We start from the raw sequence: 72089 nt of genomic DNA, 5'->3' as shown, positions 1-72089 counted from the left end.
AAGCCAAACTTTTATAAGCCCCCTTTGATAAGCAGGAGAAGTTGGGAGATCCAGAAAAGGAGTAGGGGAACTTTGGATTGCTGAAAGAGCTGCATTTACAGTTCTGCTCAGATTTGTGAAGACAGTTGCTCTCAATGACTCACAGCCTTGTATTTACATGAAATGACATCCTGTGTTGTTGGTCCAACCTATCCAGCACATGAGCTTCAATTTGCTTCCTTCCCTCTGGGTGTGTAACTTGAATTTTAAGGATTTCTGGCAGTAAGGAATGACCCTGCTTGGGTATAAGATGGGCTCCCAAAGAGGGTGCAAAGATACTCTCTCCCAAGATCCAGAGTCACTCACAGCGAGAGCCAAAGGAAGGAACCAACCAGCCGCAGGTCCCCAGCAGGCAGAAAGCTAAGAACAGTTATGCAGGATGCCTCCAGCAAGAAGGCAGTAGCCTATCTCTGTGAGAGAAGGGATCCATCGGAATGGGTCTGGACTTGGAAGGATGAGACAATGTGAAATTTTATTATCCTCTCTGGATCAAGCACTGCAGACAGAGAGATCTGGAAGGAGCTAATTCTGCTAATGGTTTGTACCCATCCCTCTACAGTGCCAGTTTTTGCAGGACCCCTTCTGCAGGCCCTGGACTTTACTAGAATTTCCACCCGGCTGTATGACACCTGTATAGTAGCTTGCCAGAAACCATCCAGTTTCATCAGGTCTGGGAAGAGCTCGCTTGGGGACCCTCCCATGAAGGTAGATACTGTACATGACCATGTCAGACATCTGTTTATGGCTGTGTAGTCTGCAGAGTGGAAAAACTATTCAGACTAGAATGAGTGCTCAAAGGAGCAAAAAGAGGAGCATGAGGAGTTATGTCAGTCTTCGATAGGTTTTCCTGTTTTTCTGTTTTAGGTACTTCTCCAACCTTTAATTTGTCATTAAATTTTTACAATGAATGTTTCAATGACTTTGGAATTTTGAAACATTTTAGAGACTTCTGCTTGCCATTTAACAGAGGTGTCTTAGTCTGCTTAACTGGAGAATGCTTGCTTCTAAGTGTATTTCTTAAGTGATCTTATCTAATTGGAAAGTTCCCCATTTTGGACATTGTATTTCTAGGTTCTAATTGTCCTGAGGGCTGGCAGCAGAATGGTAGGAAACTAACCACTAATGGAATTAACATCCATTTCTGCCCAGCTATATATCCACAAATAAGTTGTAGTTCACATTTCTGTCAGGCCTTATTTTTGACCGTTATATTTGACAGTTACCAAGCCAGTTCCTTAGGACACAAAACAAGCTTAGTAGGATCTTGCCATGTTTGCTAGATATCTGTAGCATTTGGGACAATAGCTGTTAGTTGTACAATAAGCAGGTGGACTAGAAGGTGGTGAGCTTGACTCATCATAATTTAATGATCCTAGGAGCTAAGACTTCTCTGAGCAGAGCTAACACCTTGCAGTGTCCTGGAGTTGGGGATTGTGTGTGTGTTCCAGTGTTAGCTCTCAGTACACGAGTTTTCTTGAAGTTAATGGCTGACTTATTGTCCTGCCTACCCACACCCTGACCAACTTATATTATCAAGGGGTGTTCTTGGGGTGGCAAGGGTTCTAATAGCTTTTGAATGCTTGACCAATGCCTTCCAATTTTTGTCGGTTATTCTGCCTCTGAGATCCCTATTAAGAGTAGTCTTTATCTACAAACAAAAGGAGACAAACAACAGTGTACACCTTGGTGTATGGGCCGTAAAGATACTACTGTGCTCTGGACAAGGAAGGCTCTGTGTGCACCAACAATTCTCCTTGGAACCATGCTTGGATTATACCCAGGGTACTGGGATCTGAAAGCTTAGGGGCTTGGCTCGGGGCAGATGTTTCTGCCAGTTCAACTGGGCTCTGGGCAAATATGTGCGCTCAATAGAGCTCTAGATAAACACGCCAGCTCAGCTGGGCTCTGGGCATAACCCTTGGCCAGCCCATGCTGACCTGAAAGCCAATTAGATCAGGAGCCTGAATAGAAAGAAAAGGGAGCTGAGAACCAAGAGGAACCCATCCACAGGACTTGAAAATAGCAGGAAAGACAGGGAACTCAAAGGACTCATGGCTCCCACACCTGTTTCTCCTTGTGTCTGAATGTCCATGGAAGGCCACTTCTGATCCCATTGCTGCCACCAAATTTATTAAATAGCAAAAATTCAACCAAGTAAATGTTAAAGATACAAAGGCTGTATTAATCAATCAATTCACGAGTGAGGCATCATCCCACCTTGCAAATGTAGGTGAGCTCCAAAGGATTACAGCAAAGGAAAAGAAGAAAAAAGGAAATCGATAGCAAAAAGTCCATTGTGGGATGCCTGGGTGGCTCAGTGGGTTAAGCCTCTGCCTTTGGCTCAAGTCATGATCTCAGGGTCCTGGGATGGAGCCCCACATTGGGCTCTATGCTCAGCAGGGAGCTTGTCCCCCCCCCACCCCCCACCCCCGTCATCTGCCTCTCTGCCTAGTTGCGGTCTCTGCTGTCAAATAAATGGGTAAATTTTTTAAAAAAAAAATCCATTGTATTAGGTATTATTTCCCTCCTAAGAGGAATGGTAAGGATCAATCAGGAATTTTCCTGGGGCTGAACAGGAAACTCCCATGTTCACTGCTTCAAGGTCTCTTCTGGGGTTGAAATGTACTTGAGTTAGACAGGAAGTTTTCATTTAGTGACCTGGGCCTTAAGTTAAAGGTTGCCATTTTGGGTCTGTAGGGTTTTTCTTTTTAAGATTTTATTTATTTTTTTATCAGGGAGAGAGAGAGAACACAAGCAAGAGGAGCAGCAGGCAGAGGGAGAAGAGCAGGGATCCAGTGGGACTTGATCCCAGGACACTCAGATCATGACTTGAGCATAAGGCAGACGCTTAACCAATGGAGACACCCAGGCATCTCTATGGCTTTCTTTTTAACAGATCCAAGAAGATGAAGACTGACTTTAAAATTTTAGACTTCTATATAGAAAGCTCTTCACAGGTCTTGTTATGTGCTTTCCACCCACTGCTGAAAAATTGCTCTTTAAGAACAGGGGAAAGTACAAACAAAAATTCCTTCTCATGGGCTCTCTGGAGCCTTAATCTGTGATGTTAATGCTCAGGAGTTGACTTCTGAGTCTGGTGAGTTATTGAACCACTGCCTGGCCAGGGAACATTCAGCCGTCTGCACACACTTTCTAAATATGACTAGAGTCCGCACCAATGAGGCTAATTTGGGATACCATGCCTGAATCACAAATAACCTTGAGTGGTTAGGAAAAGTATATTGGCCTTACTGTAGTGATCCTCCTTGGGACAGTAGTTCATCCTGCATCGCTCCCACACCTGGCACATACTAGAGCTGTAATAATGTTTGCTGAGCAGCATTTACCAATGGTAAGGAATACATTCCTGTGTACAATGGAAAAATAGGCACGTTAGACTCACTCAATCTTCACTTGAAATTTCACCTTACTGTGATATATAAAATCTAAATTTGAGAAACCCAAGACCATATTAAAACCTCAGCAGCCAAATTATTATTTTCTGTAGAGCTGCAATGTGGCTCCAAGAAACGAACAGCATTTTGTTGCCTTCATCTTATTGTTTGTGATTTATACTTTGGGTAGAGCAAGATTGAAATGAGAGGGTATTTGAATGTTGAGTAAAACATCCCTGAAAGATGTATAATTGTTCTTATTTCCTGATCGAGTAAGATCATCAAAACTGGTCTTTTGTGCGTTTATTGTGTGTGAGGTTGCTAGGTGCTTTCATGTGTATTGTTGCATTTGATGCATACAATGACACTAAAAACATCACTGTGACCTTAATATTTTGGATGACAAAACTAAGGGGAGAAAGGGCAAGTGATTTTGTCTTTCTCATTTTCTCTGTATGTTCCAAAGCCTATACTATTTCGATTCCATGGGGACATATAGCAGGACATTATGCAACTGTTAAAAACATCAACATGAAAGAAAGACTTCTAGTCCTTTTTTTTTCCATTAATACTTGACAGAAAGGTACAGTATTCCCTTTGGTGGAAAAAAAGTTTCTAGGAGGTTATATCTTTTTCTGTAACCACTACCTTTGTTTATTGAAGGAGAAAGAATCTCTTGATCAATCCTTCCATTATTGCACTCATGTTTGATGATACCTTTGTGTCCTTTATCCATTGACACTCCAGTCACAGTCAGCCAGCTGAATTTCATGTATGTGTCATTTGTTTTCATGGTGTCTCCCAGCCGGGATTTCAGAATTGGTTTGCCATTCTATTGTTTCCAATACATCTTGATAAAATCAGGGGGAAAGTCCTCAAGAAGACCAAGATACGTTCCAGCCCTATGGAGTGTTCTTCGGCAATTGAAGGAAGAAGTATTGTGGGCTTGAGGGAAATATCTTCATTGGAACTTTTATCTGTGGGGGAAAATGGAATAGCAGATAAAAATATTATTAGAGAAAAAAATATATTATTAGAGAAACACAGACATTAGGTGGTTTGGAAACACTCAACACATAGTAAAAGGGAGGAAACTTGTTATAGAATTAGTCTTTACCATGGCCTTTCATGCACAATGGGTTAGGAGGTACTGATTGATCTTAGCTTCCATAGGAAAAGAGGTTCAAGACATTATGTAACTTGCCCAAAGTCACAGCTATTAAATGGCAGAGTCTGACTGAAACATGGAAGTTTATTATTTTTTTAAAGATTTTATTTATTTATTTGTCAGAGAGAGAGAGAGGAGCGAGAGCGAGCACAGGCAGACAGAGTGGCAGGCAGAGGCAGAGGGAGAAGCAGGCTCCCTGCCGAGCAAGGAGCCGGGTGTGGGACTCGATCCCAGGACGCTGGCATCACGACCTGAGCGAAGGCAGCCGCTTAACCAACTGAGCCACCCAGATGTCCCTATTATTATTTTTTTTGAAACATGAAAGTTTATTAAACAATACATAGTCACTTGTTAGAATGGGAATCCATTTCCACAGGTGTTTGATAATGTATTAGATTGACCTTTTAGCTTCAAATGTGGATCCCACGTCCACTTCTAATCCTGAAGTACTTCTCTTTGATTTCTGATTTTATAGAACATCTTGTTCTCACATGAGAACCAGTCTAGGATTTTGATTGGGGCGATGTTTAAAGCGGTACCCTCAAAGTATTTGCAACACCTTAAATTTAGAAGCAATGTGCCTATATCTCTAAAACCTCTATTTGAAGCATTTATGATTTTCAGAAATGTTTACTAGCCTTATCAAATATTGCACTGATCAGAATTTGTTTTGCTTTAGCAAATCTTCACTAAAAGCACATCTTAAAGATTTCACTTTTTTTTTTTTGAAAGAGAGAATGAGTAGGGGCAGAGGCAGGGGAGAGGGAGAAAGCAGACTCTCGGCCAAGTAGGGAGGCTGACAAGACACTGGGCTCCAGCCCGGGACTCCAGGATCAGGACTTGAGCCAAAGACAGATGTTTAACTAACTGAGCCATGCAGGTGCCCCTAAAAGCACATTTTATAATCAAGTTTTATTTGAAGTTAAATCATGACTAAGAAGACACCATTTTTTGACTCTTAGCATTTTCCTTCCACCCCAAATTAATCTACCCTCCAAGCATCCTGACTTTTTCATTGACATGACCTGTTGAAAAAGTTATATATAACTGGTGTATTAACAGTTATTGTTCCAGAGCTTTTTGCAGACCCAATGTCAGGGAAACATCATGGTTTTCAAGGGCATGTTATCTGAATGTTGAAATGTTACCAGATTATACTTTTATTGTTAATTTAGTGATTGAAATTATAAATAGTAGAACCCTTTCCAATTTGGTTCCCAACTGAAACATAAATGCTTTACTTATTTTCTCTTTGGTCTACTTTAGAGTTAGAATAATAATTTCATTGGCAACTTCTTAAGAAAAAAAAGAATTGAAGGCACCTGGGTGGCTCAGTGGGTTATAGCCTCTGCCTACAGCTCAGGTCATGATCTCAGGGTCCTGGGATCGAGCCCCACATCGGGCTCTCTGCTCAGCGGGGAGCCTGCTTCCCCCTCTCTCTCTGCCTGCCTCTCTGCCTACTCGGGGTCTCTCTCTGTCAAATAAATAAATAAATAAAATCTTTAAAAAAAAAAAAAGAAGAAGAATTGGATTTCTTCCTTGAGAGGAAAGAAAAAAAAAAAATCTTGAGAATTTCTGCCTGTGCAACAAACTTCCTGATTTCTTTTAAGTTCCTGATTTTTATAAAACATCAGTTAAAATACAATGATGAGTGTTTTCTTATGGTGTAAATAGAATTGGATCTAATATACTTGTTTAACTTTGTACTTCTTGCTTGTAGTGCAAATAGTATTTTTATTATAATATTAAGACTCTGTATATTTTCCCAAAAATATACCTTGTTTTTAACCTAAAAAGCATGTTATATAAAGCAAGATTTGTTTTTCAAAGTAATGATATTTCTGTATTTTTTGCCTCTAGGCAATGCAGTAAAGAATCTAGTCGTCATAGTAGAAACTTTGGCTTCTTATGGGAACACTTCTGGTTCATCATAGAAAAGAACTTGAAAATAAAATTATGAACTTGGATAATTTCTAGGTGGTCAAACATGATGCTTACTTCCTATTCCTTTCCCTTAACTAGATTCCCGAGTTTCATTATTTTCAGATAAAATGAATCTTAAACTCCCACAACTTTCTCAATGTGATAGTGAACTGAGCATTAAATAGTGTCCTTGGGAAGCAGGGGCAAGATGGCGGAGAAGCAGGAGACCCTGTTTCAACCCGTCCCCTAAATTGAGCTACATATCTACCAGAACACTCTGAACATCTAGGAAATCAGTCTGAGATGTAAGATTATACACTTCTGATCTCTGTGAGAGCAGAAGACACCAGTTGAGAGGTAAAGCGGAGTGGGGATGCTCAGACTGTTATCAGAACATAAACAGAAGGGGGAGGGAGCCACCAGAAGCAACCCCATTGGAAAGCAATACCCCAATACAAAAGTGCCCTGTGGTAGGAGGCCAGCAGTAACTTGGAGTCTGGTTAAAAGAACTCAAAAAGAGCAAGAGATCTTAAGGGGCAACTGATGGAGTCAGGCAGTCACGAACATGGCCTAATCCCACAGACCTAGGATGGCCACTACCGATGACAACCCATGCCAGAGAGAGTGTGGCAGAGCCTCCAGTCCATGGCCCCTGAGCCCCCAGCTTTCTGCTGCCTGCACCACCACTTGGCTGGGTGCACTCCTGCCCGCACGTGAGAGTCTGGTGTGAGCTCCTGCCGGTGCTCTCTAGGTCCACAGGCTTCCACACTCTTCATGCCCTGCATGGACCGTGGGGTCTGTGTGCACTATCGCCCGTGTGTGAGAGTCTGGTGTGGGCACCAGCGAGTGCTCTCTGGGACTGTGGCTTTCTGTCACTGGCCAAAGGATCTGAATGATTCCAGGCCAGGCCTGAGAGAACGTTGCATGATCTCTGGTCAGAGTGCCTCAATGGCAGCCTCCCACGAACAAACCCTGCCTTGGGCCTGGACAGTAGTCCTGGCAAAGGCAGCCTCCGGAAGGGGGCTCCCTAGACCAATATCACTCACAGCTTTAGTGGCACGGAGGTGCAGAGACAAGCAGGCACCTCTGGTGACCACTGAGGCAGTGGCTGGGGGAGCGCACTGATTGTGGGAGGTTGTGCTGTTCAGCGAAGGTTGCGGGGGCGGGGGTCGTCTATGTTTTCTGGACCACAGAGGGGAGTAGACTGAGGCTTCTCTCAGAGGCAGAGGTCCGGGTGCAGTTTGCTTTCCACTAAACCTCCAAAAAGCCGCCAAAGGAAAAAAACCTCCAGAGAACGAAACCCTGAAAAACCAGTTTCCACAGAGCCCAGCCCCTCGAGAGGGGTTGGGGAGACTCAGCCCAAGCAAGACTGACTGAAAAACAATGCGGCAGGCTCCTCCCCCATAAGACAAGCCAAAAGAATGAGAAAACAATCACCACACGGTCTCCAAAAACTATAAAACTCCAATATCAGGGGGAAAAGCAATATATTAGCTAATGGTATTTCCCTAAAACCTGTAAATTTCATAGATATAACTTTTTAAAAATTCATTCTCAGGATTCTTGTTTTTAAAAATTTTTTTAACATACTTAACATTACAATTAGAGGTTTAATACAACATATTTCATAATAACTTTTTTAACTTGAATGTTTTTCATACATATACATGTGTTTTACTTTTTCTTTTTTTTTCTCTTTTTTAAATATACATATAGATATAAGCGTCAAGGTATTCCTTTTTCCCTATTCAATACTATCCCTGTATATAAACCAGTTTTAATCTCCCTTTATCTCTGGAAAGTTGAGTCCTTTAACACAGATATCAAGATAGTCCCAGGAAGAACCAAAATAACATTCCTCACCCACACTGAGGATTTATAACCACCTTCCAACTTTTTCTTCTGTCAGTGTTTCTGCATATCTTTTTTTTTTTCTTACTGGTATTATATAAATCTTATTCTTGGAGTTTATTTTGGCTTTATTTCTTTTCTTTTCTTTATTTCTTTTTTTATTTCATTTATTTCTTTTTTTCTCATTTAATTTTGTCAGTCTTTTTGTTTGTTCATTTCTGTTCATATACATTATGAATCTTACTTTGGGGGCTCATTTTGGCTGGGCCTTCTCTTTTTTCTCTCTCCCTCTCTTTCTCTCTCCCTTTTTTGTTTTTGTTTTGTTTTTTTCTTTCTTTTTGGTGGTGACTTCGATAGCTCTGCAATGTTCCAGATTGCACCTTGCCTGGATCTTGGTTGATATATTCAGCTGTACATCCCCTCATCCACCTCTCACCAAAATTACTAGGAGGAGGAACACCCAACAGAGGAAAAATTCAGAGACCGTGACCTCTGGTACAGAACTATTGGATATCAACATAAACAAGGTGTTGTAAATGGAAATCAGAGTAACAAAAACAGAGTAACACCTAGCACTAGCTAGGTTTTCAAAGACCATTAGTGGAAACATAGAATCTCTAAGGGCTGAAGTGAGAGCAAATCTGGCAGAAGTTAAAAATGCTATCAGAGAGATCCAATCTAATCTAAATACTCTAACAGCTAGGGTAAAAAAGGCAGAAGATCAATTTACTGATCTAGAAAATAATGGATAGAAAAGAAGAATAAGGAGGAGGCCTGGAACAAGTAGCTTAGAAGCCATGACAACAGACTTAGTCTAAAAAGGATGCCATGAAATGTTCCAGTGTCAAAATTACTGGGAAGAATGAGGGGGAGAAGAAAGAGAGACCCCTAGAAGATATAGTTGAATAAATCCTGGATGAAAATTTTCCTAACCTGGAGAATGGAACAAGTGTTCATGTCCTAGAGGCAGAGAAGACACCACCCAAGAACAACAAGGCTAGAAAGACCTCCAGACACATAATTGTGAAATTCCTGATTTATAAAATCAGAATATGTCTTCAGGGCAGCTAGGGGGAAGAGACCCCTTCATACAGAGGGAGGACCATCAGAATAACATCACGCCTGTCCACAGCAACCTGGCAGGCCAGAAAGGCTGGCAAGACATATTCAGGGCAACAAATGAGAAGAACATGCAGCCAAGAATACCTTATCCAGCGAGGCCATTCAGAATAGATGGAGAGATAAAGAGCTTCCAAGACTGGCAAGGTTTAAAAGTCTACATGACCACCAAGCTGGCACTACAAGAAATATTAAGGGGGGAGGGTTCTATAAAAGAACAAAGAACCACACAGTGACAAAGAACAGAAATTTACAGAGACAATCTATGGAAACAAGGACATCATAGGCAACATGATATCAATAAAAACGTATCTTTCAATAATCACTCTCAATGTGAATGGCCTAAATGCCCCCATAAAATTTCACAGGGTTGCAGATTGGATAAATTGACAGGACCAGTCCATATGCTGTCTAAAAGAGACCCTTTTGGAACCTAAAGATAGATCCAGACTGAAAGTGAAGGGATGGAGAAACATCTTTCATGCCAACAGGCCTCAAAAGAAAGCTGGTATAGCAATTCTCATATCAGATAAATTAGATTTTAAACTAAAGACTGTAGTCAGAGATACGGAAGGACACTACATCATTCTTAATGGGTCTATCCACCAAGATGATTTAACAATTGTAAATATTTATGCCTCCAGTGTGGGAGCAGCCAACTACATAAGCCAACTTTTAATCAAAACAGTCAGACTGATATGAATAATTAATAGTATGGGATCTTAACATGCCATGCCACATGTAATAGACAGATCATCCATGCAGAAACTCAATAAAGATATAAGAGCTTTGAATGACACATTGGACCAGATGGACCTCATAGGTATATACGGAACATTCCACTCAAGTGCACACGGAACTTTCTCCAGAATTCACCACATACTGAGTCACAAATCAGGGCTCAACCAATACCAAGAGATTGAGATTATTGCCCACATATTCTCAGACCACAGTGCTTTGAAACTGGAACTCAACCACAAGAAAAAGTTTGGAAGGAATTCAAACACTTGGAAGCTAAAGACCACCCTGCTTAAGAATGTTTGGAACAACTAGGAAGTCAAATAAGAACTTAAACAATTCATGGAACCAATGAGAATGAAGACACATCAGTCCAAAACCTATGGGACATGGCAAAGGTGGTCCTAAGGGGGAATTAGATAGCCATCCGAGCCTCCCCCCCCAAAAAAAAATTGATAAATCCCAAATACACTAGCTCTCTTTACACCTTAAATTACTGGAAAATTGACAACAAATTAAGCCAACCCCATGCACAACCCCATGCACAATCAAGATTAGAGCAGTGATCAATGAGATAGAATCTAGAGATACAGTGGAACACATCAAAAAAGTCAAGAAGTTGGTTCTTCGAAAGAATCAATAAGGTCAATAAAACAAAGGCCAAACTAATCCAAAAGAAAAGAGAGAGGACCCAAATTAATAAATTTATGAATGAAAGGGGAGAGATCACAACTAACACCAAGGAAATAGAAACAATCATCAGAAATTATCAACAGTTTTATGCCAATAAGTTAAGCAATCTAGGAGAATTGGATACATTCCTGGAAACGAATAAACTTCCAAGACTGAAATAGGAAGAAACTGACAACCTGAATAGACTAACATCTAGTAAAGAGACTGAAGCAGTGATCAAAAACCTCCCAAAAAACAAGAGCACAGGACCTAATGGATTCCCTGGGGATTCTACCAAACATTCACAGAAGAAATAATACCTATCCTATTGAATTTTCTTTCTTCAAATTCTCTTGAAAATTCCTTAAAAAAATAGAAACAGAGGGAAAACTTCCAGACTCAGTCTATGAAGCCAGCATTACCCTGATCCCCCAAACCAGGAAAGGACCCCATCAAAAAGGAGAATTTCAGACCAATATCCCTGATGAATATGGATGCCAAGTTTCTCAACAAGATCCTAGCTATTAGGATCGAACAGTACATTAAAAAGATTATTCACCATGACCAGGTGGGGTTTATCCCTGGGATGCAGGGGTTGTTCAGCATTCGCAAATGATTGTGATACAACAAATCAATAAGAGAAGAGAGGAAAACCACCTGGTCCTCTCAATTGATGCAGAAAGGGCATTTGACAAAATACAGCATCCATTCCTGATTAAAACCATTCAAAGTATAGGGATAGAAGGAACATTCTTCATCTTCATCAAATCCATGAAAAACCCACTGCAAATATCATTCTCAATGGGGAAAAGCTGACAACCTTCCCTTTGAGATCAGGAACATGAAAAGGATGCTCACTCTCACCACTCTTGTTCAACATAGTGTTAAAAGTCGAAGCAACAGCAATCAGACAACAAAGAGAAATAAGAAGTATTCAAATTAGCAATGAAGAAGTCAAACACTCTTTCTTCACAGACAACATGATACTTTCTATGGAAAACCCAAAGACTCCACCCCCAAACTACTAGAACTCATACAGCAATTCAGCAATGTGCAGGATACAAAATCAATGTACAGAAATCAGTTGGTTTCCTATACGTTAACGATGAAAATATAGAAAGGGAAATGGGAGAATCGATTACATTTACTATGGCATCAAAAACCGTAAGATACCTGGGAATAAAACTAACCAAAGAGGTAAAGGATCTGTACTGGAGGAACTCCCTGATGAAATCTCCCTGATGGCTAATAAGATGAGCAGTTTTTTTCCACGCGTTTGTTAGTGTTTGTATGTCTGCTTTGGAGAAGTGTCTATTAATGTCTTCTGCCCATTTTTTTAAACAATGTGACTATCTGTTTTTTGAGTGTTGAGGTTGAGGTGTTCTTTACAAATCTTAGATATCAGCCCCTTGTCTGTAGTGTTATTTGCAAATATATTTTCCCATTCCGTAGGTTGCCTCTTTGTTTTGTTGACTGTTTCCTTTGCTGTGCAGAATCTTTTGATCTCGATGAAGTCCCAAAATTTCATTTTGGCTTTTGTTTCCCTTGCCTTTGGAGACATGTTTTGAAAGAAGTTGCTGTGGCCCATGTTGAAGTGGTTACTGCCTATGATCTCCTCTAGGATTCTGATGGATTCCTGCCTCACGTTGAGGTCTTTGATCCATTTGAGTTTATCTTTGTGTACGGTGTAAGAGCCTGGTCGAGTGTCTTCTTCTACACATAGCTGTCCAATTTGCTCAGCACCATTTATTGAAGAGGCTGTCTTTTTTCCACTGGATATTCTTTGCTGCTTTGTCCAAGATTATTTGACCATAGAGCTGTGGGTCCATTTCTGGACTCTCTACTGTGTTCCACTGGCCAATGTGTCTGTTTTTGTGCCAGTACCATGCTGTCTTGATGATCACAGTTTTGTAGTAAAGCTTGAAATCAGGCAACGTGATACCCCAAGTTTTGCTTTCCTTTTTCAACATTTCCTTAGCAGTATGGTGTCTCTTCTGGCTCCCTACAAATTTTAGGATTGCTTATTCCAGCACTTTGAAAAATGCTGGTGGAGTTTTGATTGGAATGGCATTGGAAGTATAGATTGCTCTAGGCAGTATAGGCATTTTAACAATGTTTATTCTTCCGATCCGTGAGCATGGAATGCTTTTCCTTCTTTTTGTGTCATCTTCAGTTGCTTTCATGGGTGTTCTGTAGCTCCTCGAGTACAGATCCTTTACCTCTTTGGTTAGATTTATTCTCAGGTATCTTATAGTTTTTGGCACTATAGTAAATGGAATCAATTCTCTAATCTTCTCTTCTATATTTTAGTTGTTAGTGTATAAGAAACCAACTGATTTATGTACATTGATTTTTTTTTTGGATTTGGCATTTTTTTAAATTTTTTTATTTATTTTCAGCGTAACAATATTCATTGTTTTTTCACCACACCCAGTGCTCCATGCAATCTGTGCCCTCCCCAATACCCACCAACTGGTTCCCCCAACCTCCCACCCCCTGCCCCTTCAAAACCCTCAGGTTGTTTTTCAGAGTCCATAGTCTCTCATGGTTCACCTCCCCTTCCAATTTCCCTCAACTCCCTTCTCCTCTCCATCTACCCTTGTCCATTGATTTTCTAAAAGATTTTATTTATTTATTTGACAGACGGAGATCACAAGTAGGCAGAGAAGCAGGCAGAGAGAGAGAGAAGGAAGCAGGCTCCCTGCTGAGCAGGGAGCCCAATGCAGGGCTCAATCCCAGCACCCTGGGATCATGACCTGAGCCGAAGGCAGAGGCTTTAACCCACTGAGCCACCCAGGCACCCTTGTACATTGATTTTGTATCCTGCACATTGCTGATTTGCTGTATGAGTTCTAGTTGTTTGGGTTTTCCATATAAAGTATCATGTCATCCGCAAGAGAGAGAGTTTGACTTATTCTTTGCCAATTTGAATACCTTTTATTTCTCTTTGTTGTCTGATTGCTGTTGCTAGGACTTCTAATACTATGTTGAACAAGAGTGGTGAGAGTGGGCATCCTTGTCGTGTTCCTGATCTCAATGGGAAGGCTGTCAGCTTTTCCCCATTGAGAATGATATTTGCGGTGGGTTTTTCATAGATAGATTTGATGAAGTTGAGGAATGTTCTCTCTATCCCTATACTTTGAATGGGTTTAATCAGAAACAGATGCTGTATTTTTTCAAATGTTATTTCTGCATCAATTGAGAGGACCAGGGGGTTTTCCTCTCTTCTCTTATTGATTTGTTGTATCACAATGATTGATTTGCAAATGTCAAACCACCCCTGCATCCCAGGGGTAAATCCCACCTGTTCATGGTGCATAATCCTCTCAATGTGCTGTTTGATCCTATTAATGTACTGTTGGGATCTTGTTGAGAATCTTGGCATCCATATTCATCAGGGATATCGGTCTGAAATTCTCCTCTTTGTTGGGGTCTTTGCCTGGTTTGGGGATCAGGGTAATTCTGGCTTCATAAAAAGCAGTCTCCCTGGACAAATATTGCTTGCAGCTTTAGTAGCACCATGGTGCAGAGACAAGCCAGAGCTCCTGTGACCCCTGAGACAGTGGCTGGGGCCGTCCTCTGCCAGTGGAAGGTGGCAGAAGCGGAGTCTATGTGCTCCGGGCCACCCAGAGGGGAATAGACTGAGGCCTCTCTCTGAGATGGAGGTCTGGGTGCAGTTTGTTTTCCTCTAAACTTTCAAAGAACTCTCTTTCCGCTTGATAGCCATTATACTTGGAGAAGCAATCTAGTTGTTCCCATACAGAGATCAAATAACTCACTTTAATGACTGTGGTTGGGGTCTCACCTCAGTCAGCACCTCCAGGAAATAAAACTGAACAGAGGGACGCCCAGCTCAGGGAGCTCTTGGGTCTGATAAATGCTGCATGACTATCCCTTCTCACAGTGTAAACATTTCAGCTCTGTCTTCCACAGATGAGGGTTTCCTGCTCTCAAAGACACCCGCTGAGATGTTAGAGGAAAGAACCGTACATTCTTCAGGTCAACACCGGCAAAGGAAAGTGGACACTTGAAATAATTAGCAACATAATTCAAGTCCCCTCAAAAGATATTCAGGGACCAGCATGGCAGGAATACTCTCTACCATGGTTGCTGTTCTTAGATTGCATTGCTCGGAGAATTCTTGACACAATGGTGAGTGGGCAGGAAATAGACTACAATTTAATCTCTGAAGGACGCCAGTTGCGGAAGATAATTAGCTTTGTGTATTTAGCATCCACTTAACACTACTGGAAGATGTTTATTCTCCACAGGAAGATCAGGCTGTATTCTATTTCTTAATATCCCATTTGGTCCCTCGGCCGCACTACCACCATTCAGGGAGGGAGATGGGATGGAGATCTAGGTCTCAGGTGGCTTTGAGGTTACCATAAACCAATTATCACACATCTACCCAGACATTAAAGAACGGAGTTTTAAAATGAGCAGGAATTTAGGATATTTTCAGTTTTTCTTGGTCATTTATTAAAAGCCAAGCATGGCATCAAATTTATCCCTAAAAGTTAGCCAGTAAATTTGCTTTGGACCAACAATGTGCATGCTTCCACTAGAGCACCACTCTGTTTCCACTGATGTGTTGTTTCTAAATCCCACTAGACTGGAGAAAAATGTCTCATTCACATTTGTATTCTCAGAAGTTGGCACAGCCGTCCATCATAATGCAGGTTCTCTGGAAACGCTTGCAGAATGGACGCTGGCATAAAACTTTACCTGCCTACTGTGCAATCCTACTGTGATCTTGCCAAGTGCCCTTTTCTGGAGAAATCATTCTGCTTCTGAAATTTCTAAGAAAAAAATTCAGAATGAGCTCTCCCCATTTAAGTATTGGTGTTTCATATGCATGGACAATGAGCTTCTTTTAAAACAAAATGGAAAATACTCCTTTTTTTAAAAACTAAGCCTTGGTTGTCCATAGAGAATGTTGCTGGGGCTATGAATGCCTCAGGAATCAGTGTTTTCCAGATGTCTGCTTTTAATTATTTTTAAGAGGCCCCACAGCTCAGATGTGTGAGCTGTGTGAAGCTCAGCCTTTGCATAAATCTGGGAACCCACTGTTTGCCACCAACCAAGGCGCTTCACGATAGCGTCAGTGCAGAGGGTAGTGTTCCCCCAAGCACCTCACCAACAGACCACTAAGGCACAAATAGCCTCCATTACCAAGAGTCTCTCAGGACTCAGGTGTTTTTTTTTTTTTAGATTTTTTTTTTTTTTTTTTGCCAGAGAGAGAGAGAGAGTACACAGAAGCAGGCAGAGAGGCAGGCAGAGGCAGCGAGAGAAGCAGGCTCCCCGCTGAGCAAGGAGCCCGATGCGGGACTCGATCCCAGGACCCTGGGATCATGACCTGAGCCGAAGGCAGCTGCTTAACCAACTGAGCCACCCAGACGTCCCGAGGTTTGTTTTTTTTTAGTATAAAATATGTAGCAAAGGGAAGGTTTGCAGGTGGGAGCCATTTTCTCAAGCCATGAAGCCACCAAGATGAAGAACTTGATCATATCATCACTTCTGCTCAGGTCATGATCTCAGGGCCCTGGGATAGGCCTATGTCAGGTTCCCTGTTCATCCAGGAATTTGCTTCTCCCTTTGCCTCTGCTCCTTCCCCTCCCCAGATCGTGCTCTCTCTTTCTCTCAAAGAAATCAATCTTAAAAAAAAAAAAAAAAGAACATTACCCCATCATTCCTTCCCAATTTCCTTAGTATTATTGTCTTTTTAAATGCCTCATCAGACTGGCATTAATGTAATTCTTTTTAAGATTTTATTTATTTATTTATTTGACAGACAGAGATCACAAGTAGGCAGAGAGAGAGGAGGAAGCAGGCTCCCCGCTGAGCAGGGAGCCCGATGTGAGGCTCGATCCCAGGACCCTGAGATCATGACCCGAGCCGAAGGCAGAGGCTTAACCCCCTGAGCCACCCAAGCATCCCTAGACTGGTATTAATGTAATTTAAAAAAGAAAAACTAGACAGTGTGTGTTTATATTAATTTGTATTTAATGACCACCTATCCATTCTTTCATGTCAGACTTTCATCTGGGGGGAGTTTCATCTATGATTTATTTTTAAGATTTACTTATTTTTTAGAAAGAGAGAGAGAGCAAGCAGGGGGAGGCACAGAGGGAGAGAAAGAAAGAGAATCTCAAGCAGGCTCCCCACTGAGCGCAGAGCTCGACGTGGGGCTTGATCTCATGAACCTAAGATCATGACCTGAGCCAAAATCCAGAGTCAGACGCTTAACCGACTGAGTCACCCAGGTGCCCCCAGACTATGAGGGTTTTTTAAAAGAGAATCTCTCTGGCTTTAGTTAATATAAAAATGTCATTACTTTGCCCTCATTTTTGGAAGACGGACTTGACGATACATAATTCTAGGTTGCCATGTACTTCTCTCAGACTTTGAAGTTGTTTGTTGTACTCTGTTCTCACACTGCTGCTTCGAGAAGTCTGCGGCCTAATTTAATTCTCTGTTATTCCTTCAGAAGTGATCCACTTTTTCTCCATGATTGCTTTTAAGACATTTTTTCTCATTTCCTCTTCTGCAATTTCACCACAAAGCATGTGCATGTGAGTTTCTTTTTATTCATCTTGAGATTCCCTGAAGTTCTTAAGCCTGTGGATATGCATATTTACTCATTTCTAGAAAATTCTTGGTCACTATCTACTTGAATATTCCCTTTCCTTCATTTTCTCTTTTCTCGTCGCTTGACATTTTCAGTTCAGTTTTCATGGAACTCCTTATGGTAGAATTCACGTCTCTTAACCCTCTTGTTCAGATTCTCCAGCTTTCAGTTTCTGTGTGAAATCCAGGTACTTTTTCAGAATTATCTTCCAGTTAACTAAATCTCTTACCTGTGTCTAGTTTACTTTTTAATCTAGTGTGAGCATGAAAGATCCCTGCTTATGATGGAGGACGTTGGAAGAAAGGCAGGCAGGGACAGGGGGCCCCAGTCCTAATGGAAAACTACCCTTCAAAGCAAAAAGACTCCATTCTGTTACTCTAGGTTTTACAAGTGCCTGAGCTTTAAGTCTTCCTACTGGGAGGAATTTTCAAGTTTTATGTGACAGGAAGGGAGGCTTTTATAGGGGACACTCTTATAACTCTTTTTTCCCCCTCCATATCCACAGCATTCAATGAGTTTTGTCGAGTTCTTTTTATTTATTTATTTATTTATTTATTTATTTATTTGATGGAGAGAGAGAGAGAGATCACAAGTGGGCAGAGAGAGAAGGGGAAGACTCTGGGAGAAAGTGAACTTCAGATTTGATCATTTTGCTGTTTGGTAACAGATTTGACTGAAAGTTTTACTAGAAGAAAACTAAGTAACTAATGTTTTATCTAACTTGTTCATGATGGTGGTATTCCTTGCTACCCTGAACATTCAAAATTGCCCATATACTTTTATTTTTTTTAAAGACTTTATTTAGGGGCACCTGGGTGGCTCAGTGGGTTAAAGCCTCTGCCTTCGGCTCAGGTCATGATCGCAGGGTCCTGGATCAAGCCCCACATCGGGCTCCCTGCTCAGCAGGGGGCCTGCTTCCTCCTCTCTCTCTGCCTGCCTCTCTGCCCACTTGTGATCTCTCTCTGTCAAATAAATAAATAAAAAATCTAAAAAAAAAAGACTTTATTTATTTATTTGACAGAGATCACAAGTAGGCAGAGAGGCAGGCAGAGAGAGGGGGGAAGCAGGCCCCCTGCTAAGCAGAAAGTCCGCTGTGGGGCTTGATCCCAGGACCCTGAGATCATGACCTGAGTCAAAGGCAGAGGCTTAGCCCACTGAACCCACCAGGCGCCCCAGTTTTGTTGAGTTCTTACTCTACTAGTAAGAGCTAAAATTCATAGAGTCCTATCCCCAGGCTGATGCTAGGAGCGCGGATCCGGCAGTGAACTAGTCGGGCACGTCCTTCCACGCGCTCACTGAGCTTAGAGTTTTCTCTTCCTCTTGACAACCCCACTCTCTCCCCTATTTGACTTCGTTAGGGGTTGCCCCAATCTTACTGTAAAATACTCACTGCCTTCTTTGAGAAGTCAGACTAACCCTGACCTGAGAGGTAGGAGAAAGGGTAGTATTACAAATAGAACATTTTGATCATGAATGTCCATGAAGCCTAAATAGAGTGGACGTCCGCTGGGTTGTCCTGACCAGTGTGCTCCCAAACCACTCCCAGATGTTCTGGAAACTGTCCATGGTCGTCCACCCCGTTCAAATAAAAGTATCCATGTTTATACAAATACGGTGATTCAGAAGTGGGTACCAGGCTCGGGCAGTTTCTGGAAACTTGGAATTGGGACCAAGAGATCATAATCTTATTGTAGAGAGGACAAGAAGTAAATCTTAGAGAAAGGGTTTCTGCCATGGTTTGTGTCTATGCAATGAGAAGCAGAGAAAGCTGCTGTGTGGTGAAAAAGACAAGTTGACAGCCAGGAAAGGGCAAAGACATGAGAAACACTGAGATTCCCCAGGAACTGGGGGTCCCTAATTCTACTTTATTCTCACAGCCTAGCCTCTTCCTTGCTCTTGTGGTACTTGGGTCCCTCCTATGTCCTTGTAATATAGTCTTCCTTGCTTAAACCTGTTCAGATAGATATCTATGAATTTTGCACTATGACACAACACTGGAAAAGGTAAGTATTACTACAGGAAATGTTTTCCTGTTTGCTAAAGGGTGAAAAGGAAGATTAGAACGGGAAACATTTTTGTCTGGATCAACTCCGCACTGTCTAAAAACCATCCCCAGGCTGGGTGACTTTGGCAAAGGGAGTTGAGGGAAATTGGAAGGGGAGGTGAACCATGAGAGACTATGGACTCTGAAAAACAACCTGAGGGTTTTGAAGGGGCGGGGGGTGGGAGGTTGGGGGAGCCAGGTGGTGGGTATTAAGGAGGGCACGTATGGCATGGAGCACTGGGTGTGGTGCAAAAACAATGAATTCTGTTATGCTGAAAAGAAATTAAAAAAAAAATTAAACAAAAAAAAAAGGCACGATGCTTCATGATCAGTTGGACTTTTGCAACTCTACCTTTTCTGCCTGACTCCATTTGTGTGCCCACTGCGTGAGTCCCCATTCAGAGAGAACAGAGAGAAGTGAAGTAGGGAATCATTCGTCATGTATTAAATAACAGATTATACAACGTTGGGTTTATTATACTTATGTCATCTTACCTCCTGAATTTGAACCAGCAGTAATATAACTATCTTGGAGAGTAATTTCCCTCAGTACCTTCCCATGACGTGGAGCACCAGAAAAATCATTCAGGGGTGACTGCCACCATTTCTTCACATGCATTGTTTTAGCTATGCTAAACAGGCACCCTACTCCCATCCTTGGCCAAGGCGATTGGTTTATCCTAACAGCTCACAAGCTTATTTTTTTTGTAAATGAGGATTGTAGGACATATCTGTATTATGGGCTAGAAAGCTCTTGGCATAAAGTCTACACTGTTAACTCATCTGTTCATTACTACATGTCAGGTGCTGTTCTGTTTGCAGAGGAATCTTGCTTTTTTTGTTGAAAAGAAAGGAAATAAACAAGAGAAGTAAAATGGGTAGTATTTACAAGTAGTGCCAAGGAGAAAATAAAACAGAGGAGAGAGAGGAACTATCAGGCTGGGGGAATCACAATTCTAGGCATGGAAGTGCCCCGAGAAATTGAATTTTGAGTGCATATCTGGAGAAGGTAGAGGAGCAGGCCACGTAGGCCTTTGGTATTTGAAGGAGGGTTTGCCAGAGAACGGAGTTGCAAAGCTGGTGGAAACTTTCTCAATGTGTCTGGAGAACAACAAAGGCAGATCTGGCTGAAGATGAACGCGTTGAGAAGAAAGTAAATAGAGCTGAGGTCAGAGAGTCATGAGGGTCAGATCACATGAGGTCACTGTAAATACTCGGGCTTTTTATGAGGAACAAGAAGGGAGCCTTTGCAGCGTTACAGGCACAGGAGTGATATGATCTGACGTATGTTTTTAACAAGACTGTTACAGTGTGTGTTTGAGAAAAAGTTAAAGGCAAATAAGGAAAGAAGCAGGAGGACAAGTTAGGATGCTTTGGCCATATTCTGCATGAGGAATGATGGTGGCTTGATCTGGGGAGGCGGTGGTGGGAATGGTGAGAAGGGATCAGATTCTCGATGTATTTCCAGGAAAGAGCAGGAGGATTTGCTATTGGACCAGACTGGGGTGAGAAAGAAAGAAAGAGAAGGGACAATACAGCATCCAGACCTGGGGCTGACTCCCTGGAAGTAGGGAGCCACCATTTCTTGACATGGGGAAGACGTCAAGAAGAGTATATTAGAGCAGGATGCTTGTCACACATCGAAGCGAATGTGTCCCAGGCACAGATGGACACGTGTTTGCAACTGAATGCAGAGGTCGAAACTGGAGATAGTGATTTGGGAGCCGCTAACATACGACAGCATTCAAAGTGACGAGAAGAAATCGCACGGGAGTGAGAGTAAATAACAAAAGAGAAGGCCGTCCTGAAAGATTCATTTATTCATTTGAGAAAGAGAGAGAGTGAGTGTTCCTGAGTCGGGGAGCGTGGGAGGGGCAAAGGGAGAGGGAGAGAGAGAACCAAGCAGGTTCCCCACTGAGTGCGGAGATCATGACCTGAGCTGAGATCAAGAGTTGGAGTGTTTTCTCTCTCTCTCTCTCTTTAGGATTTCACTTATTTACTTGACAGAGAGAGACAGAGAGAGAGTGCAAGCAGGGGGAGCAGTGAGCACAGGGAGAGGGAGAAGCAGGCGTCCCTCTGAGCAAGGAGCCTGTCATGAGTCTCAATCCCGGGGCCCAGGATCAGGACCTGAGCCGAAGGCAAGTGCTAAACTGACTGAGCCCCCCAGGCACCCCGAGAGTTGGAGTCTTAACTGACCGCACCAACCAGGGGTCCCAAGGAGGCTTTATTTAGAGGTCGTGGAATTGAGGACAAACCAGCAAAAAGACTGAGCGGAAAGAAAAACTAAGGTATAGGAGCAAAACCAGGGAAGTCATGTGAAGAAAGTGTTTCAAGGAGAAGGTGCTCAGCAGTGTGAAATGCTGCTTTAGGTCAGATCAATGAGTCCTGAGAACGGGCGTTGGTTATAGCAATAAAGAAGTCAGTGGGGAGCTTCCTCAAGAGCAGTTTTGGTGGGGCAGTGGGGGCAAACGTTTAATTTAAGGGAGTTAATGGGAGAACAAGAGAAGCAGAACTGAACACAGCAAATATAGATAACTAGTTTAAGGAGGGTTCTGTAAAAAAAAGAAAGACATGGCAGAAACAGGGCCAAGAAAGTGTTTTTAAAAGGTGGGAGTACTTTCAACATGTTTTTAATACTGACGGAATCCGTCTGCAGGGTGGGAAATCCATCATGCAGAACACAATGAGAGAATTGTTAGGGCAATGCCTTTTGGTTGGCAAAGGGAACAGAGCTGGGTGTGAGGGGTGGAGGCACAGGAGAAAAGGCAGATGCAGGTGGGTAGGTGGGGAGGGGAGGGGGTAGGGGAGGCGGTGGGAGACATGGCTACACTTTGGTTTCTATATGCTTTTTGGAAATGAAATAAAATTTCTGGTTAATGTACTTCTTTTTTAAATACAAAGATAGACATGGTAGAGGTGCTGAGCCTGGGATGAAAAGAGTATCTTTATAATCTGAAAAGTCTGCACATTGCTAATGATGTCACCCTGAACAGTGAGACAATGGTGTACTAATATTCCAAGACAGCCCAGTGGCTTTTCTCCCAAATAATTCTTTCTGACACTGTTATCAGACTTTTTTTTTTTAAGATTTTATTTATTTATTTGACAGACAGAGATCACAAGGAGGCAGAGAGGCAGGCAGAGAGGAAGGGAAGCAGGCTCCCTGCCGAGCAGAGAGCCTGATGCGGGGCTCGATCCCAGGACCCTGAGATCATGACCTGAGCTGAAGGCAGAGGCTTTAACCCACTGAGCCACCCAGGCGCCCTTGTTATCGGACGTTTTAAAGTGTTTTTCTAAACAATCAACTCTATTAAAATAACCCCACAATAATTAGTTCTTTTTATCTAAACATCAGCCAGTTGTTAGTTCAGATCTTTGAGTCAAAAGTTTTTCTTGCTATCTCTTTTTTCTCAAAGTGTGTTACATTCATGTTTCCTGGGCATTAGTATGTGTAGTCTAGTCAATTTCAAAAGTTGGTGATATATGGTTATTGATTGCTGCATTCATTCAATTTGCAATCTATAGCTACTTTCCACTTCAAGCTATTAAATGTGGGAACATGGGATAATGGGCCATTTGCTGATTGCGGATACTGATGCTCATACTGCAAATTGGAAAGGATAATCCTAAAATGTTTAAACAATGTTAGGAAAAGGCTTTTTGTTGGATCATTGGTTGAAAATAAAAGGTCCAAGTAGAGTGCTCTGTTTTTTAAGTGGACTCACTGAAAGTCAGGATTGAAAAACTCTAAAAAATCACCTGGTCTCATCATTCATTTGATGCTTATGCTCCCTTATAACCCCCCACCCCACCCCCTGCCTGCTGAGTGGTGGCCTGTCCCTAGCTCCAGCACCAAGGAAGTGACTACTTTATTCCTCTACGTCATAGAAATTCATCAACTCTGAAAAACAACCTGAGGGTTTTGAAGGGGTGGGGGGTGGGAGGTTGGGGGAACCAGGTGGTGGGTATTAAGGAGGGCACGGATTGCATGGAGCACTGGGTGTGGTGAAAAAACAATGAATACTGTTATGCTGAAAATAAATAAAAAAAATAAATAAAAGTTAAAAAAAGAAAAGAAAAAAAAGAAATTCATCAACAAAAACACATTAGTAGCTTTCTATTCAAAATTACTTTTGGAACAGTCAAGAGATTTTCCAGTTGTTACTCAAAAAACGTAAATCAGAATTAGGCTTTTTTACGTAAATACAAAATGGGATTGCAGATGGCATACATATTTTGTGGAGTAGGGGGAGGTGCAGAGAATCCTCAGCTAATCTTGGTATGAAGTGCTAGTCCTTTAATAGGTGAGTGTACACAAGGGTATACGGACTCTGAGCTGTAGGGTGCTATCCCAAAGGAAGGCTATCTTCATTTCCTTTCTTTTTTTTTTTTTTAAGATTTTACTTATTTGACATCGAGAGAGGGAGAGGAAGAGAGAGAGAGAGAGTGTGTGTGTGTGTGTGTGTGTGCACAAGCAGGGGGAGGGACAGGCAGTGGTAGAGGGAGAAGCAGACTCCCCACCAAGTAGGAACTAGACCCATGTGGGACTCCATCCTGGGACTCTGGGATCATGACCTAAGCTGAAGGCAGATGCTTAACCGAATGAGCCACCCAGGTGCCCTATACCTTCAATTTCTTCCATAACCTTGACAGTGCTATGGACACCTCTCTTGTCTCTGCCTTAGTACAAGATATCCGTATTGCTACACTCAAAATCCCACCCTCCGTCATAATTGTGGTCAGAAGATTGAACTGATGATAATTAACGTTTAGTAAGATAACTGGACACCACTACACATCTTTTTTTTTCCTCTTGAAATCACATCATGCACAGTGAAGAGAAACCATTTCAGTTTAGTTGAATTTGATGTTTTGCTTTGTTTTATTCTACATGGTTAGAATTAATTCCGACTGATACAGATTTTTCCATTTATGACATGAACCTCGGGGCAGGAAAGTTGATGAAAAAATGATTTCCCTGAGGAGAGAGACACCAATAGAGCACAGGATTTTTAAGGCAGTGAAACTATTCCATCTGATAGGACAAGGGTGGACACATGTCATTACACATTTGACAAAACTCATCAGGTGTATAACACACAAAAACCAAACCCTAATATCAACTATGGGCTTTGGGTGTTAATGATGTATCAGTGTTGGTTCACCGATTATAACAAATACGCCATTCTAGTGGGAGATGTTGATTATTTGGGAGGCCGTGCAGGTTGATGGGAGGGGTAGAGGGGAACTGTATTTTCCACTGCATTGTGTTGTGAACATGAAACTACTCTATTAAAAAATAATTCCACAAACCTTTCGGATACAAACATAGGTTTTTGAAGAAGTGGGACCTCTCATTTCCAAAGTGTTCTCTTGTCATTAAAAACCTTAGAGCCATTCTTGATAAATTAATAAATTTCTATACATGGCAATTAAAATAGTACAATGAAGGCATTTGAAAAGAGGGCTTCTTTGATAAATAATTTTGTACAGCAAAGAATCACGCTAATTTAGTGGTATGATAAACCACTAAATGTCTGGAAAAAAGCACCACAGAGTAGGACATTTTGAAAACAGAACCTGAAAATTGGGGAAAAGATTGTCTCAAGTAATTGTAAAGTTATCTTTAAAATAACTGAATATTTTCTCTGTGTTTTCTGACTGTTTCATAACCCAGCGGCAATTGCAGCCTCATAAAAACTGGTAGTATTTTCGGGGCGCCTGGGTGGCTCAGTGGGTTAAAGCCTCTGCCTTCGGCTCAGGTCATGATCCCGGGGTCCTGGGATCGAGCCCCACATCGGGCTCTCTGCTCAGCAGGGAGCCTGCTTCCTCCTCTCTCTCTCTGCCTGCTTCTGTGCCTGGTTGTGACCTCTGTCTCTCAAATAAATAAATAAAATATTTAAAAAAAAACTGGTAGTATTTTCTAAGAAATTGTAATTGATTTTTTTTAAAGATTTATTTGTTTATTGGGGGGCAGAGGGAGAGGAAGAGAGAACCCCAAGCAGACTCCATGCTGAGCACAGAGTGTAATTGGAGGCTCCATTCCAGGACCCTGAGATCATGACCTGAGCTGAAATCAAGAGTCAGATGCTTAACCAACTGAGCCACCCAGGTATCCCTGTTGATTTTATTATATAGCGATATAGTGAATCCTTGGGATCATGGAAGAAAGGAGAGGCATAAATGACCCATTTCATTCTCGGGGGACTAGAAAAGTCCCAAGGATGTCATCTACTGTGGTGGGTCATCCTGTTTCTGTGGGGGACTGTGGATAGTCACAAACAATGAGAATCCCACTGGGATTCCAACCCTGAGAGGAATCATGTAAAAGGCACTTATAGTGCCTTGAGGAGTAGATGCTATGCTCATCTTTTATTTTTTTTTCCAGAGAAGAGCACGAGGTTTTAGGTAAGATTCTACATGCAAGATGGACATCCTGCTCAAGCAGAAGGGAAAGATCCTTCAAGTCTGCATCTATGAGAGGTCGTCAGAAGTTCCCAAACAGAGGAAAGAAAATAACACAAAAGGGAAGCCAGCAAGTCTGTGATTCTGTTAAGGCCAAATGGAATCCAACTCTGGACCAAGATGTTGGCCAGTGAGAGAAGAAAAGGCCCAGGAGGTGGGGAGCCTACACGATCAAAACGAGACTCCAGGGCTGCAGGCAGTGGGGAAGAGGGGCCCGCAGGGCAGCAGTCGGGGAGCAAGCGTGAATGTGAGCCTTGGAAAACAAGCGGCAGCACCGAGCAAGGACGAGGCAACCGGCTGGACTCAATATACACATGAGACTGAGCTCGGGAAAAAACAACTGGATCTGGAAAAAACTGACACTTCTCGAGGTTGCAATGACTGCGTGGGAGCGCACTGACAGGAGGGAACTCAGCTGGGGCCCACACAGAAGCACCTCCGGCGGCCACTGATGGCCACCAACGGCCTTCCCTGCCTTTGCCTCCCTGCCCTCCCTGTCTCCATGACCTTGGCCCTCTCTACCTCCTGTAACGTTCATCTTCACATCGTAAGAACATCTGCGGCGGTCGCCCTCACGCACCGTGCCCGGGATCAGATGCAGAGTGGACTGCAGTGAGAGCTGGACCAAAGTCAGACAGTCCCAGCGTGCAGGCAAGTGGCAGAGAACTTTGGGATTATGTGAAGTCTTCTGCATTATAGACATTAGGTGGGAGAGGGAAATTGGCAAAATAATGATTCTCATTTTCCCCATTATTACATTTTATAGATTTCCCCTGTGATCGCATTCTATATTAACGTCTAACATAATGCCATGTGTTTGTTACGTAAAAGAAAGTTTTGTGCAAACTGCATATATCTCCGGGTAAACTCCTTTAGAAATGGAAATAATTCTAACGTGCTCAAGTTTATCAGCTCTAATGCTGTTAAGTGAAAATACTTGAGCATGTCACAGCTGAGTAAATACTAAAGAAAAACAGTGAATGCTTTACATAGGTAACTAATAGCAAGCCACAGGCCAGCCAAGGTCTTTCGTTTTAATTACTTTTAATCCCTATCCCTTGTCAAAAGAACAGGAGAAGAGATGTCCTCGGTAAAATTCAAGAAATCCTATCACCAAGCCAAAATTCCCTTTATAACTAAGTTACAGGTGGAAATTCACTTTTTTAAAAATTGCCATTGGCAGGTTGTTAACACAGCAGTACTATCTGCAAATACACGTGTTTAAACACAACAGATTGCCTCTACTCAGCAGGCTCATTAATCACAATTCAGCTTGCTGTCAGGAGTGAAAATTACTGATGTTATTAAATTTCCACCCCATTACCTTGACTTTCATTTGGAACCACACATCAATGATTTCCTTCACTAGAAGTCACGAGTTCACCAAGCCAAAAAAATCATCAAAAAAACACAATACATTTGATGGTATCTCGGAACCCTAAAGACCCAGTGCAAAGTCTCTTAAGCATTATAGTAATCTGCTCAAGACCATTCTCACACCATTGCTTCAACAACCTTGGGTGTAGACATTTCAAATAGTGTTTGAGAAAAAAACAAAACGCTTAAAGTAATGAATTTCCAGTAATGGGTTTCAACCAACCCTCTGACAAGTCTGTTACTGTCCTCAGTCTTTTTGATAGTTCCCAAATACACCTCTGCTTAAGGAACTGGAGTCCCTCACCTTGATGAAAGGCTGTCAGCTTCCTCTTACTGCCTCCTCCAGGAATGTTCCTGTCCAATGACCCTATTTCCCAGCTGTCCACAGGAAACGTTCAGGGGTACCCAATCCAGGTTTGGTTCTGAGACAGATACCTTCTAAGAGAAATTGAGATTGTAAGAAACAGTAACCAAGAGACAAACATTCATCAACTATTGTTCATGGGAGCTGAGATAGCCACTAACGAGGATATAGTACAAGAGACAGAGTCTTCTGAAACTTTACCGTCTAGATGTCTATAATACATGTATACGCAGCAGAAGCTAACTCGGTACAGAATAGCAGATTGTTAGTGCTGAATGAATATCATGGGTTGGGACAGCAATCGGACTCTAGAAAACTCACTCCAGGTTACGGGATGAGATGCGCCATCCTCTCAGAGAAGGGAGAGGTATGGAGTATAAAGGAGGGAAGGGGAAACAAAGGGATAAAAAGGGGTGGGGAATCATTTGTATTTGAGAGCTAAATGGAGAGATACTGCAACAAATATTAGTTTGGTTTTGTGCGTGCTGTCAGTGTGTCTATATTTCAAAAATGAATAGGATTAACCTTAAGCACATTTTGACACTATTCATTTAAAACCTAAACCGCACGGGTCATCCTCGGGACACATAGGTGGATTCGGTTTGGCTCCATTAAGAATCATGGGAAAGAGAGTCATGGCTAGTCCTAGTGGAATTACCATCTACACTAAGATTGTTGCTCCAGGCTAACCCCCTCCCATAATCTGTCCCAACCAAATCAATGACAAATTCTCATTGTTTGTCATAAGGGCCTTGTACCGACTAGCTTCATAGCTGGCCCTGCCCCTTCTCAGATTAATAGATCTGGGAGGTCCATGAATTCTTCAATTTGCAAAATGATGTCACTTTTAAGATACCTTAGTTCCAGAAAATTAGGTCCATCCAGTCCAGATGCGGCTGGTAAAATCATAAGTTTCATAAACTGCAAAAGGCAAATTGTTGCTATTTCTGAGCTGCCAGTATCCAGTATCTGAATACAACCACGTCTTCCTGAAGGCAAGGGTCATGTCTGACCAGCATCTCTTCCGTTTTCTTTCTTTCGTTCTTTAGATTTTGTTTGGTTACTTAGAACGAATGAGCACACGCATGAGCATGGGAGGGGCAGAGGGAAAGGGAGAGACAGAATCTCAAGAAGGCTCCACATTCAGTGCAGAGCCAAGGCAGGGCTTAATCTCATGACCCTGACGTCATGGTCTGAGTCGAAATCAAGAGTTGGAGCTCAATCGACTGAGCCACCCAGGCGTCTCCCCCACCCCTTCCCTTTCTACTAAGAATCGAAGGTAGTAGCACTCACTGTGGATTTGTGTAACATTTTGCTCATTCCCTGTAGACTTTCAGGGTTGTCAGTCAAGGGGCTTGTTCTGTCCCTCCAAGCTAAATTCTAGAAGGAATTTGAATTTTGATAGGAAGGACAAAGGACTAAAAGCAATTGGCATTGATGGGTCCAATGGCAGTGCCCTGGGAAAGACTCTGCTTAGTGCCCCTGAATGCTGTCCTCATGATCTTGCCTTTCTGGAAGCATGAACAGTGAAATCTTCCTCGGTACTATAAGCACTTCTACATTTTTGTCATTTGCTATTTTTTCTTGGAAAGTTTAGCAGGAGCTGGTTTTTCTTTCAACCAATGAGGATTCGTGTTGGCACTTTCTTTCCTCTGTCACAACTTCCAGCCACAGCGTTCAAAGTGGAAAAGTTCAAACTGAGTGTCATCGGGGAACTCTGCTGGAAGCAAGGATGACATCACTGGTACCTTGCACAAGCTGGTTTCAGTGTTGTTGATTTTAGGGAAAGCAAAGGTACACAAAGAGGCAGGGGGAGAGGACAAATGGAACAGTTTGTTCACAAAGGAACAACCCCCCCTCCTAACACTCATAACAATTAACTGTAAGACAGATCTCAGTAGACGTCATTAGGTATGCATTTGGGTGCACCATATCTCATGCAAAACACCAACACTTTCTAATTTCACTTGCTTGTTACTTCCTGGGTTTGATAACCAGGAAGACAATAGCTATTGGGCCCCTGCACTGGAGTTCTGTGACCCCTTACCTTCTTCCATCCACTGACCACTCAAATTGTTCCGCAGGAACAAATCTAGAAGGACTCTAACTACAGGCCGTGGTTGCTGCCCTTGATTTCAAAAGCACTAGAGGACCTGAGATGAAAGGTCCACTAGAGGACCTGAGATTTTGTAATAAGAAAATGTATAGTCTAAACGTTTTTTTCCCTAACTTTTTTTTTTTAAACCACAACAAAAAATTCCCAGGATTTTTTGTATTAACATAATCCCACAAAGTATATGTTAGCAATAAAATCAAACGTGGTGCAGAGATGAGGAATCTTGGAAAAAAAAAACAACACTCCACTGGATTGGACAAGAGAAAAGCTTTAGCAGAATGGGGAGAGATCACATTTATATAAGGGACAAAAGGAAATAAAAAGGATAAAAGGATAGAAAATAGAGGTTTGGCAAAGAAAAGAGGAAGCGTGAAAAAGTAGCTGGAAGGGTCCAGCAAAATTTCCAAGCTGCTGGAGAGGAAGAGGACTGACGTGGCTGGCTTTTGGAAGTGCGGCCCGTGCGGCCACACGGGGCTCCGCGCTCAGAAGGGCCCTGCACCTGCTTGAATGCTCTGTTGTCTCTGGTTGAAATTCTTCCCGTCTTTTAAACCAGGACCCTGAATTTTCATTTTGCACAAGACCCTCAAATTATGAAAGGCTCAGAAAGGTATAACACACTATGTGTTGGCTGATCAGTGTCCCCTAAACATGTGTCCACCCTAATCCCCAAAACCTGTGAGTTTGTTACCCTATATGGCACGAAGGACTTTGCAGATGGGATTAAGAATTTGGGGGTCTGGTGCCCACCTACCTACCCAATACATTTTTCTCCTGAAAAATTAAAAAATAATAATTTTGAGGTTGAGTAGATTATCCTGGATGATCTGGGTGGGCCCTGGGTAATCACAGGGGTCTTTATGAGAGGGAGGCAGTAGAGTTAGGGTCCGCAAGAGAAAGAATGTAACGATGCAAGCCCAGGGAGTGCAGATGTGACAATGTGGTGTCCAGTTACGAGCTGTACGGAACACAGGTGGCTCCTAGAAGCTGGGAGGGGCACGGAAACGCCTTGTCCCCTAAAGCCTTTAGAAGACTCAGCCCCGCTGATCTAACTCGGACTTTGGATGTTCAGGACTCTGCGATAATACATGTTTTGTGTGCACCAGTAAGTGCGTGTCCATTTGTTCCAGAAGCAGCGGGAGTCTGAGACCCACGACACGCGTGCAAGCCGATGCGTTGCTAGTTTTCTAGAACTCGAGGCTATTAGTAAAACGAGGAGCAGCCGTCGTTGAACTTCTTCGTGCCGGCACCGTCCAGAGCCCGTCAGGTACGGTCCCGCACGGCCCGAGACGGTTTGCGGTGGGTATTGCGCGCGGGCGTCCCGGAGCCTCCGGCCGTCGGGGGCCGCGCGAGAACCCGGGCGGCTGCAGAGGCGGGGCGGGAGCCGGGCCGCAGCCCGCCCCGGTCCTCCGCGCGCTCGTCCCCGCCCCACACGTTCGGATCCACTCGGGGGCTTGGCCCCCTCCGTCCGCGCGCGGCCTCCCCAGGGGCGGGAGCGGGCCAAGGAGGGGCCGGGGCTGGGCGGGGCGTGGAGCCGAGGAGGGGCCGGAGCCCGCGGGGCGGGGAGCCGAGGAGGGGCCGGAGCCGCTTCGCGCAGGGCCGGGGCGGGGAAGGGGGGGCACCCGCCGGGCGCCGGAGGCCGCGGCCGCTGCCGCACACGCAGAGCGCGCCCCGGACGCAGTCGAAGGCCCCGCGGAGCGCGTCCCAAGGTGCCCGGGGTCGGGCGCGTCCGGAGTCCCCGCGCTGCGCGGCGTCGGGGACCGGCCCCCCAGGCCTGCCCCCGGGCCGGGACTCCAGAGCCGCCGCCGGAGAGGGGGCGCGGCGCCGCGGCCGGCCCAGGGGGACGGAGCCCCGCCCGCACCGCCTCTTGTTTTGGAGGCTCGCGTGGTCCCGCCCCATTGGCCGCCGTGGGGGAGGCGGGGCCGCCGCCGCGCAGGGACCACAACTCCCACAAGGCCCCGCGCTCGGAGGGGGCGTGGCCGGGGCGCAGGGGAAGCCGGGGGCGGGGCCGCCTGGGAGATGAAGTGGGGGCGCCCGGCTCTCGCGCCTCACTCGCGGCTGCCGGGAGCCGGGGAGGGCGTCCCCCGCGTCCGGACGGCGCCGACCTCTGGCCCTGGGGCCCCTCAGCCGCCGGGAGCCGTCCCCTTGGGTCGTCGCCCGGGCCGCCCGCCGTTCCCCGGCCCCGAGGGGCCCGGCCGGCCGCGCTGTGGGGAGAGGTCAGCATGAGCCGGTCCGCGGCGTCTGGGGAGCCCGCGTGGGAAGCTCGCGGACATGGCCCGTGGGTGACGGGTGACGTCTGGACGGTGGGCCGGCCCGGGGGGCGCCTCGTGACCCCTGCGGGACAGCGTGCGCTGGAGGTCGAGGGGTGGACGTCAGAGCCTTCCGCAGAGAGCCCCGGTCGCTCCTTTCGTGCAGCGGCAGGTGGCTGTGCCGGTCGCCCCTGCTGCGACGTGGGGGGGGGGGTCCCGGAGGCTCGACGGCGAGTGGCGACGTCGTGTGAGGCGGTTGGTGCTCCCGGCTGGGCACCGCTGAAGCCGTGAGTGCGACCGTGGAAACGTGTTTTTCTGACTTTGTTCACACACTTCCCTCGTGGCGTCACGGGGTCGTGCACTAAATCCCAGAGAGCGCGAACATTGCATTTGTGTGGGTATGTTTTAAATGAGTGGTTTGGTAAAAACCGAAGGGGCAGACTCTCGGTTTCGTTATTGCTGAGCGTGTTAAAAATGCAGATTGTCTGTGCGGACTTAGTGGCTCTGGATGGGACCCACGATCAGCAGTTTTAAACCGGTTACTTACAACTTGTTTGTAAGTAACTGTAACGCAGTTATCCTCGGAACTGCCTTGTGAGTCCGCTTAGAAAACACTGAACTAATGGAAATCTGGAAATCTTCTAAAGAGTAAATTTTCCAAATTGTCTTTAGCAAAATTATCTTCTAGCGACTGGTTGGGTGATAGTTTTCGGGTATACATTTAGATATTTTTCTAAAAGGAGACTTTTCTCATTTTTTTTCTTTTTATAGCCCATGTTAATTGTATACTTTGTCATCAATCTGGAAACTTCACTTTAGGTTTTTCTCATCTACTAATTACATGTGTTACTGTTTTATAATTGCATGTTTACTTTTATTATATCCAAATGAATACGTATCATTTTATCATGTCCAAATGAATACATATAGTTCAAAAATTAAAGATTTGTGCATATTCAAAGGAACATTTTGTGAAACAGTCCTCAAAAGTGGATACATCTGGTTATTGTTTCCAGTGGTATTTTCTAATACAGTGTTGGAGCATGTTATAGATAGTATTTAATCTCCAACGTGTTTCAATATATATTATCTCATTTTATTGGATCTGTCTCCCAGAAGTGGGGCTGGTTTACTGGTAAAAGCAAATATTCATTTCCTCTGAAAGAATTTATTTTCAACCCAGGCCCTAAAGAATTCTTGAAGATACAGTGTCAAGGAGAATAAGCAGCTAATAGCCAAAATCACCAAACACGAGGCTCCATGAATGAGGTACTAGAAATACAGACTGTGGAGAAAGACCTGTGATTTCTAGAGCTGAAATTAAAAACTCAATGGATGGATTAGATAGCTGATTATATCCAGCAGAAGAAATGATTACTGAATCATGCTACCATTTTATGTCTTTTTCTACTTAATCCTCCAACACTTCCCCTTTTCTTAGCTTCATAGTTCACTAACAAAATTGGAGTCATCAGTGTAATCCATATGTGTTTACCTATTGGTTTTTGTATCCACACGTCATGACTTCCAGTGGATTATCGTAGACGAACTGTGAACTCTTATTAAAGGTCAATCCCTGTGTCTTCTGCATTAGGTCCCGTTCCCTCTTTCAAGCACGTGGCTCAACAACTCTTCCCTTTCTCTCCTGGATCTTTAGTTTTTCCTTCTCTGATGGACTGTCATTCTAAAACACGGTGTTAATTCTAGTTTACAGTTCCCTCTCAACCTGCCCATCTCTCCTGGCTCTGCTCCAGTTTTCTGTTCTCTATCCAAAAAACTCCTCAAAGGAATTCTCCTTACTCCTTCCATCCTGGTCCTCTCTTTAGCCTACTCCAGCTCCTCGGAAACTGCTCTTGTCAAAGTCAGTAGTGTCTTCCTTGTTAAAGCCAATAGTTAGTTTTAAAACCTTAGTTTTACCTATAGACAGCAGTTTTTTCCCTACGGTTCATCACTTACTCTCCTTGAAATACTTCTTCTCTCTGGGCTTCCAGGATGCTGTACTTTTCTGATTTTGTCTTGTCTTTCAGGCTAGTCTTTCCAGTATCCTTTGCTGGTTTCTCCTCTTTGGGCCCCACCCATGACCACTAGGATGGCGAGAGGGGTGCTAGAGAAGGAACTCTATAAAAGCTCTTAAGACAAGATTGATGCATTTCCAGGTGGGCGAATAGACCCTTGCTGGGAGGGTGGGTTGGAGGCAGAGAAGGTCTGTACTTTCACCTCCTAATACCTTGCCCTACGCCCCTATCTATTCTATTTGGTACTTCCTGAGTTGTATCCTTTACAGGAAACATAAGCGTTTCCCTGGTCCTGTAAGCCATTGCAAATTACTGAACCAGAGAAGAGAGTCATGGGAACCCCGATTTATAGCTGGTCAGTCAGAGGTACAGGTGGCTTGGAACTTGGGACTGATATCTAAGGTGGGGACAGTCTGTGTGTCTGAGCCCGTAATTCTGTGAGGTCTGCTCTGACTCCAGGTGGTATCAGAACTGATTTGGGCACTCAGTTGGCGTTGGAGAGTTGGAGAATTGGTTGGTGTGAGAAAACCCCGGGTTCCAGTAAAGCCAAAGTCTTATAATGGTCTCTTATTTCTCCTTTTCACCTACTACATAGTCCCCCTTATTGTTCCTCAGAAACATTGGGCAAGCTGACTGCCTCGGGGCATTTATAGTTTGTGTTCCCGATGCCTGGAGTGCTTTCCCCCACTCGCCCAAATTGTGTGGCTTGTTCCTTTTCCTCCTTCAAGCGTTGGCAAAATTTGACTGAGACCTTTTGTAACTCTCCTTTTGAAAATAGTAGCAACTCAGTCCTGCGATGCCTATTCCCTGGTTTTCCTGTTACTTTATTACCATCTGACAGACTGTATGTGGCTCATTCTTTTTTTTTTTTTTTTTCCCTTTCCTATGAGCATGTAAGCTCATGGAGGGCAGAGATTTTTGTCTGTTTTTTTTTTCTTTCTTTCTTTCTTCTCTTTTTGCACTCCCAGCAGGTAGAACAGTGCAAGGCTTATGTGAGGCAGATTCTCAAATACGTTGAATGAATGAATGAATGAATGAATGGAAAATAAAAGCATGAATTATTCAGAAGGAAGCTCAGAGAGATAATGGGATAGTAAATTTTAAAGAGAGCTTAAGAGACACAGTCTAATATGTCAGGTTGGAGTTCCAAAAGAATGTACCAGAATAAGGAAAAAGTATTGATTCCTGCATGTTAATATGAAAAAGACAACCCAGGAGAAAAATGAAAAACAGGTATTTCACACAAGAAATACACATGTCTTATGGAACATAAAACATTATACTTCATTAGTACAAAAATCAGATACCCTTTTCTGCTTACTATGTTGGTAAAAATTTTTAAAATATCAAATAATGGTGGTGCCTGGGTGGCTCCGTTGGTTAAGCAGTTGCCTTCGGCTCAGGTCTTGATCCTGCGGCCTGGGATCGAGCCCCACATCAGGCTCCCTGCTCAGCGGAGAGCCTGCTTCTCCCTCTCCCTCTGCCTGCCACTGTCTACTTGTGCTCTCTATCTCTCTGTCAAATAATAAATGAAATATTTTTTTAAAGATTTTATTTATTTGACAGTCAGAGATCACAAGTAGGCAGAGAGGCAGGCAGAGAGGGGGGTGGGTAAGCAGGCTCCCTGCTGAGCAGAGAGCCCGATGCGGGGCTCGATCCCAGGACCCTGAGATCATGACCTGAGCCGAAGGGGGAGGCTTAACCCCCTGAGCCACCCAGGTGCCCCAAATAAAATCTTTTTTTAAAAATATCAAATAATGGTAAAGATATGATTTAGCAGTAACTTCTATCTGCTGTTGGTAGGATTGTAAAGTGGTATACCTGTTTTGGAAATGAGCTATAGTAATTTCACTTGTAAGCATATAAGCTGGAGAAACTCTTATAAATATATACAGGGAGATAAAGAAAAAAGTGTTTGTGTAGCATTATTCTTTAACTTAATCTGGAAACAACCTAAATATGGATTGCATTAGTTTCCTGTTGCTGCTCTAACAAATTACCACAAATTTAGTGGCTTAAAATAATACAAATTTATAATCATGTAATGCTGTAGGCCAGAAGTCTGAAAATGGGTTTTACAGGGATAAAATAAAAGTATCAACAAAGCTGCATTTCTCCTGGAGGTTCTAGGGGAGAATCATCATTCCTTCCCTTTTCCAGGCTTCTAGAGGCTGCTGGTGTTCCCGGCCTGTGTCCTTTTCCATTGTCTTAAAAGCCAGTAATGTAGCACCTTCCAGTCTGACTCTGACACTGTCTTCTTCTTTCAAGGATCTTATTATTGAGTCTGCTTAAATAGCCCAGTATTAACTACCATCTCAAGATCTTAATCACGTATGCAGAGTCACTTTTGCCATGTACTATAACATATTCACTGGCTTCTGGAATTATGGCATGGTTATCTTGGGGGGCCATTATTCTGCTGACCTTACAGGTCAACAGTAGAATAAATACACTGTGATATTTTCATATAATGCAACGTTTACAGCAGGGAAAGTGAATGACCATAAAACTCATTATGGTGGGTAGCTGTCAAAAATATTAGCAAAAGAAGCATGTCATTAATATTAAAGTTCAAAAACAAAAAGAACCCTCTATATTGTTTAGGGATATATCATATGTGATGAAATTGTAAGGAAAAGTAACTAACAAAAATAAGTTATTCTACCTCCAGGGGGAGGGAGATGACTATAATTAGAAAGGGACTTAAAAGATAATAGCCAGATTCTATTTCTATTTTGTTTTAAGATTATTTATTTTCAAAAGAGAAGGGGTGGAGGTGGGGAGAGGGAGAGAAGCAGGTTCCCTGCTGAGCAGGGAGCCTGCAGGGACGGCCTGAGGCTCCATCCCAGTACCCTGAGATCATGACCTGAGCTGAAACCAAGAGTCAGATGCTCAGCCAAGAGGCACCCAGGCACCTCTCTATTTCTGTTTTTAAAAATTTGGTGATATGCAGGCTTTTGTCTTAGTATTTAAGAGTTAGAAATAAGTACGTGATAATTTTGTATACCTTACCCCAGCCTCTACCACAATTAAAATATTTTTTAAAAATATGATGGTTTACTAAAAAGGAACAATTAAGAAATATTTTTAAGAAAGAGCAGTCACTGGATAAAGTATTTTTAAAACCTAGAAAGTTGTCAGTTGGTATTTCTACTCCCCCCACTCTCCACAATTACTTAGAATTTGAAGTTTTACAAATAGTAAGCTAGAGAAATGGAATAAAATTCCATAGAGTTAGTGACAGGATCTTAGTAACTAGGATAGTAAAGCACCTAGAATTCTAGAACCAAAATTGTTGTGAACGATCCTTTGTTCTTTAAAGATCATATACCTCTGACTGTTTATGTTGTAGGGAGTTTGGGGACACCTTTGCATTCCTAGGGGGAAAACATGAGAAAGAAACAACTGGGAATTTCTGGTTTCCATTTTCTGATCATCTGTGCATAGATTCCTCTAATGGATCACACGAATGATCTTTAACAACCTGGGTCCCATTTTTTTTTTTTTAATCGAGGTAAGTGCAGGTTCCAAACAGTTGTAAGAAATAATACAAAGAAATGCCACCTACACTGTATCTAATTTCACCCACTGGTATCATTTGGCAAACATACAGTGCGGTATTATCACCAGGACATTGACACTGACGCACCCGCTGATCTTACGCAGAGCCCTCCTAGTCTCCCTCGTGTCTGTTCACTTTTATCACCGTATCCACCACCATAGTCAAGATACTGAACAATTTCATCACCACAAGGATCCTTCCTCTTGCCCTTTTTAAAATAATTTAATTTTTTTTAGAGAGGGACTGGAGAGGGGCAGAGGAGGGAGAGAGAGAATCTCAAGCAGACTCCCCACTGAGCACGGACCCATTGCGAGTCTCAGTCTCATGACCCTGAGATCGTGACCGGAGCTGAAACCAAGAGTCAAAAGCTCAGCCGACTGAGCCACTCAAGCACCTCTCTTCTTGCCCTTTTATAACCACCCTTCCCTCCTTTCTGCCCCCCTCCCTGACTCCAATTCCTCTCCCTATTCCAGTCCTTAAGCCCTGGTAACCAAAAAACTTTTCTCCATTTAAAAAATGTTGTAGGGGCGCCTGGGTGGCTCAGTGGGTTAAGCCTCTGCCTTCGGCTCAGGTCATGATCTCAGGGTCCTGGGATCGAGTCCCGCATCGGGCTCTCTGCTCAGCAGGGAGCCTGCTTCCCCCCCTCTCTCTCTGCCTGCCTCTCTGCCTACTTATGATCTCTGTCAAATAAATAAACAAAATCTTCAAAAAAATTAAAAATGTTGTATAAATGAAATCACATAATATGTAACATTTCGAGGTTGGCTTTTTTTAACTCAGCCTGATTCCCTGAAGATTCATCTGAGATGTGGATGTCAGTGAGTCCCATTTTTAAATTCAGCTGAAGAATGTTTTATGGAAATTTTGGATTCTGAACTCATTTTGTAAATATCATTTTCTGTTCAGTTAATGTATACTTTGAGTAGTGGATAAAGCATATATGTGTATATACATACATATATATTATTTGGGACTAAGTCTCATTTTTACTTTGGAAAAAATATTTTAACTATGCTAAGCGTTAATTTTCTTATGTGTAAAATGAGGACAATAATACCTATTTCATAGGTAACATGTAATGTTCTTAGCACTGTGCCTGTCACATAAGTGTTTCATAAATGGCAGTAGAAAAGAAAGATGTGTAGATCAGTGTTTATAACCAAACACGCAAAATGCTCCAAACATGAAAGTCCCATCTACATTTCTCCAAAAGCTGCTATGTATCTCAAATGTTTACTTCCCCCCATGTTTTATTTATGAAGAGCTCCTTTTTGTCCATCACTTGGCAAGCTCAGGGCTTGTTAGCCTGAAAGTCCCTGTCCTGAATTCAAATGCATTTTCACCTCCTTTTCTTTGATTTAATAAAATCCATCCACAAGGGTGAGGCCTGGTCTGATCTGTTTTCTGTCGAGTCACGGTCACCTTGCTCCACGAGCCCGGGTGGTGGGCCAGCCAGACCCAGGCCCTGCTGCCTGGCACAGTCAGAATGCAGCCCACTAACAGCCGCAGCCCAATACCTGCATTTACTGCTGAAAATCTCCAGCCGGGAGGAAGCGAGCACCATCCACTAAGAATCAAAGGTCTGCATTTTGTTCTTTTAGGTTTCGGAACCATCAGAAAGTGACCTTAGTTGGATTCAGCTTGTCATAAACGGGGCAGTGGGGAGGTTTCAAAACTGAAAGTCACGCTGGGATCTTTAAGGTCTTGGCAACAAAGACCCCTGCAGGGGACAAAACATCTTACAATCGGTTTTTCTCCTCCCTTCCTGTTGGTCATTTTATTTTTGCTATGTCTAATTTTATTTCCAAAAGGGTTGTTTACATGATAGTGTATCTTAGTGTTTAAAAGCTACATGCTGACATTTATGAATTACATAGAAGATGTAAGGACTAAGGAAAAGAAACCCGTACACATCCCAACCGTTCTAAGAAATGTGGTATCATCCACATCTTTGGAGTCGTCTGTACATCCCTCCCCCTGTCCATCAGTCCTGTTCGCTATTCTCTGTGTTTACTTTACATTTTTACCAAAGTAAGTGCATCGCTAAATCGTATTTGATTTCGTATGGTTTTGAAACTAGAACAAATGCAACCATCCTGCACCATTTTTCTGCAAGTCGCTTTTGTCTCTCCTCGGTAGCATGTCTACGTAATTTACACTTATGATGTTTCACTGTAGTTCACCGTAACTTGAGCATGATACTGCAGAGCACATACCTTCCACTCGACGGGACTGGGTTGGTCCCCGTTTTTTATTACTACAAAATGGCGGGGTTTCTCTAGCTCTAGCAGCAGAATCACTCTTTCAAAAGGCCTGCTCTCTTCAGCCTGGCCCAGGTCATGGTGAAGCATTTTCAAAAGCGGTGGCTGTAACAGCCCTACCACAGTCAGAGCCCATGGGCACAGGCGTGACATCATCACACAGGCAGCTTTCCATGATGTCAGCAAGACACTCCATACCCAAAACATTCTCAGAACTGACGCTACTTTCTAGACACCAATGTGAATGTTGAGAAACTTGGGCTCTCGTGTAGCAATTCGCTGCAAGCCTGGGAGAAATGTGGACTCATTTGGAAGTCCTTACCTACTTCCTTAGTGTTAGGGTCCGTGATCAAAGGAACGAGACTGATGCAAAGCGAAAGTCAAGCAAAGCTTGATTTTGTGCCAGCATCAGAAACCAACCCGGCCGGTAGGGGCCGTCTCTTACGAAGAGGTGACCACGACGACCCCCGTGAGGCCGCTCGCCGGACGAGGCCGCTCCCAACGAGGAAGAGGCGACGAGGACGACTATGAGGACGACAGCCGGATGACGCAGACTCTGCTCCCCATGACGCTGCTCCCGGCGAGGCTACTCTGGACAAGGCCGCTCTAAAGACGATGCCACTATGGACGAGGCTGATCTGGACGAGACTGCTCCAGAGGAGGCTGCTGCCGACGAGGCTGCTTCCCAGACGAGGCCACTCTCGGAGGGAGGCTGCTCTGGCAAGGCCACTCCCCGACGACTCTTACAGCTCCTGCTGACAGCTCTTACTGCTCCGGCGAGACTGCGAGACTGCCTCTACTAGCCTCGCAAACCAACTTTTATAGAGGCACTTTTAGCCGGGCTAGACACAGGTAGCCAATGAGATTGCAATACACAGAGAAAACTGCACAGTCATGCTAGATCTGCCACACACACACAAAAACTGCTAGGTTACACACGGGCCCCCAATCGAATTTCAATTTACCCTAGTAGACATATGCGTGCCCCTCTGATTGGATGTCTTCACCTGGCCTGACCCGCCCTTGTATCTAGGCTTTGCAAGGAAGTTCCTCTGGGAGGGGCAGGGTCAACCTAAGTTCACTGCAACAATATGGCTCCCTCTGCTGAAGTAAGCCCTTACAATGACGAACGGGACGCAGACCACGATGCTCCCGCCGACCATGACGACGCTCCGAGGACTACCCTACCACGGCTATCCTGACGGCTCTCCCTGACTAACGGCTCTCCCTGACTAGTGGCTCTCCCTGAGTAGCTCCTCCTCCTCCTCCTCCTCCTCCCCCTACCCTCCCCACCCAGCCTCACAAACTGACCTGTATAGAGGTGGCCGAGCCCGGCCCACACACAGGCAACCAATGGGACTTCAGCCCACCACAGCAAATATATGCGTGCCCCACTGATTGGCCGTCTCCATCCGGCCTGGCCCGCCCCTACATCCGGGGCCTGCAACTAAGTTCCAGGCCCCTGCACTTAGCTTTGTAAATTTTGAATAATCATTAATTTTCTAAGTCCCTTTAGCTGAAGTTAGTGAAGGTTAATTGAAACAAAACATCTTAAGATGTTTTCAAAATGCACATGGCTAAAGAAGCACAAAAGAAATTTGAGTTTCTTTTGCACTAGGGTGATGCAAGGCAAGAACATATGATGTGGGGAGACTGGAGCTGCAGACAGAGGACAAAAGTTCCTGGGATTAACCAAAATTTCAAGGACAACTCCAGATTTTTAAAAGCTATGAAACTGATGGAGCACAACTGGAGAGCTCAAGGGGAACAGGTATTCTCTGAGCTCCACGCAGGATGAAAGGCAAATTGACGAAGGGTCTGTCTCTAGCACGGTGAGCGGGTAGGAGTGTCAGGCCTGGGAGGGTGGAGGGGTGACAGAGCTCCAGGGCTGGCGGTGGAGAGGGGATGTGGTCCGGCTACCTGCGTCCCTTACCTGTCCTCAAGGGCCCTTTGTGACCAGACCACAGCTCTGTGATGTGGGCGTGGGGCTTGTGTCTGCACATACACACCCAGGGCTCAGTTGCCTGAGGGCAGCAGTGCGATCGGTCACTGACTCTCAGGGCTCGGTTACCTGAGGGCAGCAGTGCGATTGGACACTAACTCTTTTCCGAGGGAAGAGATGGAGAACTATCTCTTCCCTCAGGAATTCCTTACTGATGGTTGGCTGAGCCCCAGTCCCACTATCTTGGCAGTTAATGGCATCCTTGCCTTTATATGTGGACTGGGGCTCGTCGCCTTCTTATTTTCCTATTTCCAGCCTGATCCATCCTCACCACCAGGCAAGAGACACAGGAAGAGCAGGAAGGTAAGGAACCCTCGGCCCAGACCCAGCAGAGTGTAATCCTATCATCTTTTCTATTATTCTTTCCACTTTTCCGAGTCACTGGGGAGACTCCTGAAGTAGGAAAGACTAGAACGGGTATTCTCAGGAGAGAGTAGACCACCATTCATCCAGGACAAGCCAGACCAGGCAAGGGTTAGAGGGACACGAGGATTTCTCCCCGAAGATCTTGGGCCGGAGTCCAGGTGTGGTGGAGGGGCCCAGGACAGCATCCCAAGCACAGTGGCCAGTGGCCGAGGACCAGAGGTTAAGAGCTGCCTCTCTAGCGGAGGTCAGGCCCCTGAGCACTGGGTCACCTGCTGCTGGGGTGGGGGTCCGAGCCTCCCCGTGTTCTCTTCTATCTCAGTACCAACCGGAGCCATGGGGAAGGAGCAACAGAGGTAAGAAAAATCACACCCTGAAAGGTGAGCATCTGCCACTCACCCCCGCGTGCCCCAGTTACACTGTGCCCCCCGCTCTGAAGGCCCAGCCCCACTGTCTCCAGGACACCAGAGCCCGAGCCCATCCCTCAGGAAACAGAGCCCTGGGTGGGGGTTGGGGGCTCCGAGGAGGGAGAGCGAAACCGGAGGCTTCCCAGATTCTGCGCCAGAAGGAAGCCCTGAGGGGCTGGAAACCAGTATGGCTCAGCAGGGGCCCCAGGGCCTGGACTGGGGGCGGGACCTCCCACTCCCACTGTGGACAAGCTGTTCAACTGTTCAACTGTGCTCAGATTCCTCTGGAGGCTTCCTCCCCCAGCAAGGTCATGAACGGGGAAGCCCTTTGGAAGAGACAAAGCCATCCCCATCATGAATCCTGTCATCACCGTGCGGGCATGTGGCCTTGGACAGTGCTGTTTGGGGCTCCCGAGTCCAATCCCCCAAAGGTCTCCCCTAAGGGGACATTGTACCCAGCCTCCCGTAAGATCCCTGGACCCCGCCTTCTGCTGTGACCCGGTCTCCTGTTTCCAGGCTTCAGAGAATTTCTGAAGAACCTCCAAGAGGTTCAGGACCTGTTCTCCCTTCTGGAAAGGTAAAGAATCTGCCGCCTTCTCCCCTGGGTGGGCCCCCCCGAGTCTATGGTGGGACCCCTGGGCTGCAGGGAACAGCCTCTGGGGCTGTTCGGAGTGGGGCTGGGAGGAGCCGTGGGGACAGACTGTGACCAAAGCCCCGGGCTGAGGGACAGCAGGAGCATTGTGATGTGGGTGTGGGGCGTGGAGGGCCGTGGAGACGGCTCGCGGCCCCAACTGCTACAGCGGCCGCTCACGCCTCCTGTCTCCCACAGCCACCTGGAGAGGCTCTCTGACCAGGGGGGCTTTCACCACTTCTTACATCAAGCAGCCCCTGCGCAGGTGTGCCGAGTGGTGCCAGCTGGAGCCCGTCAGCCATGCAGGGAGCCTGTGGAAGATACTGCTCCCGCTGTGGCCCCATCACCTGCCCTAACTCCACTGACGGGGTTCCCTCGGCCTCTGGCCTCCACCCTGCCAGCAGGACGCATGACCTCCTCCTTTTCTGTTTGTCCACGCTCCTCCCTGAGTACTTCCTGGCTGGCAAAGCCTTTCCTCCCCCCGGATGGCTTTTCACACCAGCCCCTTGCTCTTCCCCCTTCCCCGCCATGTGTCCCTCCTTCGGAGGCCTCCCCTGGGCCTCTGACAGCCTCCTTGGCCCCAGAGCGGCCGGACTCTCCTTTGACTCTCCCTCAGTGTGACTCAAGGACACCCCCGCCGTGCCCCATCCCACAGAGCTCGGCTCCGCACACGCCTTGGTCCGCTGACAGGTCAGCGTCTCCTGTCCCAGCCGTCTCGGGCCTGGGCCGCTCACGCAGCCCCATTTCGGCCCTGTCCTGGTGGCGGGCGGCGGCCAATGCCTGGAACCTGTCCACCTCCACACGCCTGGAGTCCCATCAAGCGCCTCTGTCCCACGACCCACCAGGGGCCTTGTTCTGGGGAGACGCCGCACGCAGACAGAAGGAGACGAGGATCCCCCCTTCCACCAACCCGGACGTCCAGAAGCTTCTGGAGATACTCATGGCCAGGAGAAAAGAGCTGAAGTTTTGGAGGGAGAAGGAAAAGAAAGAAAGGTCAAAATACCAGCTGACTTCTTTCGGGAGAGCGTTCAAGTCTCCAGGTGACGGGCAGGACACCATGGGCTGCCCATCCTTCTGGAGCATGAGGGGCAAAGCAAAACAGCTACTCGGTCCTGAGAAGCCCCCACATCCCAAGATTCCAAGGGACAATTTGGAGCAGAAATGCAGCCAGCTCTTCTGGGGTCTCCCCTTTCTGCACAGCGAGTCCCTGGTGGCCACTGTCAGGGTGACCGATCCCCCACTGGAGTTCCCCTCTGTCATATTCAATGAGCGCTCTCATGCCTTGCCACTCCAGATGCAGGGCAACGTGGCTCCACGCCTCTCCCTGACCCAGGACTTACATGACCCTTCGGTCTGGCCCAAATCCTTGACCCAGAGATTGTCCCAGTCCCTGCCCCTGCCTCTGGCTCAGCCCCAGCCCCAGGCCCTGCCTCTGACTCAGCCCGAGCCCCTCCCTCTGGATCAGCCCCTGCCCCAGCCCCTGCCTCTGACCCAGCCCAAGCACCTCCCTCTGACTCAGCCCCAGCCCCTCCCTCTGGATCAGCCCCTACCCCAGCCCCTGCCTCTGACCCAGCCCAAGCACCTCCCTCTGACTCAGCCCCAGCCCCTCCCTCTGGATCAGCCCCTGCCCCAGCCCCTGCCTCTGACCCAGCCCAAGCACCTCCCTCTGACTCAGCCCCAGCCCCTCCCTCTGGATCAGCCCCTGCCCCAGCCCCTGCCTCTGACTCAGCCCAAGCACCTCCCTCTGACTCAGCCTCAGCCCCTCCCTCTGGATCAGCCCCAGCTCCCACCTCTAACTCAGCCCCAGACCCAGGCATGCCTTGCACCCTCTGTCCCAGTGGGACCCCCTTCTCTGCCACCCGAGATGGGGAGCTGCAAGGTGTCTTGCCCTGTAGCCCAGAAGACACCGTCTTACGTGTCAACTGCTGTTCAAAACCTGGAAGGTCGCTTTCTGGAGAAGCAACTAGAAAGCGGCAAGGTACCCCCTGTGGTGAAACGATCTCAGAAAGTCTTTAGCCCAGGTCCTCGCGACCTTCAGCAGGGTGGCCAGGCCCCCGAGGGCCATGGGTCAGGCTCTGTCCTTCCTGGAGAATTGATCGACTCTGAGCTCTGGGAGCAACCGGATTGGCACCTTTGGGAGAGGCTCATGAAGCAAGGAAGGGGCCCGCCCTGTAGGATCCAGCTATCCCTGAAGATACAGCCTCACCAAGAGTTCCAGAAGGTGCCCCAGGCACACAGCTGGCACAGTCCCACGCCCGAGTCTGAGTCTACAGATGGAAGCTGCCAGGCCACACAGAAGACTGGGTCCAGGTACCCAGGAAAAAGACTGGGCAAGGATTCAAGGTCCAGTGCAGGGTGGATCCAGAAAGACCCACACAGGGGCACAACGAGCGCTCCAGGGAAGGCTCCAGGAAGAAATCGTGAGGAGTCAGACACAGACCTGAAGCCCTCCACAAGCAGCACAGACGAGAAGCGTCCAGAGAACGACCTGAGAGCCCATTTCAGGAAGTTGGAGCAGTTCAGAGAGGGCCAGATGCCTTTCGATGTTCATCCTCCCAGGCTCGCTGCCCACGCCTGGGACCTTCCCGGTAAGCCAAGCCCTCATGGGAAACCTGGAAAGTCAGCGCGTTCCAAGTGTTGGGAACCCTCCCACGATTTCTCCATCCTTAGTCCATATGCTAAGCGGATGCTAGAAGCACACATCATAAGGCTCAGGGTGAAGCACCGGTGGGGCCTCCCCCTCAAGGCTCTCAAGACCATAAACCTCTTCAAGTTGAAGAAGGGCTTCCTCCTCTCCCAGTCCTTCCCATCCCACTCAGCCACCTGCATATCCAAGGCCGGCACGGGCACCAAGTTCGTGGGAAATCCTCCTCAGCCCTACCAAGGAGAGGTGATGAAAGAGTCTTACCCCACCTGGGGGGGTCCCCTCGGTGCTCCCCAGCCTACGTGTGAGGAAATCCAGCAGGCTCTGGAAGGGACCTCACCTGGCGGTGGTCCTCCGGCTGGACAGGGGACCAGGCAACCTTCTCGGACCTTCACATACAGCTTTGTGGGCAGAATCTGGCACGGTGAGACTGCCTCGAGGACTCTTATGAACAGCACCTTGGAGTCAAGTCCAAGTCCGGCAACGGCCACGAAGGAGCCAAGGAGGGCGAACGGGGGTCGGGCCTCAAGGGATGTGACCGTGCTAGAGCTCAACGTAGAGCCCCAGGATTTGAGTGCCGAAGAGCCCGGGGAGGCGGGGGAGGTCAAGGAGGCCCCTGCCTGGGGAGTCACCTTAGGACCCCGTATGCTGGCCAACAACCAAGGCTTCTGTGACAAGCTGAGACGATCAGGGTCTTCAGGGAAAAGCGACAGCCCCCTGCAGCCTACAAAGTTGGTCGCCCGAGACCCCGAAGAGCTACGCCTTGAGGCACGGCGCAAGGGATCGGAGCCCCGGAAGTTGATGGAGTCAGAGAACCGGCCTCGTGATGCCACCCCCACCGTGCTCCTTCAAGACTGTGAGACTGGGGTCCTCCTCCAAGACTGTGCGACTAAGAGTCTCCTCCAAGAATGTCAGTCCAACGTGTTCCTTGCTGCCGACATCTTGGCTTCTCAGGGATGTCTGTCTGGCTCCCAGAGCGGGTCCAGTGAAGACACATCTACTTCCCAGGTGCTGCATGGCCAAAGATCCCGTGGCCAGAGCCCCCACAGGCAGCCGGGACCCTTGGGACTGCGGCACCCATGTAAGAGCCTGAGCAGGTCACGTGTCCCCCCCGAGGAGAGAGAGAGCTCCGGGAGGTCCCCCTCGAGAGAGCCTGCCAAGGAATTGTCAGACATGAAGGTCCTCCAGAGCAGTGAGGTGAGCCGTCCCGTCCAGAGCAAGAAGTCAGCAGAGGCCTCGGGAAGCAAGGCCTGTGAGAACCTGCTGAAGAAGGAGGAGGCGCCCCGGGAGAACCACCTCGGGGGAAGGATGACGCACCTGCTCCAGTGGTTCCTTCCCAGTGGAGGCAAAGGCCTGGAAGATTCCCTTCAGAAGGGCAAGCCTCCGTCATCCCAGGGCCGGGGACAAGTCATGGGCAGGTCAGCCACGGACAGAGCTTCTGCCGAGGCTCAGGTGGTCGTGACGGCTGTGGCGCGGGTCCTGGAGGAGGAAATGGTGCCTCACCAGGGACTCAGGGTCCCGGAGGTCAGCTGGTGCAAAAAGGATCTCCAGGCTTCGGCAGACCCCAGTGTCTGCTACCACAGGGTCCTCTCCTACCAAGAGCAGAGGAGAGTGATGAGGGAGACAGCCAGTCCACAGGGCACCCCCAGGGGCCACAACTATGCCAACAAGACCGAGTGGATCGGGTGGCCCTTCCCCACCAGGGTGCCAGAGTGCCCAAGCAGACCCTGCCAGTACGGGTCCCCGGTGCCGGGCTCTTCAGGCCGCACCCTGCAGCCCCACTGCCCCAGGCACTGCCTCCTTCAAAGACACATCCCGCCTGGCCAGCCACTGGGTTCTTCCCACGCCTTTCCCGGGAGGACAACTTTCCTCCAAGAAAAAACGCAAACAGTGCGGGGAAAAACTTTTTTTTCCTCACATTAGCACATCTTCTATGGACTAATGGCTCTTCTGTGCCACAATTACTTTGCTTCCCCAAAATAAATGTGTGTGTGTGTGTGTGTTTTTCCCCCTCACAAGTGGTGCTGGCCTCTGTGTGTGCCCTGCTGCGGTGGGAGGGAAGGATGAGGGTCCGCTCTCCCGGAGGACGTGCTATGGCTTCCGGAACGAATGGGACCTTGGACAACGGGTTATCTTGGGGTCCACGCCCGCCCCCTTCCTCCCTCTCCTTCTGTTTCCGCGACAAGGTGAACAAGACCCAGACCGGGACCTCACTCTGCCCATCCTCTCCTACTTTCCCTCCACCTGGGTCTTGTGTGGCTTTAGGGAGGGTTTGCCGAGGCAGAAATCCCGCTCAGGCTTCAGGAAGACAGAATCCTAGGTGAGAGTAGGGCCTGCAGTTGGGAGACACAAGGCTGGCCCTGAGGTCAGAGGTGAGAAATCCGGCCCCCCCGCCAAGTCTCCTGCAGGGAATAGAGGATGGCCACCCCAGGAGCCACCCCAGGGAATCCCATCTTAGCTCCGTGTTCCCCTCTTCTCACACTCGGAGCAGCAAGGGACAAACTCGCTCCCGGCGCTGAGGGTGTATGGGGGGGTGCCACAGAGACCCCCAGGGACAAGCGTGCCCAGCCCCAGGGCACTGAAGGAGCCTGCTCACCAGCACCCCCTTCCCCTTCTGGGGGATGGAGGGGGTGTGGCTGTGGGTGGGGGGGGTCCCTGCGCTTAGGGTGGGAGGCCAGGAAGGAGGCCAAGTGACAGGGTGTGCCCATGCCTGGTGTGACGACTGAAAACCTTTGGTGCCCCACTGCCACCCAAGGGCCCAGAGGGGAGAGTTAGAGGCCCTAGGACTGTCCCTGCAGGGTCTGCGCCCCACTCCAGCTGCCAATCCCAGGGGTAGGGGTTGGAGGGAGTGGGGTGGGGGTTGCACAGAAGCCACCTGAGCTCCCACACAGATGGCCAGGTGCCCAGAGGCAGCAAGGCCTTCAGGCAGAGAAGTTAACTTCTGCACAATTTGGTAAGCTTGTAGGACTGGGGGCCCCGGACAGACTTGTGGTCTGTGACCTTTTTGTACACGTGTGGCCCAAGGACGGCTCCCAGGGGACTGGTGGGGACTCAGAGGCCAAGGGACTGACCTGGCTCCCAGTCTTGGTTACCCAGAGCCCGGAGGGGCAGGAGGCCCTCAGATGGGGCTTCTCCTACCCCGGCTGGAAGGGACGTGTCCAGAAGGAGGGTGGAGTCTAGGACGGCCCCCCACGCGTGTCCCGCTCCCAGCCCAGCATTGTCTTCCGAGGCTCTGACGGAGACCCACACAGAGACCCTACCCAGAGACCTCTGACGGAGACCCACACACAGACTCCACAGAGACCCCTCAGCACGACCCTACACAGAGATCTCTGTCAGAGACTCACAGGGGCAGGGTTTAGGTTTCTGCTTATCATGTTACCATTACTTATTCTCATCCACGTTGTAGACGGCAAGGCCTTCTCAGAAACACCCGGAGACCAAGCCCATCCTATACTGAGAGACGCCCGGCAGCTGTTGCTGTTGGGCTGTGAGGAACACCATGGCAGGGGCCATGAACGCCCCGGTGCGAACGGGGGAGTGGGGAGGGCGCCCTGAGGGCAGGCATCCCGCACTGCCGACTCCTATCCACTTACTGACGGGAGGTTTTATCTACACATACTCCTCGGCTTTCCTACCAAAGAGGACTACTGAGTCATGGAAACACCAAGTAGGAATTCTCAGGGGAAACGCCAAGAAAGAAACATCGAGACTAGGGTGCTGAGTGACTGTCTGTCTTAAGTCAATCCTTCATCTGTCTCATGACTTCAACTACCCTATCAGCACGCGGAGGGTTCGGACGGATGGGCTCAGAAGCCCCACAAACTTCGACTAAAAGAAAGACCCCATGACAAGATTTCACCAATGCTCAGGAGCTTAAAGGACAGCAGAGAGAGCCAAGATTCCACATCAGAAGAAGTCAGGGACATCTGGAGGAGGAAGGTACAGCTTAGCCCCTCACAGCCCTGCTTCACATGGAAAGGAAGGCAGAAAATTCTGACCCTCCTTCCCATAAGCATCGAAAGACCATCCTTCCTTCATTCAAAATGGACCACCCCCCAAAAACAAACGAACGAAAACATAACAAACAAACAAAACATATCAACCAAATATTTAAAGAAGAGACAAAACCAATCCTCTTAAACATTTCCAGAAATATGAAGAGGAGAGAGAACTCCCTGACTCATTCAATGAGGCCTGCATTACTCCATAATCCTGGAGATTATGAAAAAAAAAAAAAAAACAACTTCAAGAAAAAACAACTACCAGCCAACATCTCTGATTAAGACCAGTGCAAGAATGGTCAACAAAATACTCGCAAACTGAATTTGGTAGCATATGAAAAGGATTGTGCACCTTTACCAAGTGGGATTAATTCCTGGAATGCAAGAATGTGTCAATATACAAGAAAAAATCAGTGTCATAGGTCATATTATGAAAGGAAGGTAAGTCACATGATCATCTCAAGTGATGCTGAAAAAGCACTTGACCACATTCAGCACGTTTTCATGATAAAAGCACTCAACAGACTAGAAATAGAAGAAACTATGTCAACATAATAAGAGCCATATAGGAAAAACCCACAGTGAGCATCATACCCCACAGGGAAAGTTTACAAGCTTTCCCTCTAAGATCATGAAGGATTCAGGGTGCCAGATTTTGTCACTTCTACTAAGCCTAATACTGGAAGTACAAGCCAGCACCATTAGGCTTGAAAGGGAATCCAAATTGGAAAGAAATAAATAAAATTATCTCTGTTTGCAGATGGCATGATCTTATATGTAGTAAACCCTAAAGATTCCAGGAATACAACAACACTTTTAGAACTAATTAATGATAGTTGATCAAAATCAACATACAGAAATCTGCTGCAATTCAATACCCCAGCAATGAATAATTTAAAAAGGAAACTAAGAAAACAATTTCATGTATAACAGCATCAAAAAGAATAAAATACATTGGAATAATCCTAACCAAGAGGTAGTAGAGTTGTACACTGGAAACTATGAAATGCTGCTGAAAGAAATGAAAGAATACACTTATAACTGGAAGGCCATACCATGTTCATGGTTTGGAAAACTTGAAATATTTAAGATGTTAATGCTTCGCAATGTGATCCATAAATAATTTTCAACATAGGTGCCAGGATTACTCAACAGGGAAAGGACAGTTTTCCAACAACCAAGTCTAGGGAAATTGGATAATAGTATGCAAAGGAATAAAAATGGACCTTCACCTTATACCGTACACAAAAATTAACTCAAAATGAATCAAAGTCCTCAGCATAAGACCTGGGGCGATAAAAATTCTTAGGGAAGAAAAACAGGACAAAAGCTTTAACACATGATTTCTTGGATAGGACACTAAAAGCACAGACAACATAAGGTAAAATAGATGAACTCAAATACATCAAAATTTGTCTCACAACTTTCAAAATTCTTCTTTCCCCTAATGCCTCTGTACCAGGTTCTCTTCTCCCTTTTTCAAGGCCGCCCACCCGCCCGCCCACGCACCCTCCCTCCCTTCCTCCCCTGCAGTACCTTTTTGTTCTTTGTATTCCTTCCTCCCTCCCCCTCTTTCCTTCTTTCGTTCTGTTCTGGTAGTCCCCATACAGCCCTTCAGGACTTTTTCGCCTAGTGTTCCGTGACTCATTCTGTCTGTAGAAGACCCAGGAGCTCACGGCGATACGTTCCCTATCAGAAAGGATGAAGGGATACCCGCACGGGGGCATCTCAAAGGTCTGCTTCTCTGCAAGTCAACGGGAGGCTTCAGGGTCATGAACCCTGGCCTTCCACACCACAGCTGGACATGGGCTACGCTAAGCATTCCCCACACTCTCCTGTCTTCCAAGACCCCGAGCATACGGGCTGTCCCACCAGAAATCGGAAGAGTTTCATTTCTCGGCTGAAATGGGCCTCAAGGCGAGCCACCACCCGAGTGTCTGGAAAAGTCACTGCCTTCAACACGACTCACAGGTATATAGTCTTTGAAACGGAAACATCGAAAATTGAAGCAGCAGTTGACGTGGGTGTGAGGCTACCGTGTAGAGAGATCTATCTGAATTCGGGAAAGGCACACGGCACCCGACTACAAGCGGCTTGCAGAGGTAGACGCAGAGACCGTTCCTGAAGGAACGGGCTGCAATGCGTACGTTGAGGCGGGAAGGGAGGGACATGAGGGAGCAATCCTTCCACAGCCCCTCCTGTTCTGGCCATGAGCAGAGGGTTCACACTGCCCAGGAACCCGGCCAATGCTGGGGCCCAGGAGGGAGATGTCTCACGTCCCTCACCTCGCTCCATGTGTGTCGCGTCCGGGGAAGACACACCTTGTATTTACTGACAATGTGGAAGAGCCTTCAGCCACGTGTCCCCGGTGCCAAGGACATCAGGGCTCGTGCATCCTGGATCGCACCACACACCTCTCCCCAGGGTGGGAGAGCCTTGACTCGGGGCTCTCCCCTCAGGAGGCACGAGAGAACTCACCCTTCCGAGGAAAGGAGACATGACACGCATGGGGCAAACAATTGCAGGGCAGTGCTCACCTCGGTACACAGCAAGACCACCGGAGAGGCCCTTTAGGGAGGGAACGAAGGTGGGAGACCCTTCCTTCGGAGAGCTCTGCTCTCATTCACGCCCAGCACCTCCCACGGGGTAGAAGCCATGTGGTGGGACTGCTGCACGAGAGCTCGCAGCAACACGCATCCCTTCGAGGCCATGGGCACGTTCCCGCAGACAGAAACTGGTTGAATGCCACCTTCGGGGGAAAGCATTTAGTCCAGACACACCCTGAGCCAGCATCCGAGGATCCACACCAGCGGGAACCCCGACCGATGCGGTCAACGGGGGAGAGCCGTTCGATACAGCTCTCACGTTTGGAGACACCCGACAACTCAGAGCAGAGGAACCTGGGTCTGTCATCACTGGGCTCCCGCCTGGACCCAGAGCGCCCACCTTTCTCACCACCACAGAGACCACACAGGGGAGACACCGTGTCTCCCGTCACGGAGGTAGAGCCTTCTGCCAGAAGTGGGCCCCTTCCCAACACCACAGAACTCACACGGGGAGAACCACGAGTGCTGTAGCCTGGTGGGAGAAGCTTCAACTGGGGCTCGGGCCTGAGCTCCCGCTACCATCTCAGAGTGCGCGTCATCCCTCCCACGGGAGCGAAGGCGCAGGCACCTCCCGGGACCCCCTGCGTCATCGCTGCGCCTGAATGCCGGTGAGATCCATGTGGGAATCCCATTCCTCACGGAGCCAACACGGGAAGGCCCTGGGAGGATTCCCACACAAGAAAATCCTCCCGGTGTGATGAGGAAAGGAATGGGCTCAGGTATCCCTTCTTCCTTAGCCAGCAACGACACCCTCACGCCGAGGAATCCCTGATCCCAGCGCAACGCGGGGAAACCCTTCCCCGGACACTCCCATCCGAAAATCACTGGGCAAAGACCTCCCAAGGAATTTCTTAGGGTGGCGCTGAGATACAAACTCAGACGGTGCAAACACATACAACTGGGTCCCGTGCTGAGGGATGCACAATGCGCTATTCCAGTAACCAATCGCTAGAAATCAAGCACATCTGCTCCGATCCATCAGTACTTGCACAAAGGCCAGGATCCCCGAACAGGCGTGGGAGGGGGGGGTCTCACAACCGTGCACACTGTGCCAAGTAAGAACGGGGGACTTTTCCTTTACGAGCTCTCACAACTGACACGGGTGCTGTCTCTTGGTAGGAAGTGGGATCCCAGGAAGAAACACTGCCTGGGATCCATGAGAACATCAACTGGAGGGTGAACTCAGAATCTCAGAGCACGAGGTGCTCGACGTCCGTTCACAAAAACACTGACCTATCGATGTATGTAGATCGCAAGGATGAATGGCCACAAGATTCATCAAACACATGGCTTGGGATCTACCTCTCATGTGTCCTTAATTCTACTAATATTATCCTCATAAATTAGAAACGACTTACAAATTAATTTCTTACTTAGAAATACTTGTATTCCTTTACTTATTTGAGATCAAGAGAGCTAGGGAGGGATCAAGAATAGTTGGGAGTCAGCTGGGGGGAAGAGGGAGAGGAAGCAGGCCTCCCACTGAGAAGGGTACCCAATGCAGGGCCTGATCCCCCAGGATCCAGGGATCCTGACCTTAGTCAAAGGCAGATGCTTAACCAACTGTGTCACCCAGGGGCTTGCAAATTAATTTTATCTTTTACAGAGGTGCTGTTTTGGAAGAACTGTGTGTATCAGGACAGGAATAAAACTGTACTGTTCAGAGTCAGGCAGTGAGCGCTACCTCCCCCTCTGAGAGGATATGGTAGCCAACTGCTTTTCTCTACCACCAAAAATAGTTACTTATCTCTTGGCCTGAGAAGGTGTAAGACCACTGCCGATATGGAAATAGTCCTTAATTTAGAAGATTATAGAACAGGACGGGGTATGTACACTGCCTTCCATAAACACAAAGCACATCCAGGAATGCCTGTAGGGTTCTTTTAGTTAAGGGACCAACTCTTGATTTTGGCTCAGGTCCTGATCTCAGGGTTGTCAGATCGAGCCCGTGACATGTGTCATGCTCTGCACAGCATGTGGAGCCTGCTTAAGGGTCTCTCTCTCCCTCAGTCCCTCCACTTCCAAATCTGGCTACCAGGAATTCCATGATGTCTATGCCAGACGAAAGGAGGAACGTGTAGGACAAAACGTGACCCAGACGTCAATCACCACTGGCAACTAGTGACAAGAGACTAAATAAACTTCCCGCTGCTCCCAAAACCAAAGAGAAGACTTGCAGAAACCCTATTACAACTGCATTTCACATGACCATCTTAGCGATGCTTACTTCTCCTAGAATCTTCATATTAGAAACATGTTCTCACTCATCTACCCTGATTCTTCAGTGATACGGAATTCTTACAGGAATGGGCATACACTCTACCTCCCCATGTCTTCTCTACTCTATGTGAGTGACCTTCTTACTGACTCTCTTGATTTTGGCTGAGGTGATGATCTCAGTGTTGTGAGATCGAGCCCTGTGTCATGCTCTGCAAAATATGTAGAGCCTACCCAGTGTCTACCTCTCTCTCTCCCACCTCCCCCTCTTACAAAAAACAAAAAAAAAAAAAAAAAAAGCACGTCCACTCAGAGATCCATTTGTAAAGATGCCCAATATTCTTTAGTTTACTGGCCCTAAAAAGAATGTGTTGGCAGAAAACACTATTTTGGAGAGACTTTCTATTTATAAGATAACCCTGCAGTAACTCAGGATTCTGCTAACAGACGCAACCTGGAGTTAAGATGTTTTGTATGGGGCAGGGACCTGCAGAACCTTCTCCATATGTGCCACCAAGTAATTTTCCCCAAGCAGCAAACTCTAGACATTCTGGTTAAGGGTACATCTCCAATTTAATCAACAATAAGAGGGCATCTTTCCCTCTGGAAGAAAGACAGAAGCCAGCAAAAAAGACACCCAAGTCAAGGCCTGAACCTCAACTCAGGCGGAAGGTTCCAAACCAAGACAACTTACTACTGTGATGTACATCCACCAGGGAGACGGCAGGGGTCACACTCCTGTACATGTTGCACTTGAATCTGCACTGAAGAGACAGAGGCCAGACCCTTTGGATGCTGCCCATGAGGCCATGTCCTCTGAGCCCTGAGGCACCACCTGTAAAAACAAGGAGAGCATTTAGTTGAGGTCTCAGGACCCGCACTCGGGAAGACACAATGTCACCCAAAACTGAAAGCGTGCCCCTCCCTTCCAGCAGAGAGCACAAGCTCAAAGATGCCCAAACCACAGGGCCCCGCGATCTGTGAAAGACAGCATTGCTGCTGGCAGACCTTCAAATCATACACACATGGTCAATTTGCTACCGGGAGTTCCTTGATATCTTTGCCAGACCCAAGCAGGAGGATATGGGCCAGGAGATGGCCCAGAGGTCCATCACCATGTGCAACTAGTGATAGGAGTCTAAATAAAGTTCCTGCTGCTCCCAGAACCAAAACAGAAAATCTGCATAAACCCTATTTCAACTGCATTTTGCATGACCGTCCTAGAGATGCTTACTTCTCCTGGAATCGTCTTTCACCTTTGACATGGTTCTCATTCACCTACTCCGTCACTACAATGACACACAACTCCCATAGGAGATATGCATCTACTCTACCTCCTCAATGTCTTTTCTACTCTACGTGAGTGACTCTGTTAGTCTTGCTTCCTTTCTTTTTTCACAACTCTATTTGGCTGAAAGGAGCCTCCGGTCTTTCCTTTCTAAGACATACCACTCATGGACCCTGGAACTCAAAAAAGAGAATTAAAAAAAGCAACAACTAATCACCACCCAATATGAATATAACCTACACCTTGGAGATTGAAGTTGTTTCACTCCTGACCAGAGATTATGCTACTGACCCAAAGGGCAAGCCCTCCAACAACCAGCTTCTAGAGGATTCTGGGCCGATTTGGGGTATAGTTATGATAGGATTTTCCCAATCAGGAAACACTGCCAGCCTCCAAAGTGAGGTCCCCAAACCGGATTGTGAACTAAATAGATTCAGAGCTTCACGGGACCCATTGGAGGCACAGAAACACCTGGTGGTGGTGGCAGCGGATGCCAGTCCACATGGGTGATGGATTTCAGTTCAATGGATTTGGGATGGTTTCTTAGATGCAAGAAGGCAGCCACAAGCACACTTGGTTTCTTAGCATCTATTCTAACTAAGCCTGGCAGGCATAGTGACGGACTGTTCCATACAGATTTTGAAACCCTGCTGTGCTGAAACTTTTCATGAGGAATCTCTAGAGTGAACTTTCAGTAGTGCGTCCAGGCCAAAGCCAAGCGCAATACTCCCATCAGACTTGACTGCGATACCTGTCGATTTGGGTGGATTCCTCTTCTCAAGGTCCCCCAAATATCCTGAGGTTCCCATACCTTCCAACAAGTAACATTCCCTACTCATCTGACAAGGCTCCTCGGCACTGCGTCATCGAGGTGGGAAGCCGCTATTGCCAAGGGGCTCCACAAAGTCACCCTTAATTCCTGAAAATTGTCTGGTCGTTATCCGAGTCTATACACGTTACTCTCAAATTGGACATTTCACTCAATCTCTTGGTAAAATAACCAACGTTTCCAGCGGTGTCCTGTTACAAGAAAAAGGCGCTTGTGCTGAACTTACGCCAATAATCCTAAGTACCTTGGAAGAAAGAATTCTCCCTGAGAGTTCCTGAATGATGGAGGGTTCAGGGAGGGAGAGAAGTTAAATGCTCCCATTTGTTCACACAGAAATGTTTCATCACATTTCTGTAGATCATGGATATTTTCAGATACAGTTTCCCTCGATCTGGAAGAAGAAACATTAAAGAACCAGCAAGGTTTCAAACAAGAGTCACAAAGGTAGACTCACGATCCTCAGCTCACTCAGTCCCCGCTTATTAATTCTTGTTTGGCTTGAATGCAGCTTTTCCATGAGTTCTGCAAATCCGTACCCAGGTGAGTTTGAGAATTTTCACAATCAGACACTAAGACCCCACAAGATACATCACCGTGTACAGTCACAGGCATTTAATGGCAAAGTAGGGAGGAAGGACCTGCGGACACACGCTTAATGAGATGTATTTTCACCAAACACAGAAGGCAAGACATCACCATGGAAGCAGAGAGGCCACAAGACCTGCATCCTGGTCGCCAGGGCATGGCGTGTCCATGAGTTTCCACATCTCCAAGCCAAACACGCTCATGTCTTCTGAGCTAAGGGTTCTGCTTCTAGAATTTTCTCCCAAGGCAAAAACCAGAGGGGTTGTAAAGGATTTGCAGCGGCGTTTATGGAGGCTTCCAGGATGATGGTGAAGCCCTGCAGCTCACCGCCTTGCCCCAGGCCCACAAACCTGTTCAGTGCCCCCTTTGCATCCACCATGGTCAGGCAGGTCTAGCCCTTCCTACCCCGGTTGCACAGCACACCCTCTCCTGGTGTCCACCAGGCCGCTCGGCCTCTGTGTTCCATGTCCTCGATGGATCTCTTTGGAAGAAGGTAACCCACATAGGGGAGGAAGGAGCAAATATACTCCTTCCCACCCTTTCTCCCTCCTGGCACCCATCCAAGGTTTGTGCAGGGGGAACAGAGCTGCAGAGACGTGCAGATGGGGCTCTTCTTCTGTGGCGCTTCCAAGAATCCCCTTGCACAGATCCTAAGCCTTAGCGCTTAGCAGACTATTTTGGTCTCTACCCCCACTGCCCACCCCAGCCACGGGGCAGCATTCCACCTGCCAGCCTCCTCAGAAAGAACTCCCGCCCCCTAGCTAGCTGCCCTCCGTCCAACGCCCAGGTGCTGACCTAGCCATTCGAAAGGAGACTGGATGAGGAGACACCCCCACCGCACCCAGGTGCCTGAGTGCGCACTGCGCCACACCACACCGTCTACTTCAGGGTTGTGGTGATGGCAGACTTCCCGCTGTGTGCTTTTTGCCCTGAGACATGCCAACCCTCCAGTGCAGCACAGAGCAGAGCCGGGCTTCAGCCCCCCGGCGACCTGGCTGGCTGATGCGGCTGCCTGAGCCTGCCTGCCTCCCTCCCTGGCTCCAGTCCTTCCCTATGAGCATCTGCTGGGCCCTGCGACTCTGGCTCTGCTCCGGTGCCCCGAGCCCTGGGTTGCAGGCTGTCAACAGGCAGTTGAGGAGCCGTAGATTCCAGCTGGCCTGCCCTGCGCTCCCCTCAACCCAACCACCGTGGTGACCAACGTGGGCCCAGGTGCCAGTTCGGACTGCAGCCCCCGCCTTCCTGCTCAACCTCAGGGGGCTCCTCAGAAGCAAAGCACATCGGCCCCAAATAACCTGCCCCTTAGCCCCCACCCCACCAGCCGAATAACCCCTAGGGACAGATGTATAGAGAAGCCAACACAATCTACACTCCAGGCACTGTATTTCACTCAGCCTCTCATGGTACGCAGGTGGGTCAGAGGAGGAGTCAGCACAACAGCACAAATCACACTTGAGTAGTGAGCAAATGGGTTTCTCCCAGGGCGGCAACATTTCCAGATACTCTGCAGTAGGCCTGGTTGTCAGCCTACCTGTGCTCCAGTAAAAGCCCTGCTCTGACATTGATGAGCCACAGACCAAGAGCACCTCTGCAGGGAAATGAGCCCAAATGTATCCTGGATCCTTTCATTTTGTTGTTTTGATTTTGCTCCAAAGTCCAGGGAGATAGCTCTGGGGCATGGATGGGGCTCTCCGTTCAAGAGCACAGGAGGTAAATGAGCCCTATGTTCCCCTCAACACCACTCCTGGGATAGGCCGAGTCAAGCTACTAACCGTGTGCTACCCTGTGACCTCAGCAGGGCCAAAGCACAGCCTGCTCCCTGGATGTGGAGAGAACTGGGATGCAGTCCCTGAGCCACACATTCTGAAGCCAGAACTCGAAGGGAACTATGCATGTGGGCTGGTTGTAGCACAGAAACTGACAGGCACCACGCTGCCCTGAAAGCCACACAGGCTCCTGGCAGCCTCAGAGTGGGGGTTCAGTGGCTTCTCTGCATTCCAGATTGCCCCTTCTCTGCCCTGACTCAGACCTAAGCTGGAACCCCTGTGGTCCCTCCAAGGTCAGGTGGCATAAAAAGGGCCTATAGTAGTTGAGGTGGCCCTGGGAAGGGAACCCCCTGAGGCAGATCCCAGGATGAGGCTGGACGGCATATCAGGGGCTCACTGAGATGGGAACCCACAACAGACTGCTGTGGGAACAGGGAACCCAGTGTCTGTGAAGGGTGTCCACATCACTGCCTCAACAGCTGTGTCCCTGGCAAATGACAGAATTTGTCTGTGCCCCATGTCTTTTGTAGAACTGGGCCTCAGAGCACTTTGTCCCCCAGCATTTGGTGAGGATAAACCAAGACAATGAACAATAAGCACTTCACACCAGTGCTTGGAACAGAAGCGGCATCCATGAAGACACATCTCCCTAGGATTGCTTGGTAGGAAACGTGTTTTGGAACACCTGGCTCAGCTGGTCATGTGGTCTTGAACATCAGAGAAAAAGCACCTGGCTTCAGGGAGCGTCCCTCCAACACAGAGACTCAGAGCCACCCTGATCCCAGTTACACAACCTCCTCTCCAGAGACATTCCTGCCTGTCTGGTAAATATCAGGCTGTGTAGACACACTACCCTGCAAGCCCTGCCCCAGGAAGCCGTGGACCCAGCAAGTCTATGGCTCCCAACTGGGCCCAGCTATCCTCCCCATGTCACCAGGACAGTGGGCCTGGGCCTCTGGCCTTACCTCGCTTCTCAGTGGTGATGATGGTGGCCTCTAGGGGCTCCCCCAGCCCTGCCTCATCTTGATCATCAGCCTAAAGATGTATGCTGACTCTGGGGCCAGCTCGGTGGCCGTGAATCGCCTCACCATGACACCCATCTCCACTGTGGTTAATGTGCTGGAGTTGCTGTTGGCCAGGCAGTAGGCCATCTGATACCCTGTGGGTGGGACAGGAGGGCCACGCATCAGTCTCATCACCCCACTCGGACCCCACATTCCCGACACCACCACTCTGCCGTGTTTCCACCACGTCCTTCGTCCTCTGCCAGCATCTGAGAGGAATGGCACAGCCACAGCGGCGGATGGAGCCTCTGAGTGCTGGGCCCCCATGACTCTCGTTCCCCTTCATCCATCCCACCACCCAGATATGGATACAGTTTCATCTTTAGTGATTCAATACTTACATAAAACACCAGTACTCATCATATCAGCAATTTAAAACCTCCCAAAAATCCAAGTTCCAGAACCAGATGCCTTTCATGGTAAATTCTACCATTCAGGGAAGGATTCATACCAGTCCTTTGCCCACTTTTCCAAAAAACAGGAGAGAAAGCTTCTAAATGCACTTGCTGAGGCCAATATTACCCTGATACAAAAATAAACGAGGACACCCCAAGAAAAGAATCTTACAGTCCAATATCCCTGATGACCATAGACGCACAAATGTTCAACAAAATACCAGAAACCCAAGTTCACCAATATGCTGAGAGGATCATATACTATGATCAAGTGGGATCTTGCAGGAATGCAATGATGGTTTACAGGTGCACATCGATCAAAGTGATACAGCACATTAACAAAATAAAGAATAAAAATGATGTGATCATCTTGAGATGCAGGGAAGCATTTGACAAACTTTAATATCCGTTTGCAATCAAAACTCTCAACAGAGTCCATAGACCAGGAACATACCTCAACACCAAAAAGGCCATATATGGTCCACCTGGGTGGCTCAGTGGGTTAAAGCCTCTGCCTTCGGCTCAGGTCATGATCCCAGGGTCCTGGGATCAAGCCCGCCATCAAGCTCTCTGCTCAGCAGGGAGCCTGCTTCCCCCTCTCTCAGCCTCTCTGCCTACTTGTGATCTCTCTCTCTTTCAAATAAATAAATAAAATCTTTTTTAAAAAGGCCGTATGTGACAACCGCACAGATTATGTCACATCCCATACCGAAAAGTTTTAGCTGTTACATTTCCTCTAAGATCGCCGAAGTTAGGAACACTGCCGATCTTTCCTTGCCACTTTTACTGAACACAATATTGAAAATCCAAGGCAGAACAATTATGCAAGAAGATAATCACAAAGCACCAAAACTGGAAAGAAAGAAGTAAAGTGGTCACTGTTTGCAGATGATACAGACTATAAGGAAAACCTCAAAGAAGCCAATGAAAAATTGTTCAAACTATGACTAAATTCAGTAAAGGGAATGGATACAATATCACTACCCCAAAACCTGCTGTGTTTCTATACGCTAAGAACGAATCATCAGAAAATAAATTAGGAAGATCATCCCACCTGAAATTGCATCAAAAAGAATAAAATAGGGGCGCCCGGGTGGCTCAGTGGGTTAAGCCTCTGCTTTCGGCTCAGGTCATGATCTCAGGCTCCTGGGATCGAGCCCCACATCAGGCTCTCTGCTCAGCAGGGAGCCTGCTCCCCCCCTCCCTCTGCCTGCCTCTCTGCCTACTTGGGATCTTTCTCTCTGTCAAATAAATAAATAAAACCTTTAAAAAAAATACCCAGGAATAAACTTCAACAAGAGGTAAAATCTTGTATAATGAAAACTACAAGACAGTAAGGAAAGAAACTGAAGGCAACACACATAAACCGAAAGATATGGCATATTCATGGGTGAGAAGAATCTATAGTGGTAAAATGTCTATACTTCCCTAAACCATCTACATTGCAATTCCTATCAAAATTCTAAGGACACTTTTCACAGAAAGAGAACAAAGGATCTAAAAATTTGTATGATGGCACAAAAGACAGAATACCAGAGCAATCTAGAGAAAGAAGAACCACACTAAAGGCATTGCGCTTGTTCATTTCAGAATAATGACAAAGCTTGAGTAATCAAAACAATCTAGCATTGTCATAAAAACAGACACACACATCACCAGAAGACAGGAGAGAGCCCAGAAGTAAACACATACATCTATGGTCCGGGACCTTATGACAAAGGAGCCAAGAATAAACGAGGGGGAGAAAATAGTCTCTTTCATCAATGGTGCTGGGAACACCGGAGAGCCACATGCAGAAGAACAAAACTGCACCATTCTCTTACACCATACACAAAAACTAACTCAAAATGGGTCAAATACTTGAATATATTCAAGTCCTGGAACTATAAAACTTATGGCAGAAAACGCAGGGTTTGGAAAAGTCCTTGACATAGGTCTTGGTAGTGGTGCTTTTAAGCTTATACCAAAGTAAAAACAAACAAAGAAGCAAAATATGTGCCAACATCAAACTATAAAATGTCCAAACAAAGGAAACCATCAACAAAATAAAATGGTAACCTAAGGTAAAACATTTGTAAATTATACATCCAGTAAGGGGTTAATATTCAAAATATAAAGAATTCATGCAACTCAACAGCAAAACAAAAACAAAACAAAACACACAAAAGCACCAAAAACAACAAAAACTCCACAAGTAATTTAATGTAACAGGAGCAGATCCAAATAGACATTTTCCTAAAGAAGACATACAGATGGTCTACACGTACATGAAAAGATGCTCAACATCACTAATCATCAGGGAAATTCAAATCAAACCAGAATGAGGCACCACTTCACACCTGTCAGAAGGGCCATTATCAAAAACACACAAGAAATAGCAAGTTTTGGTGAAGATGTAGAGTAGAGGAAAACTCTAGCGCACCATTACTAGAAGTACAAATGGGTGCGGCCACTATGGAAAACAATACAAAAGTTCCTCAAAAAAATGAGAAATGGAACACCCAAAGGAGCCAGCGATTCCCTTTCTGAGTATTTATCTGAAGGAAATGAAAACACTAACTCACAAAGGTATATTCAGCCCTGTGTACACTGCAGGATTATTTACAACAGTGAAAATAAAGAAACGACCTAAATGCCATCAGTGGATGAATGAATAAGGAAATTGTGGTCGATAAACACAGTGGAATCCTACTCAGCCATAATAAAGGATGAAATCTTTCGATTTACAACATGGTGGTCCACGAAGGCATTATGCTAAGTAAAACGGGCCAGACAGAAAGGCAAATACTAGAAATCACATGTAGAACCTTCAACAAAACAAAAACAAAAATATGAGCTTACAGACAGAACAGATGGGGGATGGCAGAAGTTTGGGGTTGGAGGTGGGAGAAATGGGTGAAGGGGTCAAAAGGAAAAAAGAAAACAAGCCCAACTATAGCATCTTTTTTTTTTTTCAATTAAGTAATCTGTACCACCAACATGGCTTAAACTCGTAACCCGGAGATTAAGAGTCAGACACTCCATCCACCCAGCCAGCCAGGGTCCTGGAATTGTAGCATCTTCCGATACTCAATGTATGGAGAAAGAGGAAACTAATTGAATCTATAGTATTTTGAGAGCTAGGTATTTTTTGGTAAATGTAAAAATGAAAAAACACATTCTTCAGGGTGACACACTCAGGACTCTATCTAGTTCTAATATTTATCATGTCACTGAGCAAGTAACTTACCTTTTTAATTTTTTATTTGAGAGACAGAGAAGGGGGGGACACAAGCAGGGGGAGGGACAGAGGGAGAGGGAGAAGACGACTCCGCACTGAGCAGGGAGCCTGACCTAGGGTTCGATCCCAGGAACCTGGGATTATGTCCTGAGCCGAAGGCAGAAGCTTCAACGACTGAACCACCCCAGTGCCCCTACTTAACCCCTTTTCCGCCTGTTTGCCCACCTCTGAGGATATTATGAATATTTGCTTTTAGAACAGCTTCTATTTTTAATTTAAGAATAGTTTTTAGAATTGAATGAAATAGAGGTCACTTAGAATAGTACCTATGAGAGTAAGCCCTCAAAAAATGTTTTAAAAAATCTGATTCTTGGGGTACCTGGGTGGCACAGTCAGTTAAGCAGCTGACTCTTGATTTTGTCTCAAATCAAGATCCCAAGCTCCTGGGAGAGAGCCCCGCACCAGGGTCCACACTCAGCGGGGACGCTGCTGGAGGATTCCCTCTCTCCCTCTGACCCTCCCCTCTCTAGCATATGCTTGTGCATGCACTCTCTTTCGGTCTCTACAATAAATAAGTATGTCTTAAAAAATCTTATCCTGAACATTTGGTGGTTGCATAATCCTTTTCATAACTGGGCAGTATCTCCTCGTTTACAAAGCACTTTTATACACATTGTCTTATTGGAGTCAGGATATGGTCCTGGGAGAAGAATTTATTGTGTTTATTTACAGAGGAAAAAAAAGAAAACCGGACTTAGAGCAGGGGTGTGCTTTGTTCATGGCTGCAGAGCTAAGAGATGATCTTCTGATTTTCAGTCCAATGGAGGAGAAAAAGAAAAAATCCAAACACTGTAACAAGAGCCAATGAAGGGCACTACAAATTGCTAATGGAATCAATGCAGTAAGACGATGCAACATTTATAAATACTTACCCACCCAACGGTGGAGCAACTAAATATGTAGAGCATATATGAACAAACCTAAGAGAAGCAATCAGCACAAATACCATAGGGAACTTTAATACCACACACTTATCTCAGTGATACACCATCCAGACAGAAGATCACAACGGAAACATCGGCCTCAGACAACCCGTTACTTAGATGGACTTGACAGATACACACAGAACCCTCCATCCAAAAGCAGCACATGGAATACTTTCCTCTCAAGTACACCTAGAACATTCTCCACCATAGGTCATATATGAGGCCACAAGACGAGTCAATAAACTCCAGAAGCCTAGAATTTTCCCAAATGATGACTGAAATCAAATCAACCATCTTTTCCAACCACAGTGATATAGAACTAGAAATCAATTACAAGAAGAAAACTGGAAATTCATAAACACAGAGACTAAACAACATGCTACTGAACAACCAACTGGGTTCATGGGCAAACCAAAATAGGAACACAGAAATACTCTGAGGCAAATGAAAAAATCATACAATGAAACAAAATTTACTGAATGCAGTAAAACAGGTTCTAAAATGGGGCACCCGATTAGTCGATTAGTCGAGTCGATCAGTCGGTGGAGCTCTGTGACGCCTGATCTTATGGTTTGGAGTTTCAACCTCACGCTGGGCATAGAGCTCACTTTATTTTTTTAAAGATGTCATTTATTTATTTGACACAGAGCGGGAGAGAGAGAGACAGAGGCAGACAGACTGAGCAGAGTAGAAGGAGCAGCAGGCAGTAGAAGAGGGAGAGAATGGCTCCCCGTGCTGACCAGGGAGCTGATGCAGGGCTCCATTCCAGGACCCTAAATCCATGACTTGAGCCAACGGCCAAGAACTAACAGACTGTGCCACACAGGCACCCCTTAGAGCTAACTTTAAAAAAAAAAAAAGTGGTTCTAAGAAGGAAGTGTATACTGATACAGGCCTAACTCAAGAAACAAGAAACATCTCAAATAAGCAACCTAACTTGATACCTCAAGGAAACAGAAAAAGAACAAATAAAGTCCAAAGTTGGTAGAAGAAAGGAACACATCAGAACTGAAATAAATGAAATACAGACTAAAAAGACAACAGAAAGATATTTTAAAAAAACAGATCAACAAAGAGCTGGTTCTTTGAAAAGAACAAAGCTGACAGAGTCTCAGCCAGACTCAAGCTAACAAAAAAGAGGACTCATCATCAGAAATGAAAGAGATGTTCCCTGATACCATAAATATGCAAAGGCTCATAAGAAAGTACTATGAACAATTACACCCCAACAAGCTGGATAATCCAAAAGAAAAGGAGACATTCCCAGAAACATACAACCTGCCAAGACTGAATCCTGAAGAAACAGAAATCCGAACAGACCAATGACCAGTAGGGAGATTAAACAAGAAATCAAAAACTTCCAACAAACAAAAGTCCAGGACCCCATGGTTTCACCAGTGAATTCTATGAATCATACACAGAAAAAAATGAATACCAATCCTTCTCAAACTCTGCCAGAAAAACAAGAGGAAGGAAGGCTCCCCACCTCATTTTATGAGGCCAGCATGGCCCTTATCGAAACCTCCCAAGGTGCCCCAAGAAAGTGACAGACTATTATCTGTGATGAACGTAAACATAAAAATCCTCACCCAAATATCAGCAAACCAAATTCTACAATACAGGAAGAGGTACGAACCCGTAAGATTTATTTCAGGGATGCCACAGTGGTTCAACATCCACAAATCAAACTAATGTGCCGCATTCACAAAACGAAGGGTCGACGTCATAGGACCATCTCAACAGATGCACAAAAAGCATTTGATAGCGTTGCTACCAAATCACTGCCCCCCCCCCCACCTGTGCTTCTGCCACCTGGCTCATCCCCACACCCCGTACCACTGCCACACCACTGTGCCATCCCCCCACTGCCACCCTGCTGCGCCCCACACACCCGCCAAGGTCCCTTCCACCCCCCATTCCCGACAGGCCGCTGCCACCAGCGCTGCCACCCTCCACCCTGCTACTCCACAGCACTGCCTCTTTGTCCCACAACGGCTAACCCTCGCCATAGCCGCCCTGCTGCCCTGCCTGCTGCAACTGATGCCCTGCTGTGCCACCCCCATTGCCCTTACCGCTCCCGTGTGCACCTCCCAGCACTCTGCCACCCTGCTGCGCCACCCTCCAGTGCTTCTACTGCCCTGGTGCCTGTTGTTTCCAACAGCACCACCACTGCTACCGCGGTCACCCTGCTGCTCCCGCCCATCTCCACTGTTCCACCCGGCCCCCAAGCCATGCCGCACCATTGCCACGTACCTGCTGCGCCACTAGTCCCTCCCAACCACATCTGGGCCAATCCCTCCCCGCTTTGCCTCTCTGCTTTGCCTCCACGTCTGCTGTCATCCAACTGCGCTTCCTCAAGTCACTTCCTTCCTCAAGTCACTGCTGCCTCACTGCCCCTCCCCCCGCACCATTTCTTCACTGCATACTGTCCCCTTGCTGCTGCGGCTGTGCAGAGCCACTGCCCTGCCCACACAGCTATGAACCTGATGCTCTTGCCCTGCTGGTCCCACCAAACACCCCTGAACAGCTACCACCTGTTGGCCCCCCTACCCCTGCTCCGGTGCCTCCAGATTCCCTCCCCGCTGACCTGCTGCTGCCGCCCCACTCATCCCAGCCTTCTCGCAATGCTGCCACCACCTGGGTGCCCCTGCCTCGTGACCCTGCAGTCCACAGCACACCCCTCCTACTGTCCACCTTACCACCGCTGCTGCAGCTAAACTTCTGCCCTGTGCCCCAGGCCACTACTGACCTTCACTGTCCAACCCCATTGACATGCATTAAGGCCCTACCCCACCCTTCATGCCCTTCCTGTGCAGTTGCTGTGCCGCTGCCTCCCAGCTGATTCCGTCCCCCCTTCACACGCCACCACTTGCCGGCCACCCCACATGCACCCGTCCAGCCACGCTGTCCCACCCCGCCCACCAGCATGCTCATTACTGTCCTGCTGCCCCACCGCATTGCTGCATCCACCCCTCTCTGCTCTCCCCACACCTTTACCCTGCCGAGTACACCACACCCCCACTACCAATCCTCTGCCCCTCGCCATCACTGCCCCCTTACCGCTACCCTGCTTCTGATCTGCTGCCACCCTGTGTCCCACTCTTGCCCTATACGTCCCGCTGCTTTCCTGGGTCCTGCAGCTGCTGGGCTTTGTAGCCCATCCCTACGCAGGCCTGCCCTATTGACTTGCATGACTGCCCCACTTGCCACGCTGCCCCCTGCTGTTCCTGCCCACCCCTCCCTGCAGCTACCACCTAGCCGCTACCCCTGCCCCCCACTCTGGAGCTTTCCCGATTCCCTACCCCTGTTGCCACGCTGCTGCCGCCCCAAGTGTCCTACTCCACCTTCCCTGCACTGGTACCACCAGGCTGCCCCCACAACATGAGCCGCACCCACCACGCTGCACCCCCGTCCACAGCGCCCCCACTTAAAACCACCATTGCCTCTCAACTGCTGCCCTGGGTCTTCGCTGCTGTTGCTAACAGTGGTGTCGCCCTGTACACATGCATCAAGTCCAGCAAAGCCAAGCCCTTGCTTTGCTGCCTGACGCACCACGCCATGACACTGACATTCCGCTTATACCCAGCTAGTCCTGCCCACCCCCAAGCGACACTACCGCCTAGCTACTAACCCCCCACTCCGATGCTTCCTGGCTGCCAAGCGTGTGGCTGCCCAGCACATCCACCACCCCCCGCGCTGCTACCAGCTTGCTGCCCCCCAAAAATGCACCCCTGCTGCCCTGCTGTGCACCCCACACAGGCCCCCTTACTGCTGCGCTGCCTCTGTCCTATGCCCCCGGCCTCTGCTGGGCTTCGCTGCCTCACCTGGTTGGCATGCACTATGAGCAGGCCCAGCAAGCCAGCCAAGCTGTCTCTGTGCTGCTGCCTCAGGGCTGGTCCCACCCTCCCTACGCTGCCCTGCCGCCTATATTCCACCCACCCCCTCCAGGTGCCACACTGCTGACCCACTCAGATGGCACACAGCTCCCGACCCACGGGCCGCTACCCCTCCCTGTGCCACTACTGACTGGTTGCCCCCTCCCCGACCCTGGTGACCCCAGCTCTCTCCCCCGCTGGTCCCGCCCCCATACCTGAGCGTTTTCACCTGACACCTCCTGGCACCCTTGCAGCCCTGCTACCCCGCCCACCACGCCAAGACACTGGCCTCCTGATGATGCCAGGCTGGTCCCTCCCCTCCACGACCGCCCATCTGCTTCCCCCTCCCCTGGCTCCATTGCCTCCCCGCTGCCACGTGCGTTACTCCTTCGCACGCCTGTTCCCCTGCCCCCCTGACACTGCATTACCGCGCTGCTACCGCCCTGAATATCCGCCCCCCTCCCCACGCTTCCAGCACATTGCCACCGCCCACATGCACCCCTGCCACCCTGCTGTGCCCCTCACACTGCCCCCTTTCCTCAGCTGCAGCCGCTCCGCCGCGGCCCTGGGCCGCCAGTCTCGGCCAAGCCTCGCCACGCCGCCCCGTTGTCGTGCACTGTGGGTCCGCCCACCGCGCCCGCCCCGCTGTTGCTGCCCCGCCCCCTTGACGCGCACGATGGGTCCGCCCAACGCGCACGCCCCGCCGTTGCTGCCCCGCCCCCTTGACGTGCACTATGGGCCCGCCCACCGCGCCCTCCGAACTGCTGCTGCCCCGCCCCCTTGACGTGCACCGTGGGCCCGCCCACCGCGCCCGCCTTACTGCTGCTGCACCGCTGCCTGGGGCTGCTCCCCCCCCCACACCCCCTCTGCTGCCGCCTAGATTCCGCCCATCCCCCACAGGTTCCGCACGGCTGCCCCACTCGGGTGCCACGCAGCTCCCACCCCTCCCTGTGCCGCTACTGCCTGCCCCCTTCCCCGCCTCTGGTGACCCCTGCTCCCTCCCCGTGATCCCGTCCCCCCACCTCAGTGTTGTCTCACGGCTGCCAACTACGCAGGCCCATGCAGCCCCGCCCACCACGCCGTGACGTTGACGCCCCGCGGACGCCCGGCCCGTCCCGCCTCCCCGCACACGCCACTACCGCCTGACGGCTTCCCCCTCCCCCCTGCTCCGTCGCCTCCCCGCTGCCAGGCGTATTACCTCACTACTAGCGCCCTGAATATCCGCCCCCCTCCCCGGGCTTCCACCACATGCTACCGCCACGTGCACCCCTGCCACCCTGCTGCGCCCCTCACACCGGCCCCCTTACCTCAGCTGCCGTCGCTCCGCTGCAGCCCTATGCCCCGGGCCTCTTCCGTGCTTCACCGCCCCGCCCCCTTGACCTGCACCGTGGGCCCGCCCACCGCGCCCTCCGCACTGCTGATGCCCCGCCCCCTTGACGTGCACCGTGAGCCCGCCCACCGCGCCCTCCGCACTGCTGCTGCCCCGCCCCCTTGACCTGCACCGTGGGCCCGCCCACCGTGCCCTCCGCACTGCTGCTGCCCCGCCCCCTTGACGTGCACCGTGAGCCCGCCCACCGCGCCCTCCGCACTGCTGCTGCCCCGCCCCCTTGGCGTGCACCGTGGGCCCGCCCACCGCGCCCGCCTTACTGCTGCTGCACCGCTGCCTGGGGCTGCTCCCCCCCACACACCCCCTTGCTGCCGCCTAGATTCCACCCACCCCCCACAGGTGCCGCACCGCTGCCCCACTCAGGTGCCACGCAGCTCCCACCCCTCCCTGTGCCGCTACTGCCTGCCCCTTCCCTGCCTCTGGTGACCCCTGCTCCCTCCCCGTGATCCCGTCCCCCCACCTCAGTGTTGTCTCACGGCTGCCAACTACGCAGGCCCATGCAGCCCCGCCCACCACGCCGTGACGTTGACGCCCCGCGGACGCCCGGCCCGTCCCGCCTCCCCGCACACGCCACTACCGCCTGACGGCTTCCCCCTCCCCCCTGCTCCGTTGCCTCCCCGCTGCCAGGCGTATTACCTCACTACTAGCGCCCTGAATATCCGCCCCCCTCCCCGGGCTTCCACCACATGCTACCGCCACGTACACCCCTGCCACCCTGCTGGGCCCCTCACACCGGCCCCCTTACCTCAGCTGCCGTCGCTCCGCTGCAGCCCTATGCCCCGGGCCTCTTCCGTGCTTCACCGCCCCGCCCCCTTGACCTGCACCGTGGGCCCGCCCACCGCGCCCTCCGCACTGCTGATGCCCCGCCCCCTTGACGTGCACCGTGGGCCCGCCCACCGCGCCCTCCGCACTGCTGCTGCCCCGCCCCCTTGACGTGCACCATGGGCCCGCCCACCGCGCCCTCCGCACTGCTGCTGCCCCGCCCCCTTGACGTGCACCGTGGGCCCGCCCACCGCGCCCTCCGCACTGCTGCTGCCCCGCCCCCTTGACAGGCACGATGGGCCCGCCCACCACGCCAGCCCCAATGCTGCTGCTGCTGCCGCTGCCCCGCCGCCGCCTCTGGGCTGTTCCCACCCCCACTCCGGTTGCTGCTGTCTAGATTCCACCCCCCGCCCAGTCGCCGCCTGGCTGCCCCACTTGGCTGTCACACAGCTCCCCCACCACAACCCGCCACCGCTCCTGTGCCACTACCGCCTGGTTGTCCCCTCACCTGGCTCTGGGGACCCCGGCTCCCTCCCCCACCGGTCCCGCCCCCCGACCATAGGGTCATCACCTGGTTGCCACCACCTCCCGCCTGGGCAGCCCCACGGCCCCACCTACCACCCCATGCCATGACTGCCCCATTGCCCCACTGAGTTGCCCTTGATTCCCGCTGCCACGCCCCACCCCCCATATCTACCGCACCCCAGGACCTGCTGTCCCGCTGCACATCTGCCCAGCGCCGCTGCAGCCGTCCCCAAGCTACTGCCCACGTTGCCCCTTCTTGCCGCCCTGCCCCCGCCCCCATCCCCGCCCCACCACCCGCCGGCCTGCTGCTGCTGCCAGGGTCTCCAAGGCCACCGCCCCTTCCTTGGTGGCCCTGCTGCACCTGCCGTGCCCCACTACCATGAGACCGCCGCCCCACTACCATGAGACCGCCGCCCCGCTGGTCCCGCCCACCCCCCACCATTAACCCCCACCCCAGTACTGTCCTGCTTCGCCCCCCCACTCTGCTGCCGACCCACTGTGCCCCGCCAACGCCACTGCCACCCCACCGTACCTCCCCAACACCGCTGCG

At 48.1% G+C, this 72089-nt stretch overlaps 1 protein-coding gene across 1 annotated transcript; it reads left to right on the top strand.

Annotated features, from left to right (window-relative positions):
- Positions 1 to 41147: 41147 nt before the first annotated feature.
- Positions 41148 to 68620, top strand: LOC308355044 (spermatogenesis-associated protein 31E1-like; the record flags this gene model as incomplete). Its single annotated transcript, XM_080822948.1, has 5 exons — positions 41148 to 41190; positions 43275 to 43335; positions 43588 to 44740; positions 45254 to 47737; positions 68276 to 68620. The coding sequence occupies 5 exons, from the start codon at positions 41148 to 41150 to the stop codon at positions 68618 to 68620; spliced, it is 4086 nt and encodes a 1361-aa protein (XP_080679074.1).
- Between the last annotated feature and the right edge of the window lie 3469 nt (positions 68621 to 72089).

Source organism: Martes martes, assembly GCF_963455335.1.
Source record: "Martes martes genome assembly, chromosome: 14".
Taxonomy (NCBI): Eukaryota; Metazoa; Chordata; class Mammalia; order Carnivora; family Mustelidae; genus Martes; species Martes martes.
Note: the sequence above shows the minus strand (reverse complement) of the source record. Positions and strands in the feature narration are given on the sequence as shown.